General features: G+C 34.3%; 6 protein-coding genes across 6 annotated transcripts; 4 read left to right on the forward strand and 2 right to left on the reverse strand.

The window, feature by feature from the left end:
* Window positions 1-3,237: 3,237 nt before the first annotated feature.
* LOC111385452 lies at window positions 3,238-4,296 on the forward strand. Its single transcript, XM_023009840.1, has 4 exons — window positions 3,238-3,363; window positions 3,538-3,710; window positions 3,783-3,921; window positions 4,285-4,296. The coding sequence occupies exons 1-4, from the start codon at window positions 3,238-3,240 to the stop codon at window positions 4,294-4,296; spliced, it is 450 nt and encodes a 149-aa protein (XP_022865608.1).
* Window positions 4,297-26,002: 21,706 nt separating this feature from the next.
* LOC111385465 (TMV resistance protein N-like) lies at window positions 26,003-31,721 on the reverse strand. Its single transcript, XM_023009853.1, has 5 exons — window positions 31,160-31,721; window positions 29,201-30,290; window positions 28,790-29,074; window positions 27,542-28,663; window positions 26,003-26,974 (listed from the first exon to the last, which is right to left on the reverse strand). The coding sequence occupies exons 1-5, from the start codon at window positions 31,663-31,665 to the stop codon at window positions 26,312-26,314; spliced, it is 3,666 nt and encodes a 1,221-aa protein (XP_022865621.1). The 5' UTR covers window positions 31,666-31,721; the 3' UTR covers window positions 26,003-26,311.
* A 4,835-nt stretch (window positions 31,722-36,556) lies between these two features.
* Window positions 36,557-37,250, forward strand: LOC111385453. Its single transcript, XM_023009841.1, has 3 exons — window positions 36,557-36,721; window positions 36,847-36,906; window positions 37,026-37,250. The coding sequence occupies exons 1-3, from the start codon at window positions 36,557-36,559 to the stop codon at window positions 37,248-37,250; spliced, it is 450 nt and encodes a 149-aa protein (XP_022865609.1).
* A 1,997-nt stretch (window positions 37,251-39,247) lies between these two features.
* On the forward strand, window positions 39,248-40,266 carry LOC111385461. The gene has a single exon (XM_023009850.1). It carries the CDS (start codon window positions 39,421-39,423, stop codon window positions 40,069-40,071), a length of 651 nt encoding a protein of 216 aa, XP_022865618.1. The 5' UTR covers window positions 39,248-39,420; the 3' UTR covers window positions 40,072-40,266.
* On the forward strand, window positions 40,115-41,575 carry LOC111385454. Its single transcript, XM_023009842.1, has 3 exons — window positions 40,115-40,151; window positions 40,247-40,371; window positions 41,312-41,575. The coding sequence occupies exons 1-3, from the start codon at window positions 40,115-40,117 to the stop codon at window positions 41,573-41,575; spliced, it is 426 nt and encodes a 141-aa protein (XP_022865610.1).
* Window positions 41,576-58,703: 17,128 nt separating this feature from the next.
* On the reverse strand, window positions 58,704-60,176 carry LOC111385455. Its single transcript, XM_023009843.1, has 5 exons — window positions 60,069-60,176; window positions 59,709-59,945; window positions 59,214-59,594; window positions 59,024-59,154; window positions 58,704-58,905 (listed from the first exon to the last, which is right to left on the reverse strand). Exons 1-5 carry the CDS (start codon window positions 60,174-60,176, stop codon window positions 58,704-58,706), a joined length of 1,059 nt encoding a protein of 352 aa, XP_022865611.1.
* Window positions 60,177-63,619: the final 3,443 nt, after the last annotated feature.

Here is a 63,619-nt window from a genome sequence, read left to right on the forward strand (position 1 = left end):
TTTGAAACTCTTAGATAAGAGCATTCTTGAATATGTAGCTGAATATGAAAAGTGGAAAAAGGTCAACTAACTTTATTTGGAAATTATTAAGTTCTCTATAACTGATTCCACTATGAATGCTATTCCAAATAATGAAAATGCCAAAAGTTTTATGGATACCATAAGAGAGAAATTTGTTGAGTTTGATGAAGCTGTAACTGGATATGTGCTGGACAAAACAATGGATATGAGATGTGATGATACAAGTGGAATTAGAGAGCATGTTATGAAGATGATAAATATATCATCCAAGCTAAAGACTCCTAAAATTCCCATTCCGGAGCCGATCCTAGTCTGTCATGTTTTAAATAGCCTTCTTAGCTAATTCAATCAACTTAAGGTAGCTTACAATGCTCAGCGAGATAAATGAGATTTAGATGACCTTATTGCAGTATGTGCTTAAGAGGATTATAGAATGCAGCGTAAGATTGTTGAAACTGTACAACTAGCTTTTCAACCATCACAGAACAAGGGATCTTCTTATAACCATAAATCTAAATTTCGTAAAGGTAATAAGTCACATCAAAATCAGCAGAATAAAAATTTTGGATGTTAGACTTCTGTGGTCCTAAAGGAACTATAAAGAAAATTGATTAATTCAAGTTCGACAAAAAGAAAGGTTACTGGCAGAAAAATTGTTTTAAGTTTAATATTTGGTTAGAGAAAAAAAGTGTTTTGTAGGTATCTTGTTGTCCGTAGTTTATTTTGAGTCTTCCTTTGTATACGTGCTTTTGAATTCTTGGTGATTAAACTCGCGAGCTAGTATTCATATTCTGAATTCTTTACAGGGGCTCACAAACGAACGGAGGCCAAGTGAGTTGTGCATTGGAAATGGAGTTCAAGTGAAGGTATAGTTCATAGGAGCAGTGAAATTGTCTTTGGAGTTTGATTTCTCGCTTGTTTTAGAAAATACAATTTTTGTTCTGACAATGAAATGGAATTTAATTTTTATATCAAAACTTGATACTTGTGGTTTTTCCTTTAATTTTGGTAATGAAATGGTTGAGTTGTTTCATGATTCTCCTTTGATTGGAAATTACCTTTTATGTGATGGTTTTTATAAATTGTCTTCGACTCTTTTTGATGAAGTCTCTTATGTTAACAATGTGTCAAAGAAAAGGGCTCTAATCCATGAATCATTCTCCACGTTGTGGTATAAGCGGTTGGGTCACATTTCAAGGGAAAAAATGGAAAGTTTGGTAAAAGTTGAGATACTTCCTTCTCTAGACTTCTCTAACTTTGACACCTGTGTGGATTGTATAAAAGGAAAGCTAACTAAGTCTACAAAGAAAGGTTCCACTAACAGTGATGGTACTTTAGACTTGATTCATACTGATACTAGTAAACCTTTGACTTCCACTATATACGGGAACAAATACTTCATAACTTTTATTGATGATTTTTTACGATATAGATATATTTACTTGATTAATGATAAATCTCATGCACTTGAGAACTTCAAGATTTCCAAAATGGAAGTAGAGAAACAATATGGGAAAAGTATCGAAGTTGTAAGATCTGACCATGATGGTGAGTACTTTGTCAAGTATGACGAGTCTGGTTAAAACATGGGTAGTTTTGTAAAGTTTTTACTAGAGTATAGAGTATTACCTCAATATACCATGCTAGGAACATCTAGGCAGAATGACATTTTTGAAATACATAATTAGACTCTGAAAGATATGATCAGGAGCATGATGAGTAGAACAAATTTGCCAGAATATTTATGGAGAGAAGCCTTGAAAAATACCATATATTTTTTGAACAGAGTTCCAAGTAAAGCTGTTCTAAAGACACATTTTGAATTATGGACAGGACGTAAGCCTGGTTTGGCTCATGTCAAAGTTTGGGAATATCCAGCTGATTTTAGAATCTATAATCCTTTCAAAAAGAAATTAGACCTGAAATCCACTCTTGGATACTTTATTGGGTACCCGGACAGATCATAATGTTATAAATTCTATTATCCAAATCGTGGCACTAGAATTGTTGAGCCCATTACTGCTAAATTTCTAGAGAATGATTTTGGTGATAGTGAGCGTTCTACATTGAATTTTTTTTTTTGTTGAGCTAAAGTAAGTTGTTGCTTCAGTTCCTGTTTTCTAGGAAAGAGTTGGTTCTCAATCAGTTAAAGTTGTTAATGAAGAACCGAGGAACCTCGGGAAACTTCTAATTCTTCCTCCAACAACAATTAGATCAATTTCTAAGCCACAAGTTAGAAAATCGCAAAGGGAAAAGAGGTTTGCATTGCCCAGTGATTACATTACATATTTATTGGAGAATGATTTTAATATTAGACATATTGTTGATCATGTTTCTTATAATTACGCATTGACAAGTCCTCAGTCAGATAAATGGATATATACTATGGAAGATGAAATGAGTTCTATGGAACAGAACAAAGTTTGGGAACTTCTTGAACTTTATCCGGATGCCAAAGCTATAAATAATAAGTAGATTTTCAAAAGTGAGTTGGATTCGAAAGGGAATGTTGAGCGAAAAAAAGCGAGATTGATTGCAAAAGGCTTCTCTTGATGAGAAAACATTGATTATAATGAAACCTTCGCACCCATTTCGTCCAAAGATTCTTTTTGAATTATTATGGCACTTGTGGTGCACAACAATTTGGACCTTTATCAAATGGATCTTAAGGCAACTTTTTTGAATGGAAATCTTTCTAAAAAGGTTTACGTGAGCCAAGCCGAAGGTTTTGTTGTGAAGAGAAAAGAAAACTTGGTATGCATGTTAAACAAATTATTATATGGACTCAGGCAAGTATCACGATAGTAGTATTTAAAAGTTTGATAAGGTTATAATCTTTCTTGATTTTGTTGAAAATACGGTTGATCAATGCATTTACCTCAAAATTAGTGGGAGAAATTTTATTTTTCTTGTCCTGTATGCTGATGACATTTTATTTTCTAGTAGTTACTTGGGGTTGCTTTATGAGATAAAGAAAATATTATCTGCTAATTTTGAGACGAAAGATCTTGCAGAAGCTTCTTATGTGCTTGGCATTGAAACACATCGTGATAGAAATCGTAGCTTGTTGGGAATTTTTCAGAAGGCTAATATAAAACGTGTTCTAGAATGATTCAATATGTAGAACTGTGCACGTAGTGATGTACCTATCTTAAAAGGGGATAAGTTTAGTAAAGCTCAATATCTAATGAAAGAGCTAGAAAGGAATCTAAGAAGATGATACCATATGCTAGTACTGTAGGGAGTTTGATGTATGCTCAATTTTACACTAGACCAAATATCGATTATGCAACCAGTGTCCTTAGTAAGCTTCATTTAAATCCAGGAAAACAACATTGGGAAGTAGCTAAGAAACTTATGAGATACTTGAAGAAAACTTAAGGTTATGCTTATATTCTAATGTTCAAATCACCTTGAAGTAGTAGGATACTTAGATTCTGATTTGCTGGATGTTAAGATGATTTGAAATCAACCTTAAGTTATATTTTCATGTTAGCTGGTGATGCTATCTCTTAGAAAAATATTAAGCAGACTTTAGTGACATCTTCTACTATGGAGGCTAAATTTGTGGTATGTTATGGGACTATAGTCCAGGCCATTTGGTTAAAAAATTTTATTTATGGTTTGAAAGTTGTTGATTCAATCTCAAGGCCAATCATTATTTATTGTGATTATACCACAGCAGTGTTGTAATCAATGAATAATAAAAGTTTCGGTAGGTCAAAGCACATTGGCATCAAATAATTGTTGGTTAAAAATAGAGTTAAGGAAAGGCAAACAAAAACAGAGCATATCATTACAGAGGTGATGATTGTAGATCTTTTGACTAAGGGACTTGATCCAAAGGTTTTTAAAACACATGTTGCTAATATGGGTATTGTGGAAACCTTGATGTTTTTGGTTAGTAGGAGTTATTATGTAAAATAACTATGTTTTGGCTTGATCCTTTTGTGGGGTGCATAGGCAATCTATGCCCCTGTTTGGTTCTCATTCTTTGGCCACGAAAATAAAAATATGACTGCTATACATCATATCAGCCACCATATTTGACTTTCCATCTCTTGTGTCGGTCTCGTAACAACTATATTTTTCATTCTCATTCTCATTTTCACAAAAACAGGTACCAAACGGGGTCTATATGTTTTTCGAGTACAATCTTTTCCAATAATAAAATATATTTTCCCCTATCTATGAATTATTTTGAGCATGCATTTGATTTATGTCTTTTTATTATAATGTTTTTATGATCTCAACATATAACAGATAGAAACATGAGATGAGTCTCTTTTAGAGAAGTGGCTTCATTTTGATCTGAAATATTATCAGGACCGATATGAATTAGCATAGGTTATTTTTTTATTTTTTTTCACTTTTGGTTCCAAGTTCTACTACATACTAGCACATTGGTTGGAGGATGGTAATTTATGTCGATAAGAATGTTGGCATTTCTAACGGTGGAGTCGTCTTACGTCCTTTAAATGGTTTAACGATTTCTATGTTCGATATCAACATTTGTGTTGGACTGGATCATGTTACTTAAGATGTCATCATTGGAGCTATTCTTGTGGGTGGCCACCTATGCAGTCTAACCTGAAAGTCAAAAGTTGTTTTATAGCAATCAGATGTAGGAGAATTGGCTCATAATGATGCTGTGATTAAGGCCAATATGTTAAGTGATCAATTGGGACGTTTGACACCTTACGGGTTATATTTTATATAATGTGACTATTTAAGTATATGGGTTGAAAATATATGTAAACCCTAATTTAGATTGGAGCTGTTAATAGGACAGCTCAATAAATTTCTATATAAAGGCTAGGCTCATTTCCTCTTTGTATTGTTTTATTGACTTGTCCCATTGAAGGCTAATATTTTGTAAGGAGCAAGAAGATGAAGATCTGGCTACTAATATTCATATCCATAATGTCGTCCGCAGGTATGAATTTGAACTATCAATTTATAATTTTGTGATTCTCGATTCTTAGCATGATTATCGCTAAAATCAACATGTGGAAGGTGTCGTTAATAGGGATGCCCTATCTACCAACATTGTTGAGTTGAACAAGTGCGAAATCCAGGTTTTTGTTGCTAAAATTACTATTTGTAACCTATATTACGCGAAGGATCACTTCTTCCATATTAATTAAGTTCCAAGCTCTCTCATTCTCTCTATGTGACAAGTAGTCTTTCAAGCAAAGTATAAAACTCGAAGCACAAGCTTGTCTTGTGTAGGGAATTTATGGTAGATGATTATCTCGTCTTTCGTGGCTCTTGCACATTGAAAATACATAAATGAGTATATTTGTTAAAAAATATATATTATTATTGTAAATGCAATGTATGTTCTGGTTTCATTATATTTGTAGGTCTCACAAAATGTGATTTGCGATTTGACTTTGATTATTAAATTATAAAGAAATTATGATTAATGACTAACAAACTTATGGTATCAGAGTGTGGATAGGTGTGAGACTAGATAGAGACAGAGCCCAAAAGCTAATTTGTAGGGAAGAATTGATACCAAATAGACAAAAGATTTGTTACTTTGGTAGTGTGAAGCGAAGGGGTAATATTACCTACTTGCACCACGTGAATATTTTTCAACTTCTTCTTCATGATTTTATGGTATTAACCTTTTTGCACATTAAGATTAATTATATTATGAGAATAATATTTCTTAGTTTATACGAAAATATAATTTTTTAGAAACTACTTTTCAGGTTTTAGACATTTCTTCAAAAAAAATTTCTTTTAATTCCTACTTTATAAGAGGGTGGATTCTAAATAAGAGCAGACAATGGCAAACAAAATAATATCACGATAGACTAAACTATAGATCATGACCATCTATCATTTTCATTTATTTAAAAAGTATTTCTTTGTGCCATCGGAATTAGACCATTCGGTAATTATGACCAAGAAAGTGTTGGGAATTTACTTATACATGCACAACGGAATTTAACAAATTTCAATTCCTATTCAGGATTCAACTTTGTATTTACATAAAAACTGTGATAAGAAATATACCTTTTCTTTTAATTTGCAAACTCATTCGCGTTATTCCTCTCCAGCAACTTGAATCTGCCTCCCACAGCTGTCCAATTGTCCAACCTCCAATGAAATCCACACAGAGAACAGACTACAACTGCTAGGGTTTTCCTTTTGTGCCAGCAAGAATAATGAAAACTTTATGGACCTCAAAACCTAGCTATGTATTTATATAAACCCAAACGGACCCGGCCCGGTCCGATCCAATATTTAATTAATCCAATTAATTAAATCCGGTCCGTGAATAAATTAATTCGGGAATATAAATAACAAATCCAATTAATTAATTTATCCAACGATTGTTAAATTAACCAATTGGCAATTTGCAATCTTCCAATTCTCTTTTGTGTGCGACCCATTAGGTTCCCGACCACGATACCTAACGACGTGAAATATTATTTTGATCTAATCAAAATTGATAAATTAAAACACCCTTTTAATTTATCGTCAATTCACACTCGCCGTCCCTGATTGACATCTAGCAATGTGTTAGGGCAATACATGTGACAGGAAATGTCATGTGGTATGACAAAACCAAATTCGTTCGTTTACCGTGAAACTATAATCCCTTCGTCAATATGATTCGATCAATTATGAGATATGGAATTGTGTCAATTTCGATCATCAATCATATCTTTCACTCTACTATTAAGTCAATATAAATCGAAAACTCCTTTTCGACTTATGAGTACACCTTGGCCAAGGATTTCATCATCGACTTAATTGAATCCTTTATATCTAAGAGCGATGAATCCTTTATTGATCAATCACAACCTTCATACGATTCTTGACGTACCTGAACGATGTCGTATTAGCGGCCCTTTTCAGAGCAACATCCAACACCGCCAAAGTATAACTGTCCTCATATAAGATATCATGATGACCTCAAGTCGAAGGACCAATTTCACTACCGAACATTAGAAATTAACCACTGACACTCAGATAGTTATCCATGTGGAATCTCTTAGCGGGTCTCCAATGTTTTGTTCTATAACAAAACATCCACGTGTTCATTTAAGTGTACCACACTTTAACTCGTGAGATCAGCTACTTACTTCACAAGTAAGAAATGCCACACGTGATGGTCTAACTGTATTAACGATATCCGTATCTCGTTATTACTTACGACCATGGTTTATTCAAGATCCAAATATATGTAATTTATATCTCACAATCACAACTCCTTGTGATTAACATATTACCTAAAAATTGGATCTTCGAATTCTATTATTTAATATTATTTATCACAAAATTAATTTAAATAAATAATAGATCTCGCCAAAATCAAATGCATTAAACATATTACAAGCGTTTACAACCTAAATCGATTAGATTTAGGGCATAATACTTACAAAAAGTATCAGATATCTTTTGGAGCTGGAGCTCATTCCACAGTTACAAATGGGCCACCCAATTCTCTTAACAAGGTCTACATTAAGCTCAAAAGTCTGGTAAGGGGAGACTTGTCTAACCAAAAACACATTTCGTATATGTTTGAGGAGTGATTATAAATTTATGATTTTACGGAATATGTGGATGATAGGTGAATAGTAATTGTAAATATAATCAAGTATCTCCAGAATAGTAATTGTGGATCCTAAAGGACGATACCCCATTTTTGATAGGCAAGAACTCCCTTACATTGAAGCGATAATTCACGAGTCTTAACTACCAAGGCTTTTGAGATGCACGATAATTACGACCCTTGGGCTCGATATGGTCTTGATTAAATTGTGTAAAGGATATTTATACATCAAGAAAGAGCATCCAACCTAAATTTTATATATATATATATATATGTTGAAAGTATTTACGAAGGTGCTCCTCCACATTACAAGGATAAGGTTGCTGCTTGTGAGCTATCTCTTCAATTCTATGTGAACCTTGGCACACTTATTTGATGACACGATAAGGGCCCTTTCAATAGGGGCCTAGGGTTTTGATGCCAAGATCCTTTAAAGATGAATGACCTTTCTCAAGACTAAATCTTTGAGATTTAATGATCTCTTCTTTATTTATAAATTGTAGTATCAAGTCATTTTCATTTTGCATGTCACTTATTCGACCTGGGACTAGTCTCGACATGCATAAAGAAAATCCATTTGTGTTCTCCTCAATTAATTATTGGTAATTTCATTGAAATAGAGGCCGCAAGGTGAAGGAAGTCCCACATCCACTAGGCTCTTGGGAGTATCCCTAGCAGTTTTGCAAGTGGTATTTGTGGACCCCCAATATGTGAGGGAACTCCTCAACCCACATATCCTTGGAAATGTCAGGTTTGCGCTTAAAGGTGTACTTAATGATTTTGTTCATGGCCTCGATCTAACTGTTGGCTTGAAGGTTTGGACTAGAGAAATGATTCTTAATTCTAAGCTCTAGGCAAAGTTCTCTAACTTATCTATTTTCAAATTACGAACCATTATCAAATGCAATGGAGCGGGGGATACTAAATTGGCACATAATATTCTTCCAAATGAACTTGGAAGTGTTAGCCTAGTGGTTTCCAAAAATTAGAAATTTTAAAATCAGACATGAGTAACAGTTCCTACGCAACAACAATACGTCCACAAAACTGGGTAAGGACTCTTCAATAGCCTTTTCAATATAATCTTCTGTTCAAATTTCTAGTACCATGGTTGAGCGATTCAAGGAACAATTATCACTTTCGAGCAAATTAGTAGAAAACTTGTTTTTTAGTTCATCATGGCCTGTTAGATATATCATTCATTTTAGAAATAAAGGAGGTTAACATTATTTTTTAAATGTGTTGGATGTATGAGTTATTGTCGTAAGACTAAAGGACGTCTTTTAGATATCATCTCTATAAACAACTATATTGTTAAATTAAACTCTGTATATAATTGATCTAAACACATATATTTAGAAGAGTAATACTATTTATAAACAAAATGAGTAAATTTATGTGATTACAATATATATAATGTCAAACGAACTCTATATCAATTTATATTTCTATAGTTTACTTTGAGAAAATTAACTACATTTAATTATCGAAAAATAATCTTTTATTTACAAATGCATTTTAAATGAGACAAGGCTAAAAGTGATAAAAAAGGGGAATATATTTCTCAAAACAACAAATAAAGAAGGTTAGTGTATTTTTCAAATGTAAGAGATATTTCTTGTATTGTGACGAAGCTTATGGGTATGTCGGATATTGTCCCTCGCTGCCTTACCTAAAATACAAGCAAGTTGTCCAATATAAACCAAGTATTTTCTTTTAATGACTTCTCATACAGGTGTTCGGGCAAGCTTATTAGGAACTTTTTAGGAAAAATAGTATTGTTTCCGACGACTGTCTAGATAATAAATTGGTAATATCTATGAATTTATGGTTTAAATTAATGTTTCACTTCGACTAAATAGAAAAATGAGCTTATAGGTAACTTTTTAGCTTAGTTGAACTCGAGCTAAAGTCAATGGATTGATTTTGAACTGAATCTGATGAGATTAATGAGAAACAAATTTAGAGTCTTAGTTTGATAATCTGATCAAAATTCGAATTTGATAATCCGTAAACTAAATGAAGCAAATATGGATATAAGTCAAACCAATCCGATAATAACCCAATCCAATTTGTTATTATAATATAATGTATTTTATACACTATCGCATAATTTATTAAACATAATTTTTTAATTTTATTTTCAATTTGAAACTTGTATTATGCTTCACATAATTTTCAAAAAACAAATAATACAAAAATGAGCTTATAAGTAACTTTTTAGCTTAGTTGAACTCAGGCTATAGGTGCGCTATCTAGTTTTACCATTCACCTACCATTGATGGCTTAGATCTACTCCTTTCCCTCAAATCTCCATTTCATTTCTTTTCCTCTTCCTTTGTTGGGGATCGAGTATTTCTTTTTTTACTTTATTATATTGACATAGATAATTGTGAAAAATAAACTTATTTTTATATTTGTAAATTATAATATAATTGACATAGATAATTGTGAAAATAGTAAAAGAAACTTATTCTTATATTTGTAAATTATAATATAATCAAATAATACCGTCATTCAAATATAAAATCATAAAATATCATATTTTTGTAAATAGAATTGACCGTATGTGAATCATTACCCACTTGTGCATGCATCGCATCTCTAAACACACCTTAAATTATAAAATTGAATCAGTCTTTTTTTACTTGAATCTAGTCATCGGTAGGTGAACAAGCAATGACCATTTTCTGTTGAGTACTTGCACGAATTTCATAATCGCATGCTTTTTAACAAAAATGTGGAATTAGTCCACAACCTTTAGTACTTATTGTAACTTAGTCCCTGCCTTTTCAAATGAGCTACAAAATTAAAATGTTGAATACTAAGTTGTGACAAGTGATTAAGGTTCACAACCAAAACAGAATTTTTCGCAGAAAATTCCTTCCAGGGCAATAGCCATTTTTATTTTGTCCCCGATGCATAAAAAATTATCATCCTCGGAAGAAGGAACATTAAAGAGAAAAAAGATAGCCATGGCAATGGTGCGAGCCAACTCTATTTGCACGGCTCTCTTCCATGACAGCTTGAATTTGGATTGAATTAATAAATAAAAGATAAAAAAATGAAAAAGAATATATAAGGTCTTAGATCAGATATACATAAGTTTTAGAATAATAATGGCCGTGATTTTTCTTCAATTTTTAATTATTTTTTTTACATTTTTCTTTTTCCCTTTTTTGTGTGCATGTTAATTATATGAATCTCTGTTCTTGATATTTTTTAGGGGAAGATCCCATTGATGCATCAGGAAATTAGTCCCAATTACCAACAAAATCTCCTAAGTTGGTTTTAAAACTAAACATCCAAGTGCATAGACTTTAATCTTACACTAGGATTTATTATCTTTCAAAATAATCTCATTTTTTAAAGTTAAAGATCCATAATAGTTCAATAAACTTAGAATACAATAAATCCAATTAAAAGGTAATCGAATCATGGAAATATAGCCCTATTGCTCTCACAACGAATATAGTGATACGGATCCCCACCAATAGCTCGTAACGAAGCTATTACATCATGTAAGAAACCTGCACTTGGGGGAGGGAAAAAAAACACACACTCACACTATCAGAAGCTAGATATTGAACCATGCTAAGTAAATAACAGTCCAACACTATTAATTGAATTTCTTAAGCGATCTATTGAAACACTGGAGATGCACTTAGATGGCTTCCTATTTAACCAGGATAATTTGATCATTAGATCAATTCATAGCCAGTTTAGATGACAATAGAACTCTTAATTCATTATTCAAAGTATCTTGATTTATTGCTTATTACAGTTAAATGCATTACAACTCCATTATTTGAGTTGAATAAGTGAATGGAAAATGAAGTCACAAACTTGTATCCTATTCATAAACGAATTAACGCACATAAATGCAGTCGCACACCAATGATGCTGGCTCATTTTAATAATTATTTAATTGCGATCGACATAATAAACAGTTGTTTTATCTTAATTGACAAATTTATCAATTAAATATATATGTCAGAGTTATTATTGTTAATTGTTATTAATATAATCCTGTCAATGACTGAACGCATGCGAATGCGCTTGCGATGCAGTCCCATTACTGTTATTAATATAATCCTGTCAACTAATTAAATCAAATCTGTAAATGGTAGAATTGGAATAATCTAGATATAGCTTAGATTAATGGGCAATTATTTTGATGAATAGCCAACATTTGCTTATTGTTTTATTTATATTCCTAACTTTTTTTTTTATTTTTTTATTTTTTTATTTTTGGTGGCATTCCTATCATCGACCTTTCATCAATTAGCATATATAATCTTTGATGACAAAGCACAGTAAGGGAATAGTTGGCCAAACACTATCATTAGAGTAATTATATTCAATACTACTAGTGGCAATCACTAGTTTAGATGATAACTGTATGACATTAAATGATGATTCACTTAAATGCAATGTTATATGATTAATTTAATTAAAAATATCATGTATGGTTACCTAATTTGGTATCCTAGCCTTACTGATGCTACATAATACTATTCAAGTTATTATCATCACATTGGGACCTGTAACATTTTAAACATTAAACAATGTTATTTGTCATTATGTTGATAAATCGTCCACCATATTTTTTATCAAATTTTTTGATAAAAAATTTCTTCAAGTTTCCTTGAGGATTCTAGATGGTTATTGAACTTTCGTATGTTTTTGACTCATAACCAAACTTCATAAAATATATCATTCAAGCCAGTTGAAATTTAGCATCTATTTTTTTTTAAAGTGAACATTTTTCGTTTTCATGTGCCAACTTGTAGGATTTAACTGAAAATACTAATAGTTTGATGACTTCGCACACAAACACATCGGATTTTAGTATTAAAAAAAAAACTAGACGTCGAATTAAATAACTGGTCTGAATGAAATATTTTGTAAAGTTTAGTTAGGAGTACGAGACAAATTAAACTTCGGTGAACATCAATGAAATTAACCCTTATTTAACAAAATAAACAATAATAAACTTCCTCTTTTTTCAAAGTTAAAATAGTTTATGCTACTGGCTAGCTATCCACATTCATAGCAAGTGTATTCTAGACTGATAGATTCCGTGTAAGAGATTCAATAAATCAAGCTGAATTCTCTTATTTGATCATTTGAGATTTTGTATTTTGTAAGATTTTTGTTAAATGGGAGATATGAATATGTCTAACAACTACGATAACTGGAAGAGACTCGTGGATGCTGTGCTTCGAAGAGAACGAGATTGAGAAGTTGCTTTAGCTGACTTGAGGGAATCAAGTTTCAGATCCATATCCTTTAGCTTTATATTCGGACCCGATTCTTCGTTTCATGAGCAGAATCCTCAACTTGAAGCTTATAATTCCAATAATGTAAATTTGCTTGGAGACGAAATGTTAATATGTTTGATAATTCTTTGTCAAGCTTCTTACTTATAGATGAATCTATCAGCTATATGATCAAATAACGAAATTTTAAGATGGATTCATGAAGTCATTATGGTTTAGAAAACTTTCCAATTCCTTGTCTAAAACTGAAAAATTTAGTTCTTCTAAACTATCATAACTGTTTCAGAATTACTTGTTATTTATAAATTATCTAGCTCTTCATCTGTGTAAATACTATATATCGAATTACAAGATTCGTTATCTAATAATTCTATTATGTTACATTGTATTTCTTCAATTATCATAGATTTAACTGTATTTTCTTTATTTTTATATTTATTTGGACATTCGTTAGCAAAATGTCTAGGGTCTCCACAAATATAATTTTTACAGTCTTTCTTCGTTTTTGGTTTTCTAACATATCTATTATAATTGGGTCTTTTATTTTTATAGTATATCTTACTTGGTCTAATATTATATTTCTTTTTATTTTGATATTGCCTTTTATATTTTTGTTTTTTTTATCCTTTTTATACAAATTTTTCGTTCTTCTTCTATAATCATATGTTTGTGGTGTATATAAATCTGAGTAAAAAGAATAATTTAATTTCTTTATTTACTTTTTAGCTACTTCTTCTACACAATATTCTTTTAATTTATCAGATATAAATTTTATGGTGGCACTAATAGTTATTTCCCTTGTTGGGTTTGACTCTACGTCTTTTCTAATTTTATCATTCCATGGTGATGGTGTCTTTCTATATAATATTTCAAGTATAGGGTAATCTAATGCTAATCTTGTTGTGCTTGCTAATCTTTCAAAGTCTAACAAAAATAGTTGTATGTACTTCATATTACTAATACTTAATTTTTCTAAGTTTTCTAAAGTTTTATTTTATTCATAAGTGTTATCTCTAATGGGATCAGAACTTATAATTAATTCTTTAATAAAGCTTGTAAATTTTCTAGGGTTATCTTCTCCAGCCATTCTTAATCTAATTTCATCTTATTTTAGTCTTTTTGCTATAACGTACAAATCTAAAGCAGTCTTTCATAAATAGGTTTCTATTCCTAAATAGGTTTCTAAGTAAGCTCACATTTCTTCCACAATCATTTGTATAGGTACACTATTATATACTCTAATTAAAGAATTTTCTCATTCAGTTATAGTATCAGGTCTGTCTTGCGGTTTACAATTATTTAACTCTACTTGCTAATGGCAAACTACATCCTTTTTCCATTTGTCTTTTTCCTAAGCTTTTATAATTTTTTATCAATCCATTCAAACTCTCTTGTAGAGGAAAATGATATTTACCTCCTATATTGTATTCTGTATTCATGAGTTCTTTTCTTTTTCAAAATTCTTAATCTATTTCCATTTTAGCTCTCTTGCTAATTTCTTCCATCTTGGTTTCTATGTCTACTTGATATTTTTCTATTAATTTTCTAGTTTCTATTTCTCTAGTTCTTTTAAGATTTCTGTAATATTTCATATCTATATATCTAAATTCTTTTTTATCGTCTTTGATTTCATCTTCTTCACTGTCTTCATCTAGAACATTAATTTCGTCTTCACTTTCGTAGTCCTCTATTTCAAAATATCCACATTCTCCTTCATTTTCGTCATCATTATGTTGTGTCTATTCTGGTTGATAATTATAATTTTCAAATCTAATACTTAAAGTTCCATTACTATTTTTGTACATAATATTATTTTTTGGTACTAATATTGATTTTTGTAGAAAATTTCTTAAGTTCCAATCTAATCTTGTATATGTTTCTGAAGAGAATTTCTTTGTTAGGATAGTCTTTATACCTTTTGTCCTAATAATGTAATTATTTGATTATTTTCTAATTTATAATTAGTAATACTATTTTCACTAACTGTTCCTATGAATCCTTTGCAAATTAATAAATTATCCTCATCTCTTTTCATTTGATATCCTTTGCTTTCTATTCCTATTTTAATATCTTTATAGAAATTCTTTGTTCTAACTAAATAGTATGGTGTAAAATGTAATATTCCGCCTTTATTATTCATATCTAATTTTATGCTTCCTAATAATTCATGTTCAACTTTACAGATGTTTGAAAAAGCTTTATCTCTACTCCTCTTCTTTTTGACTTCCTTGTCTTAATAATTATTTCTCTGTCTTTCTATCTCATCTTTTCAATTATTAATTTTATCTATCCATCATTTCTGTTATGGCTTCTTCTAGTTCTGGATTCATTTCATTATCGTTTCCATCAGATATGTATGCTTTCTCTTCTGGGTTTCTGTAAATTCTCCATTAGTCTCTTGGAACGCCATCAGATATAAATCCTTTTGTTCAACATTTGGTACTTGAATTTTTTCTGATTTAATTCTCATGGCAAGGTGCTCTTGGCAGAAAATAACTTCGTTGTTATATTGTGCTACTAATCTGAAATCATTATTTTGAACTTCTATCATGGCTGCAATTTTTGATATTCTTCTTTCATAATCAATCTGTCTAATTTTTATTTTAATATTTGTTTTCGAAGAGGGTCTAAATCTTTTGGCTCCTTCATAAATTAAAATATGATGATAAGCTGGAATTACAATGCCATTATTTACACCAGGGGGTATGGAAATGAATTGAATCATTGAGGAATGATCTTTTAACTGATCAAGAATCTGTTTAAATCTGGTGGAAAAAATCGGAAAGATCTGTTCAATATGTATATAGTATATATCATACCAAACTGTAAAGTTGGGTAAAAAATGGTTTTCTTTTTGAAAGATTGTATAATCAAAGGAAATTGTTAGATAATTGTGTCTTTGAAAGGCTGAATCATATTTGGGACCATGTCTAAGGAAGTATCTGTTTCATTATGATAGTAACTTAAAATTTGAACAAAATTTATAATTTCCTGTACAACGGAATTCTGTATAGAATTTCGAACAATACTGGCGCAATCACCAATTTTCTGTTCTAATTCGTATAAAAAATTTTCTTGTCCTGCAGCTGTAAAATTTGTTAGTTCAATAAGTCTTTCTATTTTATCAGAATAATTTCTACTTGTAGAGGCGATGTCTTTAGAAATGGATTTTTTAAGTGTATCTCTAGAACTAAGTCTGTCTAAACTATCATACAATTGAAAAATCTCATTTTGATATTTACTAATAGTTTGTTGGGATGAAGAAATTTGATCTTCAAAAAGTGGTAGTCTTTCTTCTAACGATTGCTTTCTAAAATTTAAATTTCTAACAACTTTGGTCATAGTTTCACAACTATCACAAAGTTGTATTGATGAAGATGATGATGAAGCTTGAGAAGGGGTTTGCATGGTCTGTCTAACTCTTTCGGATATAGGAAAATTAAATCCTATTGTTTCTCCACAAAAATTTAAAGCGTGTTCAAGCGTATAAAATCCTTTGAAAAGAGGGTTAGGAAATCTTTCTACTTATTGTAGTATTTCTGACCAATAATTATATATACCAAGCTTTCTACCTTTAATTACTGCAAAGTAACTAAAATTTTTGCTTTTTACTTGATTAATCTGTCTAAAATGGTTAGTTAGGGCATAATACTGTCTAATTTTTGTTTAGAGTCACGTGTCATCCAAAGATTATCCAGTAGACAACGCCTCCTTTCTGGTAGCCTTTCTAAATTATTTCCTCTTAATTGAAGATTAAATCCTTGAGGGGCCACTCTCAGAGTGACATTCCAAAGTTCATCATCTTTTGATCCATCTGCATCATGAAGATAATGAGTTAGAAAATTAATAACCTGCCTACTTAAATTATTTGCTAAAATATTATTTTTTTCGACAATATGTTCTATATTAACTTTATAGCTGCTTAATATCTCATATAATTTCAACCATCTTTTATGTCTTATCTTATTAAAATTTGTCTTTTTAATAAATTTTACTATAGTCTCACAATCTGTCATAATTGCAAATTCAGCATTTAAAAATCATTTAAAATTTCTATACTATGTATGATGGCTATTATTTCATTATCTAAACTAGTTAAATATTTTTCTTTTATCTTGTATTTTTCGCTAGCATATTTACAAATTTCTTCTTCTTTTTTATCACTATATTTATTTGGTTTGGAATATAATATTTCTCTCCATCCTAATTCACATCTATCTATTATTTTATATTCATTATCTAATGGTAATTCTAATGGTGGTAAATTTTCAACTTCTGCTTTTATCTTTTTAACTAATTCTATATCTGATTGATTAAAATATTTTTGTTATTTACTAGACAATTTATGTACAATGGTCCTACTTTCCTTCCTAAATCTTTAATAAAATGTTTAGCATAATTTAATATTTCTAAAAAAGCTTCTAATTTCTTGGTTTCTTCAATTTTGTCTAAAAATTATAAAATTGTCCATACTCTACGCGACTGTAACTAAATCTTTACTTCTCCTAAAATTATTCCTAAAAATTCAAAATTTTGTTTATTTATTTCCATCTTTTTTTTTTTTTACTTATAATTAAACCATTTTCTATAAATTTATTCAAGGTTATCTCTAGATGCTTCATATGTTTTTTTTATAGTTTTTACTATGTACTAGAATATCATCTATATATACACAAACAAATGGAAGAGAATTAAATATACTATCTATCTTTCTTTGAAAAATAGAGGATGCAATTTTTAATCCAAAAGACATGACTAACCATTCTAAGTGTCATAATGGATAGTAAAAATTGTCCAAGGAATAGAATCTTTTGTCATTTTTATTTGCCAAAATTCAGATTTACAATCAAAGTTAGAAAATATCTTGCTAAAATTCTATAATTAGAGCATATAATAATGTACCTATACAAATGACTGTGAAAGAAATGTGGGCTTACTTAGAAACCTATTTAGGAAAGACTGCTTTAGATGTATACATTACAGCAAAAAGACTAAAACTAGATGAAATTAGATTAAGAATGGTTGGAGGAGATAACCCTAGAAATTTTACAAGCTTTATTAGAAAATTAATTATAGGTTCTGATCCCAGTAGAGATAACACTTATGAATAAAATAAAGTTTTAAAAGACTTAGAAAAATTAAGTATTAGTAATATGAAATACATACAACCATTTTTGTTAAACTTTGAAAGATTAGTAAGCGCCACCAGGGCTAATACCTCATCCAACGGCAGGTAAAATGCCAACTGTCATCATTTAGTGAAACCATCATATTATAAAAGCATGTTTCAAAACGCGTTTTTAACTGAAAAATATGGGAGCAAAAATAGAACCAAGGTTCGAGTCTCAACACTGGAGCAAATACTGATACTTTCATTTGTATGTAGATGTGCTATTAGCAAATAGCAACACAATATTGTTTGACTGCAATAAGTATTTTTACGATACTAAAGGCCGTCCTCATGATCCATGATTTTTCGTTTCCCATCACACGACTTTGGCAATTTTTCAACGACTTCATCTAGAAAAAGACAGTCCCTTCACGGTAGTAAAATACGATCTATTTCTTGAAGAAATCTTCAAATACACTCTTGTTATCCACATGCTCAATAGCTTAATATACAAAGCTTATTACATAGTGCATATTTGGCTGAAGTTAAAATGATCTACTTAAAAATTTTGGATTGAAAAAACTTTTTTTTGTTGGCACAATGAGAAATATTACTAATATTAGTGTCAAAAGAAGTAATTTATTTAACTTAGAAACTAACACATTCAAACATGATCGAAAACAAAAATTTTCGTTTTACTATTATTATTATTACTATTTTATAGGACATTCTCATAGTTCATACCATTGGCTTGCATAGATGATGTGATCCAAGGGTCGAGCCCGACGAAAGGAAGTGCCGAACGAGACTGTTGATAATCAAAGGCAGACTGATGACGCTATCAAGAGCAAAGCGGGTGAGACAAGCGATGGATTATTAGTTCAATCAACTATTGATGGGACGATTTCGGCATGCAAAACAAGGCAACTTTCATGTTCGGATCGAGATCCAAAAAAAGTGGATCAATTCAGTACAAACGGTCGAAGTCGGAGGCCAACCAGACTACTATGCGGTAGCATAGTGCAACAGGGGTCGCGGCCGCATACATAGGGGCAGGGAATTTGCGAGGTTAGTTCAAATGAACTATGCGATCGCATACATTTACACTATGCGGTCGCATAGTTATAGATCGGGGTCAAAATTTTCATTTTTCGGTTTTTTCCACATTTTGCAAGATTTTATTTACATCAATGTAATCTTGGACGAGTTTTGCACGATTTTCACTAGATTATTTTCAGTCTAGTAAATATAGATTTTTTTTTTTTTCATTGTGAGCTTAGACACTTTATAAATTAATTTGAGAGAATTTTAATAGAGAGACTATTGTGCTTTCTTCTCCATTCTTCATTGACAATTGGAACTTATTAAGGATTATAATTCTTGTGGCGTTCTACAATGCGAGTGCGAGTCTTTGATTGTGTGATCAAGGGGTCCTTCAAAAAACATTCTTGCTGATTTTTTGGTTCATTAATTAGGGGTTCAAACTCTAAACTTTTAATTAGGCTTTTCTAGGTTTTTATAACAATCTCGTTGTGGGTTTCGTAGTCAACGCTACTACGTGATTCGTATCAATAGATTAGAATTCTAGTAACAAAGAAAAACCACTCTTTGAATTAGAGAATATTTGTTTTTTGTTTTAGTTAAAAGATTTGAGAGACCTCAAGCATTACTGAATGCAATGCAACATTTTGTAGCTCATCATGTATTTGAAATTTCTTTTATATACCTTTCACTCAAAAAATATATGGTTTGACGACCTAACTCCATAGAGGTGATCAACTCTTTGGTTCTCAGCAGGGATAGTTACTTTGTACATAAATGGAGTCTACTTTTACCAAACAACCATTACAAAGAGCTATGGTAATTAAAATTTACAATTTCTCATTCATGTATATCTAAAACTTGTTACTAATTTCTATTTTTGGGAAAGAAGTTTCAAGTTCATCATTTGAGAATATTAAAATGTCATTCGATATGTTCTTACTACGTACTTTGTTGAAAATAAGTTTAAATGACGTACATTTTATCAATCTATAACTTAAACTTTTAGATCAAATGGTTCGACCTTCATAAAAAACGAAAACGAAAACGAAAATTCATGATAATTCTAAGTCCAAAAGATAAACTTAACATGCAAAAAAAATCAATTATGTGTTGCCTATAATGCCAGAGAGAGTTTGCCTACTTGTCCTGGTATAGGCTAAGGACTCCACTAGTATGAAGCAGATCATACGTCCTTGGGTAATTAGAGAACCCCTTGCACATAGAAAAAGATTAAATATTTAAGATCTAAATCTGGGATTCACCTTATATTTTGCATAATTTATTTTCAGTTTAGTATAGAAAAGGTGAAAATGTCAAGTATGTACCAGTCATGATATATGCCAATTAAGCCTCTCTATATATGATACCAAGAGTATTCTAAGCAATAGTCGGCAAAACGTTCATTACCCACAATTTTGATGATTCAAAGGCAGTTGCAAAACCTCCAAGTCCAGCATTCATATTCATTATGTTTCTGTTATAATCCGGATCAAACCTAAAACCACTTTGTTGATAGCGGAATAATTCTTATATCAATTTGTTGAAAATCCGGTCAACTAATTAAAGAACAAGTAAATATGGGGAGTATGAAAATAATGGATCAAAAAGAAAGCATAATTTATGTGTAAACCCAAATTTGGGAAAACCATGAGCATATGCGGAGAATTCACTACAATCAATAATAAGGAATTACAAAGGATCTCTTTGAACCAATAACTCATTGGATAATTGGTAAATTTCAAGATGTGTTGTACACCACATAATAATAACCAAAATATCCCTAGCGTATTAGGAGAATTAATACATAAATAGTTAAATATCAAGTGAAGTCCCAGCGGATAAAACCAATAACGGAGAATTTAGGATAAAATAAGAGTCAAATTCACCTTGAACTCCTTCAAGACTTCTTCAAGTCTACTACCAACTCTCAATACTCCTCCAACAGTATTTTTAATCAAATACTAAACAAGAATTCAGGTCATAACTCAATTTTAATAGATTCCATCTTGATACGAATTCTATTGCAATGAATAAAACTTAACTCGTCAACTCTAACAAAATTTCCAAATAAAACACTCCACCAAATTACTCCGCCCCTTCCACCACACCCCCCATTTACCTCCAGCTCCAGCTGAGTCACTAATACTGCTCACAACCGACTCCACCTGAGGCATCATTTATCAAACCATAAATTGTTACTGTAGACCGCCAAACCTTTCAAAATATATAATTGGTCCTTACATTACTTCTTCTCCAGCATCCAAACAAAAAAAAAAAAATTCTATCATAACAAAAAATCTTGTTGTGATCCAAAAGCGGAACTCAAATTTAATACTTTCTATCCCTGGAACAAGTTACCTTGCTTCAACCTCACTTTAATATCCAATTTGAACCTCCCAAAAACCCACCAAATAACCTTCAGCTCTGATACCACTTATTATAAGTTGGACCAAACCTGAAACTATTTTGTTGAAAGCGGAATAGCACTGATACCAATTTGTTGAGAATTCAACCAAATAATTAAAGAACGAGAAAATATGGGCAATATGAAAATAATATATCACAAAGAAAAAATAATTTACATGGAAACCCATATTTGGGAAAACCACAGACAGATATAGAGAATTCATTACAATCAATAATAAAAAGTTACAAAAGATCTCTTTGTACCAATTTCTAATAGAACAATTGGTCAATTCCAGTATGTATTTACACCACATATTTATAACCAAAGAATCCTAACATACTAGGAGAACTAATACATAAGCGGTTTATTATCGGTAAAGTCCCAATGGACAAAACCAATAATGGAGAATTTGAGATGAAATAGAATTCAAATTTACCTTGGACTCCTTCAAGACATTTTCAAGTCTGCTACCAACTCTCAATACTCCTCCAACATTATTTCTAATCGAATATTCAATGGGAATTCGGGTCACAACCTGATTCTAACAGTTTCAATATCTATTGGTGCTGAGTAACTTAATTATCCTTTTGTGAGCACTTACACGATTTTCCAAAGTTTGTTGTCCCGTCGAAATATTTAGATTTGACTTCAGGAACATCTCTATTAGTTATTCGCCTACCCATGGTGGAACTTCATAAAGAGCAGGAAACTTCTTCAACTCTTTTCTAGTTATTTAGTTAGCCCTATGTACCACACGAAAAACTTCATAAATTTCTTTTTGCAAGATTTGGTACTTATTTTTTGTCCAGATGGCAATATCTCATTTCTCATACTTTTTCTCCATGCAAAAGGATTTGGCTAGCTCCTCAATCCTTGACTGCTCAGCCTTCAGGTCCTTTCTTGTCCTTTTCCATGTTTGATAATACGTCTTTCAATTGATTGGAGTGTAAATGTTATGCTTTGGGTCCAATCAACTTTGGATGCAAACACTTTCAATATATAGTTGTTGCATTTCATTTACTTAGATCTATTATTTAATTTAATTAATATATTAGTAAATTAAATAATAGAATTCGTAAATTCAAGTATTAGTAATTTGTTCACAAGGAGTTGTGATTGTAACATACAAATTACATATGACTGAATCTTAAATCATTCGTGGTTGTAAACAACAATGAGATATGGATATTGTTATTATGATCAGACCATCATGTGTGGCATTTCTTACTTATGAAGTAAGTAGTCGATCTCACAAGCTAAAGTATGGTGACACTTAAATGTACACGTGAATGTTTTGTTATATAACAAAACATTAGAGACCCATTGGGGAGATTCTACACAAATAACTATCTGAATGTCAGTAGCTATTCTCTAACATTCGATATAGTGGAATTGGTCATTTGATTTGAGGTCATCATAAAGTCTTATATGGGAACACTCATAATTAAGCGATGTTGGATGTTACTCTGCCAAGAGGGACTAATATAGGTTGCGAATCACAAAAAGGTTGCGAATAATCAATAGAAAATTGATCACTCTTAGATAGTAAGAGATTATGATCTACATTTCATTTAATTAAATTAACAACGAAATCCTTAACTAAGATGTGCTCATAAGTCAAAAGGAGTTTTTAACTTACGTTGACCTAATAGTGGAATGAAAAACATAATCTATAATCGAGATTGACACTTAACATGATCTGTAATCGAGATTGACATTTCTCCATATCTTGTAATTAATCAGATCATACTGACGAATGGATTATAGTTCAACGGTAAATGAACAAGTTTGATTTTGTCATACCGCGTGACATTTCTTCTCATATATATTGTCTTAACGCATTGCTAGATATCAATCTGGAACGACGGATGTGAATTGGTGATAAACTAAAATGAGGTCTTTAATTTATCAATTTTCATTAGATCAGAATAATAATCCACGTCGTTAGTCATCGTGATCGGGAATCTAATGAGTCGTACACAAAAAGAGAGCTAGAAGAATGAGATTAACCATTTAACTAATTAACATGTGTTGGAGAATTAATTAATTGAGTTACTTGTCAATAGGCTCGAATTAATTAAATGATTAAGTAATTCATGCATCAAATTTAATTAATTGGATTAATTAAATATCGAACTGGGTTAAATTTAAGAGACGGGCTAAACCCACTTGGACTTCTATTGATAAACTACAAAATATATTTCATATTGTTGCTAGCACAAGAAAGAAAATCGCAATTCCCTCAATCTTGTTTCCTATGTGGATTTTTATTAAAAGTTGGTCAATTGAAGAGCTGTTGGTTGTAGATCTAAACAGTTCTTCAAGGAATTCATCAAAGGTATAACTTTTTATCACAGTTTCTTTTTAAGTACAAAAAAAAAATTCATTATTAAGAATTGAAAAATCGCTATGCATATTAAGTAAATTTTCAATAGTTGTATCAGAGCCTTCTTTGTATTTATTAGAATTAGTTTCACATCTTGGAACAATCAGAAGTTGATTATTCATCTTCTTCTTGAATATAGCAATTTAGAAAATTAATTTCATCTTCAAAAATCTGTTGTTGAAAAGAAAATTAATTTTTGAAAATTGGATCAAAAGAGGTGTCGGAGATTGGCAGAAGCATCCCATGCACGATCAGTATCCCGAAGCGGAGTTGGAAAAGAGGGTGGATTTCTTTTAGGGTGTGAGGTGTTGTCTGATGTAATTTGTGAAATTGCATCCCCTACTTGCAATATGATTTTTGGGGTGAAATTGCAATTTAAAAATAAAGGACATATCATACAATTTTCAAAATTAGAAGGATCTACCACTTATCTATGCTCTAACCTGATTTTTCTCCCGTGGATAAAACATGTTGCCGACAAAGTACAAATTGTTGCTTTCTGTCACTCATGTCTTGCTAGAAGACTAACTTGCTGATGCACTTACTAAACCACTTCCCTAAATGCACTTTCTCCTTCTTTGGTCCAAGATTGGAATCTCTTAGCTTCATCTTGTGGGGCGCGACAAAGATAATAATTTTGAATAGATTTAACTTACAAAATGGATTTGTTTTATTAAATTTAAGTAATTGTATTTCTTTGTGAGTTTTGATTGATGAAATATCTCGGTAAGTTGGGAGTTTGAGAAAAGAGCAAAGCAAAAAATACAAATTCATGTTGGGAATTGCCACTTTGAAAAATGGGTTAAGTGGTTGCTTAAATATTTCTAAGCTCAGTATTTAGTGTTGACTAAATTTCGACATCCGTGGATTGGTTCACGTACCTATAAAATGTAACTTAGATTTATGAGATTAATTAGACGGTCAAAACAGTTATTCATTATCTTATGTAATTACTAGATCTCAGATGGAGATGAAATAAATAAAAAAGACAAAAGGAAAATGTAACTTAAGTGATAGTGCATTGATTTTGCCTTTACTTAAAAAAATAAAGACTAATAATTAGATTGGATCAAAGATCGACTAGATATTATCTTATTATTGGAGCTTTGTAAGATATATGTCTGAACAATTCCCTCTGGTTGCTCTCTAAAAATTTGGACTCAATTACAATTGTTGTGACTGTTTTGGATTTAAATTTGATTGTATTTAAGTTCAAGAACTACACTTGAAATTAAATCAATTATGATCTAATTAGACTTAGACTTGAAAAGAAACACATTTTTTTCTACATAAGTAGATCAAAGTAGCGCCTTGGAGATTACACATAACACAAGATACATTTTCTTTCTTAAAGACAGAAAAAAAAATGTTTTCATGCTTTTTATTGATTTAATAAACGTGGAATTAGGTTTTTGATTCAATAGAAAAAAGGTTCATACATCTATATGGTCTACACTTTAGAGAATACCATAAAAGGCTTGAAAGCTGAAAGCGTCAAATTTCAAGTTTTTACACCCTTAGATGTAATTCAATACTTGCATTTTCCCTACCTCCTGAGTTCATCTCTTTGGTGCCAAATTTGCCATCTACACTCGAATTAATTTTAATACATTACTACAATTTTGAGGTATCACGATTTTAGAGATGGCATCTATAAATTTTAAAAAAAAATGCAGCAAATTTTAATGGGTTTTGATATCCTTCAAATTGTAACACTTCAAAATCGTAATAAGGTGTCAATTTTATAGAAGACCAAAGACTATAGCTCTAGGCTCCTGCCAACCCTCCTTTCAACAAGGGAAAGATAAGGGCAAAAATCAACTCCTATTACCAGATCCTCAACCTAGAATTTAAAAAAAAAAAAAAAAAAAAAAAAAAAAAAACAAAACTTACAATAACCTTGGCTCTAATACCATTTGTTGGTTAATGAATTTTAATCAAAAAAAAAAAAAAAAAAAAAAAAAAAAAAAAAAAAAAAAAAAAAAACCACTGATGCATCATGTAGCAGAAAGCAGAGCACAAATTGTAGGGACCAGAAGTCCGATATATGCAACGTTGATTGGAAATTTAGCCAAACGGCTTAAGAATTCGAAAAATTGAAATGGTAACATTGTATATTCACCGCAATAATAAAGTATGCTAAACAGCTTAAGAATAAGACGAATGATCAAAGCCACAATGATTTCAATAACGTACACACCATAATAAGATTTAATATACATGGGGACACACTCAATACATAGAAAGATGGACCAACTATTTGACAATGATTTTTCGTCGTACAATAAAAAGCAACATAACACCCAATACATCACCAATATGACCAATAGAAAAATTACGAATCTTTTTTTCATGCATGGAATTGATTTGAGCGAACATAGGAAGCCTTAATGTTTATTATTTTTGTAGGAAAAAAGGGAAAAGCAAACATGAACAACTACCAACACAATCAAATGACTTAGCCACGCAGTGCAAGACCTCCTAGAAACTAGTAATCAAATGATAGGGTCTTCTGTACCTTGAAGGAAGTTGTGCTTCTCAAACTTTGAAACTGAGTGCCCTCTTCCTCAACGGGGTCTACACTCCAGTTCAATTGATTGACACCAAAAGTCAGTACATCGATACTCTCTTTGTCCTCTTTTGATTTGTTCAATTCTTGGTCAACTCCAGGCTGAGTCTCCATATGTTGTGCCAAAGCCTCTTTCACTTCATCTTTGTACACTAAGCGAATACCACATCCTCTTGGCTTAATCCATGCCTCTTCCATTGTACTAATTGTAAGACATCCTTCAATTTTAGCCCAATCATCTGACTGAAATTTCGGAAATAGAAGCTGGAAAAGATGGAATGATACATAGCCTATCCACACATGAGCAGACTCGTAGTTCTCTTCCAGCTTAGTGGCAGTTTGGGTGATATTAGCAATGAACTCCTCGTGATCCCGGCTTATCATTTTGAATGTGATCCCTATTTTTGATTTTGACACCAGACGCTCAAAAACGATAGAAACTGCAATCCCAATGACATTATTATGCCATTCTGGAGTTATAGGGATGGTTACTGAACGACCCATCTTTTGGTAACTGAACCACTCAGGAACCTCCCTTCCTGGAATGAGTATGCTAAATCGACTATTGATAATAGCTTGTCCCTGTAACAGGAAATCAAGTGAAAATAACACTTTCTGAGTTTCTGTAACTACATTTGTGAAGCCTTAATACGTTATTGATGTTTGGGAAATTTATGAATACATAGATTTGTTGTTAAATAGTCATCTAAATTTAAAGAAATCATTACCTCATACAAAAGATGGCCTTACATAGCGTTTTCTATGAATTTGCAGATTCACTTTCTTTTTCTTTTTTCTTTTTTTCGGTTTTTCTACAGATCATTGTTTAAATATACTAATTTTTTATGAAAGAGCTATTTTATTATTCTTTTTTTCCCTACAAATTAGGCACCACAACCATAAAATGTAATTGAGGATCTTTCTCATTTCATGTTAACAAAGGTGGAAATGTGCCCCCAAAGCACCAGAGATACCTATCCACCCACCACCTAACCAATGTAAAGTTAGAAATGTATTGAATTTCCACGTTTACTCTAATTATGAACCATGGAATCAGCATTGATTTAGCACAGATGATTAATAAATGTTTGAAGTAAGAGAAATTACTCTTATACGTGTACTGGAAAGGAGAGAAATTTGAAGACCAACCTGAAGTAGAGAGTGTAGCAACTTATCAGCAGCATTATGGTTCTCCTCATTTTCGAACAGTTTGAAGCAATTGAGAAATGAGACCTTCCTCAAGAAGGCATGCTTTTCAGAGAGATTTGCCAAGCTTTTTAATGAATGGCAATCATCTGCATTTACTACAGCTATACTTTTTGGAAAATCCGGTAGTGATTCAAGATTTGTGCAACTTTCCAGTTTTACGATTTTGAGTCGAGGAAGTTCAGAAATTTTTGCAGGAAATTCTACAAAGTTATTTCTGCTCAAATCTAACTCTTCCAAAGATGACAAGCTGTCAAGATCAGCTGAAATTTCCTCAAGTAGATCACAGGAACTGAGATCCAATTTTTTTAAGGAACATAAACCAGACAAAGATGGTCGGGTTGGAGGCAAAGAACCTTTTGTCTGGTTACCCCTGGAGAGTCCTAATTTTTGCAAATGTAACATACCAGATATAGAAGAGACAGATGACTCCAGATTACCCGAAAACATCCCAGATTTTGGCCGCTTGCATCTACTGAATGACAAGATATTCAGGTTCGTCAAACATGCAATTGACGGCGGTGGTTGTGTAATAGCAGTTCCATCTACAAGAAGTTCTGCCAGAGACTTGACTTCTCCAAGGTTTTCTGGCAGTTTTTCCAGCTTTAAGCAGTCAGAGAGATTAAGAGTTTGCAAACATTTCAAATCACAAATACTGTTTGGAAGACTTTTTAAGTTTTTGCACTTGCTGAGATTTATCAGAACAAGGCCAGTAATGTTGCTGATCGACAGGGGTAGCTCTTTTATTGCAGTCCCCTCCAAATGAAGCTCCGACAAGCATTCCATTTCCCCAGTCACTTCTGGAAATTTTTCTAATTTTACACAGTCCCACAGAACAAGTGTTTTCAGCATTTCTAAATGGATACCACTTGGTAGAGTCTTTAGTTTAATACAGTGTGCCAAATTTAAGTATAAAAGCTTTTTAAGATTCCCAAGGGACGAGTGAACCTCTTCCAAGCTCTTACAATTGCTGAGATCCAATCTTTCAAGATTTGGAATTTTGCTGAAATCTGGAGTTTTCACCAATTGCTTAGAGTAACTGAGATTGATGAATTTCAACTTATTCTGCCCAATTAAAAAACAAAGAGGCAGGACAAGGGAAACGAGAGATTATGTTAGCTCTGCATATCCAAATGAAGCATCAATAATGTGACAATGAAACTATGATTAAAATGAAAATTCATGACATACCAATTGTGCCTTTTCTAGTCCTCCAAGGTGTTCAATATAGCTATGGGACAGTTTCAGTCCAACGAGCTTTTCTCCTTGAAAACTTGGAGGCAGAGTCCTCGTTTGGTACTTGTGTAAATCAAGCCATTGCAAGTCACGTGGAATAGAAGCTGGCATTTGCTGAATGCATGCATTGTGGATTTTGAGTAGCCTCAGGTTTTTCATATTTGTAAAGGCTTTCGGGTTAATTTTCACGCTTTCTGGTTCTCCGTAGTCCAGATGTATGCCCTCAATATCTTCTGTTCCCTATATATTGTCAACAATTATTATGGAAGGTAGGTAAGTTTCAAAATTATATCACTTGCCTAAAAACCTTAGATAAACACAGTAAAAGATTCTTTAGTATCAAATCAGTATGAGTTCAGTTCTTACCGAGTTTTTGGTTAGTACAGAGCTTATTTCCTTAGGTAACCATAACCTGCTGTGTCTCCCAGGCTCGTTAGGATGCGAATGTCGCACAATGTACCAACCCATCTCTTGCAATAAGTTATGCATCTGAAGCCTATTATCAGCGGTTACAGTCAAGAGAGATTTTTGAATCAGATCACTTACTCCAATCTTAGCTCGCAGACCGAAGCTGTCAAGTTTTCTCATCACATATTCTTTCTTCTTTCCCTTAAAAAGACAAGCAATATCCAGGAATATCTTCTTCTCCATGTCGTTCAGTGCATCAAAACTCACTTTAAGTTTCTCCAAGACTTTATCTTCCGGAATTTCTTCCAATCTATCCAATGCATTTTCCCATTCATCAATATCTCGACTACGTAAGAAAGATCCCAACACCTTAAGAGCTAAAGGAAGACCGCGAGCATATCTAACTGCCGCACGTGCAAGCTTTTCAAATTTCTCTTTGGGAAAACCTTCCTTAAAGGCAAATTTGCTAAACAGCTTTAACGCTACATCAGTCCCTAAGAAACTGACCTCATATACTTCATTAACTTCACGAGCTGAAAGTAACTGCCTGTCTCTTGTTGTTATGATGATTCTGCTACCGGCACCAAACCAATCATGCCCTCCAGCCAATCGGTCTAAGTGCTCAAGTTCATTGACATCATCAAGAACAACAAGCACCCTTTTGTGACGTAGCCTTGTGAATAGGGCAGACACGTTATTGTGGAGATTTGCACTTTTTTCCATCAGAGTGTCGGAGAGTAATTTTTCTTCTAAGGAATTCAGTCCTAAAGTTTTGGAAACTTCTCTTACATTGTCAAGATAGCTACTGCCTTCAAATTTGCTAAATATTTGATCGAAAACTGTCCTGGCAATAGTTGTTTTCCCGATGCCACCCATACCCCATATACCTATCATGCGAACATCTTCAGTTGACTCGAGATTCAACAGGGACATCACCTTCTGAACATGCGACTCTGCTCCAATCAGGCTTTCTTTAACACGAGAGACTGTATGGCTCAAACTGTTTAAAATATCTAGAGCAATTGTTCTGATGCCTTTCGACTCGTGCCTGAAGATATAATAGCAGGCTTTGAGTTAGAAATGAAATTAAATCATAAAAATGCCTTGGTTAACATTAGAGTGCATTTTTTCACTAATATCAACTAGTTTAAATCACTCAAAGTTTAAATATCCTGAATATGAATGCATATTATGACAAAATAATGAAAACCAATTGTGTGTTCTTATCAATTAACCAATTCAATATCTTTTTGCATTTGCATATATTCACTAGTTAAGTAGTAAAATATGAACATGTTAACTATCATATGTTACCTATCTATACTACTGGATGAGATCCTAAAATCTCAAATACAACACAAACCATAACTGAGTTTATAAACTAGCTACAAAATAAAGACGTTTAAGCTCGAAATTCCCATCCATTAAACATCACATGCTTAAATAAACAAGTAAAATCATTATAGCGTTAATATCTCATTGGATTATCATTGCATAGCATTCTAATTAAAAGCATTTTTGGCTCAGTAAAAAAGTGAAGTAAAAGTAGGCAAAAAATAACTACGCCACATTGTATTTGTATAAAAGGTTCGTAATCTTTGACTATCACATTTATGTCCCCAACTTTTTTTATCGCGTTTTTGTACTCAAATTAACACAATTTCTCTCTAATTACTGATTTTGTCCAAAATTTCATTAAAATGAAGTAAAAAGACTTATTTACCTTTCATGTTTTTAGAAAAGAAAAAAATACAAATTGCAATCAATTATTTGCCCCATGTTCTAAAGCATGCTAACTCTATTTTTGGACGAAACCCGTGATTTAATTAGGATATGATTTGTTAGTTTAGATGAGTCTGATGATTTATAAAGGTTAAAGACATTTAACAAGGAAGAGTCCAAGTGTTGGTAATTTACCCATCTGTTTCTTTGATGTCCCATCCAGAAACACTAGCAGCTTCCTTCAAAGCATTCCTCCAGCTCTCAATCTTCTCTTTCTCCACGTTAGGATCATTTTCATATTTGTCAAAAGCTTTTTTGTAGCTCTTTTTTTGCTTCCTAACATGCGAAGGTTCCACATGGTAGAATACAGGATAAATCTTTTGGCCTAATTTCTTGTTACATTCAACGATCTGAACAATCTCATCTAAACACCAGGAGGAATCGGCATAGTTTTTTGAGAAGACAACGAGTGCGACTTTGGATCTTTCAATGGCATTTTTGAGTACAGGGGAAATGGAACTCCCTCTCCGGAGCTCAATGTCGTCTTTGAAAGTGTCGATACCCTTTTCGCGTAAGGTTGTGTAGAGGTGGTCGACGAAACCTTTACGGGTGTCTTCACCTCTGAAACTCAAGAATACGTCGTAACTCCATATACGGGTAATGGCAGTGGAAGAGGAATCAGAGGCATTTGCAGAAGACATTTTTTGAGTGCTGCTGGTATTTTTTCTGGTTGAGTTGTTATAGAGCTTTTGAGTGCGGGTTGGTGTTTTTGCTGGTTTGAGATATATAGAGCTTGTATGGGAGGAATTTCGAATTTGAAAATGATTCTTTTTGAAGTTCGTGGGAGGAAATTTCTTATTGATTTACCAGTGCTTTCCCCCAGCCGATGGTAAACATATTTTACAGAAATTAATTTTTTACATTTAGTCGCCAAGGTTTTAGAGAAATTACAAGTTGGTCATTAAATTTGTTTCTGCTTAAAAAAAATCCCCCAAATTAATAAAAATTTCTGCTATTTCCACTCTGTTGGTGATATGAATGATGAGTCCAACATTTAGGCCTTGTTTGGTGAAGACTAAAATCATATTTAATAAATTTTGATAAATTTTAATAAAATTTGTGATTGAAAAGTTGTAGATTCTATAAAATATATAATTAAAATTAATAGTTAACTTTAACTTTTATAAAAATTTAAATTATAATTTCTATCAAAGAGGGGTTTATGGGGGTGTTTGGGAGTGATTTTTCACTATTTCTGCCGTAACTTTTGATTTTTTCTCTTACAGGTAGCCCTCACTTTTTTTCTAATGATCAAAAAATCAATTCTCAAGATCCCTACCGAGCAAGGTCTTAAGTTGTTTATGACGGCATGTATAATTGAGAGGTAAGGCCCTGCTTGGGATTACTCTGACAATCCAACTTCTGAATGCTAAGCAATTCACATCTATTTTATTTAGGTGTATGACAAACTCAAAAATAACTGATTATATTTTTAAGACATACTATGCAAGTAGATTTAAACTTTTAAGAAGTAATAAAATGGTGACTTTTCAAATTCTGTTTTATCTGTTTTATCTTTTTCAATTGTCCATTATTGAAATGTAAATTTTAAAAATAAAATTAATTCAGTTCATGTTCTAAGTTGGTATTCTATACTTAGCTCATGTTTGGTTAATTGGTATAGCTACAAAAGTGAATTAAATCTTGGTTAAAGTTAATAATTAATTTTAATTACACACTTCAAAGGATTTCACAAATTTTCAACCACACACATATTTCTAATTTTTATCGAAATTTATAAGAGTAGGAGGGCTTTGCCAAAATGATTATAATAAGGGAGATATACACATACATAAAGGTGTATACTTGGGTTAACACTCCATACAAGTATCTAATAATAACAACTTATAATGAAACTCGAAAACTCAATATAACAATATTAATAATTATTTTTTAGCAAATGATACGAATTTATGCATTTTCAATATGCAAGAGCGACGAAAGGCGAAAGAAAATGCCGTGTTTTTTCCTTGCTTTCGCTTGCATACTTCACTTTCAACGTGCAAGAACCTCAAAAGACAAGAGAAAATATCGTGTTATTTCCTCGCTTTCACTTGCACACTTCACTTCTTCTTTTTACCTTGACAATCATGTAACACAAATACACTACGCAGGACCAGCTAGAAAGTGTCGTGTTATTTCCTTGCTTTCACTTTCGCTTTCACTCTTCAATCATGTAACACAAATACACTACGCAGGACCAGCTAGAAAGTGTCGTGTTATTTCCTCGCTTTCACTTTCGCTTTCACTCTTCACTTCTTGATATGGTGCAGAAGGAATTTGATTGTATGGTAAAATGGGACCAACGTAAGTAGAAATAGGCAACTTCCCGATTTTTAAAAAAAATTGTGAATGTCCATTTTTTAGTTGAAATTGAATGGTAACAGGCCAACGAACAGAACTCGGTCTCTTTGCCTTTGATGTAGGGCCAATTTCGGGAAAATTCCTTCGTTTAGGCCTTTGTTTTTGCATTTTTTTCCTTTTTGATAATTTTTGATTAGACATGTCTCAAGCAAATAAATTTGGATTTGATTTCCCTTTTTTGCGTTATGATCCTAAAGATTAGAAAGTTCTACTTCAGTCATATTTTTAAAAAAAAAATTCATTTTTTAAAAAAATGACTTTTTTTCTAGAGTTTTGCTATTTAAAGCCTTGTAAACCTTTGCGTCGAAACACAATTGAAGAATAAACTATTTTCTTGAATTTTCTACTCATTGAAATTTCTTTGTGAGATTTTCTCATCTTTTCTATAAACTTTCGTTACGTGAGTTGTATCAAAGCGAGGTTCATTCCTTCACCATGTCATCGAGAAGACGTCCACAAGCCCGTGATGCCCAATTAGAGGAGGTGAACAGACGCGATGAGTTACTGACCCAACAAATTGTTGCACTCGTACCAAAGCAACATGCTCTTATAGCCCAACCATTTGAGGAATCTGAAGATGAATATCCATTTGCGGCACCTGATCAACCAATAGATCCACTAGTCGGATAGAGAGAAGGTGGCCATCAGGAAAATAAGCATTGGGAGTCAGGATCTAAAGTTGATATTCCTGAATTCCACAATGGATTAAGCCAGAAAAATTCTTGGATTGGGTGACTACAGTGGAAGAGATCTTGGAGTTTAAGGAGGTTCCTACCGATAAATCTATGCTCCTCATTACAACTAGGTTTCGTGGACAATTAATGGCATGGTGGCAACAAGGCCTAGATTAGAAAAGACCAAGATTGTTTTTTGGGATAAATTAAAAAAAGCACATGAAGAAGCAATTTCTACCCTATAATTATATTCAGACTATGTACCAACGATTGTAGAATTTGCGTCAAGGCATGAAGACAATTGCTGACTATACAACAGAGTCTTACATGTTGACTACCAGGAATGAGGTAATGGCGACGGAAGAACAATTGGTGTCACAATATGTGAGTGGTCTTTGTCCCCAAATGCAGGATACCTTGAATATATTTGATCCTATGACGGTGTAGTGGGTTTTTCTACTAATTATGGCTCTCCTTTCACCACCCCAATGGAGATGGTCTATAAGGTTCATAACTACTTCTCTTACTACAGGACGCTTACCTAACCAACGCTTAGATCTGGCTCTATCCAAACTTTTTCTGGTTCGTCCCATCCGAAGTGCATCAAAGGGCACTGCAGATGGAGAATAGAAATCTCGATGAACTATAAGCCCTCTAACTGCAGGGAATTCTTCCAGTAACCCACAACAACAAGCAATACGTCCTGATAGTCCTAACTAGGCTGGTACATCTAGAACAAATCCCATTCAACAGTTGACATATCCTTGAGATGCTATTCGTTGTTTTACTTGTATACAGGCATGGCTCATAGATAATCAGAATCTCCCAAAATTGCACGTAGAGGACTCTTCATTGATAAGGGGTACAAAGATTTTGAAGGAGTACTTGTCTTTGATAGTGGAGATACTGACGAAGTAGTAGAGGAAGATGAATTCGTTGCTAGCGATATAGGTCAAGCGTTGATGATGAGACGAAATTTTTTGACTCCCCTGAAGGATAAGAGTGATTGGTTGCATAATAATATTTTCAAATCTACTTGTATGGTTAGGAGAAGAATCTACAAGTTTGTTATTGATTCTAGGAGTTGTGAGAATGTAGAGGCTGAGGAGATCATTAAAAAATTAGGTTTGTAGACTGAACAAATATCTCAAACCGTATAAATTGGCCTGGTTGAAAAGAAGTAATGATGTTAAAGTATCCTAGCATGCTTTAATCAGTTTTTCTGTTGGGCCTACCTACAAAATCTAAGTTTTGTATGACGTGGCAGAGATAGATGGATGTCATTTGTTATCTGGAAGACCTTGGCAGTTTGATCGACACTTGTTACATGACAGATATACCAACACGTACAATTTTATGTTTGGAGAAAAGAAGATTGTTTTACTACCTAACAAGGGCTCAATAAAAATAGTTAGGGATAGCTCCAATTTATTAACTAGGGCAAAGTTTGAGATAGAGTTGGCAAAATCTGGTGCATGTGTTAGTAGGCAAGTCAATTGATACTGATCGAGAGGTTCCTGACAGAATTCATCCGTTGCTAGAAGAATTTCAGGAGGTCTTCTCATCAAAGCTTCCAGATGGTTGCCACCACTACGAGATATTCAGTATCAAATTGATCTAGTGCCTGATGCTACTCTTTCCAATCGGGTGCATTACAGGATGAGTTCTACTAAGCACTAGGAGCTGCGCAGACAAGTTGAAAAGCTTTTAGCGAAGGGACACCTTAGAGAAAGTCTTAGTCCCTATGCTGTTCCCAACCTTCTTACACTAAAGAAATATGTCACGTGGCGTATGTGCATGGACAATAGAGCGATCAATAAGATTACAGTACGTTACGATTTTCCTATTTCTCGCTTGGATGATTTGCTGGATCAACTTACCAGTGCTTGCGTGTTCAGTAAGCTTGATTTGAAAAGTGAATACCATCAGATTCATACCAGGCCTGAGGATGAGTGGAAAATAACCTTTAAGATGAGAAAAGGGCTGTTTGAATGGTTAGTTATGTCATTCGGTCTTTCTAATGCTCCTAGTACTTTTATGCGGGTTATAAATCAAGCTCTTTATCTATTCATCGGTGAATTTGTTGTAGTTTACATTGATGATATTTTGATTTATAGTGCTAACATTGAGGATCATGTCCAACACATTCGAAAGGTTCTTTTAGTCGTCTGCAAGGATAAATTTTATGCTGCAGTCAAGAAGTGTACCTTCCTAAATGACAGAATTGCAAAGTTTTGATAGCTTTGCTTCCTTTTATCGTAGGTTTATACCACATTTTTGTAGCATCATGGCACCAATTATAACTGAGTTGACTAAGAATCAGTCATTTACCTCAATTTATTCTAAGTATAAATTCCCTGAATTCTGTAAGCTTGGCCTCTTTCCTTCCTTTAAAAGAGATCCCAGATACAGTGCCTATTCGGGACGCATTACGATAGCTAGGCCGGGCGGGATTCTGCTGCGCTGCACTATGTTACCTCGTTAGCGGAGCAGTATGAAGGACAGCAAGTTCCAGTGGAATCCTGAGGCAGAAGCATCTCTTCAATTAATTAAGCAAAAATTGACAATCGCTCCAATTTTGGTGTTTCCTAATTTTACTCAACCATTTAAGTTACATTGTGACGTTTTGAATGTGGGTATTGATGGTGTATTGAGCCAGGTAACCATCCTGTTGCGTACTTCAAAGAGAAATTTTTTGGCCCTAAGTCTCGATATAGTACTTATGATATAGAGTTCTATGCAATAGTCCAGGCGATTCGGCATTGACGTCATTACTTGTTCCAGAAGGAGTTCGTTTTGTATATTGACCATGATGTCCTTAAACACATTGGTATTCAAGATAAGGTATCTGCTCGACTTGTCTTTTGGATTGCTTATTTACAACTATCTTTATAATTAAGCACAAAGCTGCGCCCTTAATAAGGTAGCGAATGCGTTGAGTAGGCAACAAACTCTTCGGACAGAACTGCGATTGGAGGTCCCAAGTTCTGAACACTATCTGCGATTTATATGCTACTGATCCATATTTTTCACAAATTATTCGAAAGTTGCAGAAGGGTGTGCATTTGGAGTTTGTATGGGTCGACGATTTTCATTTTCGGGGAATTCAATTATGCATTCCTAAGGATAGTTTGCAGCTTAAGATAATTCATGAATTACATAATGAGAGCCACGTAGGTCATGATTGAATGTTACAACTCATTTCTGCTTCTTATTTTTTATCATCATTGCCCAAACATGTCGGTAAATTTGTGGAGCGTTGTCGAACGTGTCATCTTGTTAAGAGCAAGTTCATTAATGCTGGTTTGTATATGTCCCTACCAATTCCGACCCAACCCAGGATAGACGTTAGTATGGATTTCATCTTGAGTCTTCCTAGGACTTGGCGTGGATTTGATTCTATTTTTGTAGTGGTTGATCGCTTTTTGAAGATGATCCATTTCATTCCCTGCAAGAAGACTACTGATGCTTTAAATGTGGCATTGTTTTATTTCCATGAGGTCTATCGCCTACATGGCTTCATGTTTCTATTGTGTCTGATCGGGATACTCGCTTCCTTGTCACTTTTGGCGCAACCTTTGGCATTTGGTTAATACACTGTTGGACTTTAGCGGTGCCTATCATCCTCAAACAGATGGTCAGACTGAGGTTATCAATCGCTCCTTAGGTGATTTACTTCCTTGTCTAGCTGGTGATTTCATCAAGTCTTGGGATCAAAATTTATGTCAGGCAGAATTTGCTCACAACCATACAGTTAATTGAAGTACAGGCTTTAGTCCTTTTCAAGTGGTGTATAGACTCGTTCTTCGTAGCCTTCTTGACTTAGTTCCAATTTCTAATACTGTTAAAGTACATGGTAAAGCAGAGGATTTTGTTCAGAAACTGAAGTAGGTTCATTCACAGACTTATAAGGATTTACAGGCTACTGCAGGTAGGTATAAGTGCAATGCAGATCTTAAACATCGCCATGTCGAGTTTGAGGTTGGTGACTCTATTTGGGCGGTGTTAACAAGGGATCGTATCCCTGCTCATGAATATACCAAGCTTGCCGCAAGGAAATTGTTCCATTAAAGATCGTTGAGAAGATTAATCTCAATGCATATAATTTGAAGCTGCCTAATCATATCGTACATCCGATGTTTTTAATGTCAAACACCTTGTGACATTTCATGGTGATAATTATGATGATGACATTCCTCCTCGCCAAATTCAAGGATGAATTTTTCTCAACCTGGGAGATGATGCGGTATAGAATGAATTAGACTTTATGGTAAAGTGGGACTAGCACAAGTAGAAATGGGTAACTTTCCAGTCTTAGGAGAAATTTTGGGAATGTCCATTTATGGAAATTTTTTAGTCAATTTCGAATGGAAACGGGCCGCCAAACAAGATTCGATTGTTTTTTCCCCTTATACAGGTCAATCTTGAGCAAATTCCTTCGTTTAGGCCTTTATTTTTGCGTTTTTTCCTTTTAGGTAATTTTCAGTTACGCATGTCTCAAGCAAAGAAATTCAGATTTGATTTCCATTTTTTGTGGGAACATCCCGAAGATTATGATGTTCCATTTCTATCTTTTTTTCATTTTTTTAAAAAAATATATCTTTTTTTTTAGGGTTTCACTATTTAAAACCTTGTAAGCCTTTGTGGCTGGGACATAATCGAAGAATAATATCTTGAGTTTTCTACTTTTTGAAATTTTTTGTGATATTTTTTTTATCTTTCCTATAAGTTTCTACTACGTCCCTTAACCTCTTTGACCTTGACAATCATGTACCATAAATACACTGTGCCGGACCAGTTAGTGGCTAGTGCTTCAAGCTTTATAATTTGTTTGAAAGACTATTTGTCAGAGAGAGAGAGAGAGAGAGAGAGAGAGAGTTTTGAACTTAATTAAGATGACGGAAGTGATTACTTATATCCCGAATTCTCATGTAATAATTATTTTTAATTTGAAAACTTATTGTAAAAGAAGGTATTTAAATAAATAAATATAAAATTCAAGTAATTATAGTGCTTAAGTGAAGCATACAAGTAATTATGCGTAATTTTTAACATTATTTTAAATATTCTAAACTGATAAATAAATAAACTAATAAATTCTTTGAACTTTATACATGGGAATAATTTCACAATTCACTTCTCCTTTCAACGTGCAAGATCCACGAAAGACGAGAGAAAGTTTCCTGTTATTTCCTAGTTTTCGCTTTCACACTTCACTTCTCCTTTTTGCCCCTGACAATCATGTACCATAAATATTCTACCCAAGACCAGCAGCTAGTGTTTCAAGCTTTATACTTCGCTTGAAAGACTACTCGTCACAGAGAGAGAGAGAGAGAGAGAGTTTTGAACTTAATTAAGATGGCAGAAGTGATCCTTTACGTATATGACGTTACAATTAGTAGTTCCGGCTACGAAACCACGAATTACGCCCTCGTTCAACTCAACAACGTCTGTAAGCAGGTCATTCCTATTGGCGGCGTCTTTCACACCGCGGTTCAGATTTACGGCGACGAGGAATGGGGATACTGGCAGTGCGACAAGGGATCTGGTGTTTATAGCTGTCCCGCTGGCAAAAACCTGTCGTATACATACCGTGAACGTATAGTTCTCGGAAGAACAAATTGTTCCGCTACCAAGGTGAGTCAAATCCTAAAAGAACTTAGCCAGGAGTGGCCGGGAAGTAAATACGATCTGCTGGCGAAAAACTGTAACCATTTCTGTAATGAGTTGTTGCAGAGGCTGGGAGTGCCGAAGCTTCCGTCATGGGTAAATAGGTTTGCCGATGTCGGAGATACTGCCTGTGAAGCAGTGCGAACGCTGCAAAAAACTAAGGATGAAATGTTAGCTGCTGGAAAGGAGGCGTATAAGAATGCCATCAATACGGCTATTAAGACTCCCAAGTCTCTTATCAGTTTAAGCAAAGGTAATCGACTTCGAACAGAGCAATTCAAACCAAAGTACTTTGCTGGAAGAATTGCGGGACCAGATGCAGAAACCAGCAACAAGTGAACCTCAGGGCTGGAGCTTAACCCGGCTATGACCATGTAGAATGATGGCCCAGTCATGTCTTCATGTGTGTTCGTATCCGTGTTAGTGTGTGGTGTGCTATTTTCCTTCTATCTCCTGCCTATTTCTCCTTACTTTCAGTGAGTTGTAATGCATTATTGTATCAATGTTATTGTAGCTTCATCGCCTTCTTCTCTCCCCAATCTGTTAATGGTTTTCTTTGATCGAACATTTTTCATCAAGTCAAGTGCTGAACAAGCCGCTACATTTACGGCGCATAACTATGTTCGATTTAGCAAAATTGTTAGACCCACAAAAAAAAAAAAATAATAATAATAATAGTAGTAGTAGTAATATAATAATAATAAGGTTAATCGGTAAAAGTGGATACAATTAGTTTACTTCAACAGTAATTATCTCTGAAGGTTTGTTTAATTAGAAGAGAAAAAAGAAAAATATTTATTTTTTACTGGAAATATTGTGAATTAACGTCCAAACGGATTAAAAATTTTGTGAAATTTATTTGTTTAATAATCTCGAGAAAACTATCTTGCGCAGACCACACTATGCGTTAAAGAAATCAAGAATAATGTAAATTAATATGCGGATTATAAAAATTACTAACAGAAGAGTGACCAAAACAAGTTAATAATGTTTAGAAATTTGTATGCAGTGGACATTGAAAAAAAGGATAAACATACAATAGTATAGCTACAGGTAATTTTTTCTATTTCAAAAACTAATAAATAAAAATTTGTGGCTGATCCAGTTGTTAAATGTGGCATTAATTTGTAATCTTAGGAAATAAGGTTACATGCACTTGAAGAAAATGTATCAGGAAAATACATGATGCACTTGAAGAAAATGTATCAGGAAAATACATGATGCAAATTCATAAATTATTAGGTGTTAATTTATATTCCCATGTCTCTAGAGTTATCCATGTGGTCCTATAAATAGAGGTCATTCTTGTAGTCTCATTGCAAGAAAAAAAAGAAGAAAACATTATTGAGTGTGCTGTAGCAACTCAAAAACTATCAATAAAAATTCAAGTTTTTCTTCAACACTTCGTTTCCGCACTAACAAATTTGGTATCAGAGCCATAACTTGTGATTGCATTTTTTCATGGCTTTCATACAAACAGCTTCGTTGTTTACATATTCTTCCAGTCAAGTCCCAATCTTCGAAGGCGAGCATTATGAATACTGGAGCATCCAAATGCAAACTTTCTTCATCTCCTTAGATCTTTGATTTTTCTTCACGAGTAGCCGAGACAGTAAATCAAATCAAAAGCTGTGGTGACACAATTACAGATAAAAGAGTCGTGGAGAAAATGTTAAGATGCCTTCCTCCAAAGTTTGACCATGTTGCAGCCGCAATTGAAGAATCGAAAGACTTGTCCAAAATGACCATTTATGAGTTAACTGGGTCACTTCTTGCCCATGAGCAAAGGATCAATCGTTCGAGTAACCAATCTACTACCGAACAAGCCTTCCAATCAAATTAAACATCAAAAGGAGGATCGAACAACTATGGAGAACACAACAGAGGCTCAAATCAAACAAAACAAAAAGATAGCTATTGGAAGAAGGGTGACAAGCAAAGCAAATGGAAAGGCGAGCAAACACAAATTTCTGGTGGTAATAATCCAACTTGCATAATTTGCAAAAAAATGAATCATGAATCAAATGAGTGCTACTTTAGATGCAAAAGGTGCAAGATCCCCAATCATTCTCAAAGGGATTGTTGGTTTCAAAATAAAGAGATGACAGAAAGAAAAAGTGCAGCAAACTTTTCTCAAGAGAATGAAAAGGAAATTCTGTTTTATTTTCAAAATTATGAAAATGGAGCTCAAAGCCCTTGGTCTTTGGATAGCGGTTGTAGCAATCACATGACGGGGAATCGCGACATCTTTGTGGACCTTAATCCAAATATTACTTCACAAGTAATTCTTGGCGATGGAACATGTAGAGATGCGGTAGGAAAAGGCACCATTGCTGTCCAAATTAAAGAAGGTAACAAGAAACTCATCACAGATGTTCTTTATGTTCCCAATCTTTCTCATAATCTCCTAAGTGTTGGACAACTTATTCAAAGTGACTTCTCTGTCCACTTTGATGATGGTGCATGTAAAGTTTTTGACAAAAAGAAAAATATTTGTGTGGCAAATATTGAAATGAAGAACAAGACATTTCCTCTTATGATGCCACTAAATGAGAATTGTGCACTCAAGGCAAGAGACGAAGATTTGGCGTATTTGTGGCATTTACGATATGGTCATCTTCATGAAAGAGGCCTTCGTTTACTCCAAATGAAAAACATGGTGACGGGACTTCCTAACATCCAACACATAGACAAAATGTGCGAAGGATGCGTCTATGGGAAATTGCACAAGTTGTCGTTTCCAAAAACTTCATGGAGAACGAAAGCACCACTTGAGCTTGTGCACTCGGATATTTGTGGGCCAATGCAAACTCCCACTTTTGGAAACAAGAGATATTTTATTCTCTTTGTTGATGACTTCACAAGAATGATATGGGTTTTCTTCCTCAGTCAAAAATCTGAGGCATATTCCACATTTCTTCAATTCAAAGCTCAAGCAGAAAGGCAAAGTGGTTTTTTGATAAAAACTTTAAGGACCGATCGTAGAGGTGAATATCTCTATAATTCTTTCATGGAATATTGCAAAAAAAATGGCATTAAAAGACAATTAACTGTGAGTCGAACTCCGCAACAAAACGGCGTGGCCGAAAGGAAAAATCGCACAATTGTTGAAATGGCAAGAAGCATGCTAAAGGGCAAAGGACTTCCAAATCTGTATTGGGCAGAAGCTGTAAATACGGCAGTATACATTCTCAATCGGTCTCCAACAAAGGCTGTACGGAATAAAACTCCATACGAAGCTTGGAACAAAAAGAAGCCAATGGTTGATCACTTCAAAATATTTGGCAGCATTGCTTATGCTCTTATCCCTTCTCAAAATCGGGAGAAATTTGACGAGAAAGGACAAAAACTTGTCTTTGTTGGATATAGTGATGAATCTAAAGGATATCGGTTATTAGATCCAACTACAAACAAAATTACAGTTTCACGAAACGTTGTTTTTGATGAAGCTGCATCTTGGGATTGGAAAGGGAAAGAAGTTGTGGACCAGACACCATACCATTTTGTTGATCCATTAACATTTCAAGCAGGTCCGTCACAAGTTGGAAATTTAGAGCATAATCCAAACCCTACTCCAAGAAGTGAGGAAGAATCTGATCCAGAAAGCCCTCCAAGAAAGACACGTTCACTACAAGACATATATGAGTCATGTGAACTTGGGTTGTTCTCTAGTGAACCACAATCATTTGAAGAAGCCTCAAAAGAAGTATGTTGGACAAAAGCCATGAATGAAGAAATGTCCACAATCGAGAAAAACAAAACTTGGAAGCTTGTTACTTTGCCAGAAGGGAAGAATTTTTTTATCTCAAGAGAAGTATATTAATGATTTTCTAGAAAAATTCAGCATGAACCAGTGCAAGCCAGTCTCTACTCCAATGGGGTCGAATGAAAAATTCCAAGTCAATGATGATGCTGAAAAAGTAGATGCTACATTCTACCGAAAGTTAATTGGTTCACTCATCTACCTCAACACAAGGCCGGATATCACTCAATCAGTGAGTTTACTTTCCAGGTTCATGAATGAACCAAGCAAGAATTACTTTACGGCGGCAAAAAGAATTTTGAGATACCTTAAAGGTACAAAAAATCAAGGTATTGAGTTCAAAAAGGAAAATAACTTCAACCTTGTTGGCTACACTGACAGTGATTGGGCAGGCTCACTTGTTGACCGCAAAAGTACATCGGGCTACATCTTTTATCTTGGAACAAATATTATTTCATGGAGTTCGAGGAAGCAAAGGTCTATAGCACTATCTTCTGCAGAAGCGGAATACATTGCAGCTGCGGATGCCGTTTGTGAAGCAGTTTGGCTTAGAAGAATTCTAAAAGACTTGATGTTTGAACAACAAGAGCCAACAACAATACATTGCGACAATATGTCAGCAATTGCTATGACAAAAAATCCAGTTTTTCATGCCAAATCGAAGCATATTGAACTACGTCATCACTTCATTCGAGATTTGGTAAGTCGAGAAGAAATTTGCATGGAATTTATCAACACAAATGATCAGCCAGCAGACATTTTAACAAAGGCAGTCACATTTGACAAGTTCGACAAGATCAAGGAAAAACTCAAGATTACAAATTAAGAGGGGGTGTTAAATGTGGCATTAATTTGTAATCTTAGGAAATAAGGTTACATGCACTTGAAGAAAATGTATCAGGAAAATACATGATGCACTTGAAGAAAATGTATCAGGAAAATACATGATGCACTTGAAGAAAATGTATCAGGAAAATACATGATGCACTTGAAGAAAATGTATCAGGAAAATACATGATGCACTTGAAGAAAATGTATCAGGAAAATACATGATGCAAATTCATGAATTATTAGGTGTCTATTTATATTCCCATGTCTCTAGAGTTATCCATGTGGTCCTATAAATAGAGGTCATTCTTGTAGTCTCATTGCAAGAAAAAAAAGAAGAAAACATTATTGAGTGTGCTGTAGCAACTCAAAAACTATCAATAAAAATTCAAGTTTTTCTTCAACACTTCGTTTCCGCACTAACACCAGTATATTCCTAATAATGGCAAAAATTAATACCTAGAAAAACTAGCAGAAATTCATATATATGACAGAAATGAGGCATAATTCTTAAGCTTAATATATTTCATGACAATGATCATTTACATAATTAGTTTAAAATTCTCACTCTTGAATTACAATTTCATAACAATTGTTTCATTGAAAATCTTGTTTGGTAAGGGCCATGGACAAAAATATCGAAAGGTATAAAGAAAGAGTACAAAGAATTTGGAGTAATTGTTGAAATCTAAAAATGGAAATCATTTTCTAATCCCAGCAGCAAGGGTTTCTGCAGTGGTGTCAACAAGCCGAGCTGGCTGAACCGGTTCACGAGCCAAAACTTGATGCTCGGGCTCGACTCGAGTAAAATGGTCCAAGCTTTTTTACGGGCCCGATTTTTAATAAACAAATGTTAGCATTATTTTCAAAGTTTAATTCGTTGAAAGATGACCAATTGTATGCGATTTTTTTACTTTTCTTCCAACAACCCATGTTGACAAATTTATAAAAAATGTTAGTATATTTTTCTAACTTAAGGAGATGATTCTTGTATGGTTATGAAGCTTAGGGGTGTGCCTCATGTTGCATAAAATACATAAATTACAAGCAAGTTGTCAACATATAACTAATTTTTTGGGGTTCTGATTAAGTGCCACAACTAGTCTTTTAATGACTCTCAGAAGATTATGAGAAATTTTGTTGGAGAAATAATATTGAGTCTCCGATATGAGTGAATAATAAATAAGTATCCATTAATATGATATGTTGTAGATTGAATTGCTATTTAGTATCATTGGTGATAAGCACTAGTTTAGATGTCAATTGTATGACATTAAACTATTGATTCACTTAAATGTAATATCGCATGATTCATATAATTAAATTCATTAAATGTGGCTAACTTAATTGATGTCAACACTATTGATGTTAGATAGCATTATTCTTGATCATATGCAAATAGTAACCCACTTGTAAGTGCTTCTGATCATTAAACACAGCTTAAAATATAAAATTGAATCACAGTCCTCTTTTAACTTGAATCTAGGCGTTTGCATGTGAATGGTATTAAACAATTACCATTTTTTATTTAGTACTTGCATAAATTTCATAATCACTTGCCTTTTAAGACAAACTGCAGAATTAGTCCTCAACCTATAATACTTATCTATACATGGTTCCCAACCCACCAAAAATAGGTAAAATAAATACTCCATTGTCACTCAGCTTCTCACACCGGCACATTACTTATTGTACTGTGTACTAAATATAATTTTATGTGGGATTGACAGGGAAAACAAATAACACTTTGTCATTCAACTCAAACAATTTTCAAAATATATAATTATTTATTTCTAAGACAGGACCAATTTTAGAGCTTATAATTTACTCAACCACGGAAACAGTAAAACACCAATTTTAGAGATCTCACATTACCTTATAATGTTATTTTTACCTTATAATCTACAAAAGTTGCATGAGAGAGAGAGAGAGAGAGAGTAAAATAACATAATATTTCCAAAATATTGATGAATGTAAAAATTGTGGTTCAGACAATAATATTCTACCAAAATATTGTTATAATATAAATGTTTGCTTCTTTGTGAACGTTAAAGTTATTTTTTTCAAATTTTGTATATTTATAAAGTCATTATTTGAGAAGAACAATTCAATATTCTTTTAGAATATTTATCTGTGTAAATAAAAAAAAAATTCATTCGAAACATTGATAAATAAAAATAACTAATTATTTTTTCTGAAATATTAATTTATATTTGTATTCATCCAAGAGAAATAATATACTATTTTTGGATGAATATTAGTATATAAAATTATGCTTCTTCGAGAGAAATGATATAATATTCTCAAAAACTATTAATATATAAAGTTCTATTATTCATAAGACGATGCAATATTGTTCTAGAATATTAACTTGTACAAAGTTGTGATTTTTCAAAAATAACGAAACAATGTCCTTCAAGAATATTGATACTTAAAAATTTATGCTTCTTTATGTTCATAGTTAAATCAAAAGTTTTATAGATTTAAATATAATCTCTATTGATCATGATATACATTCGATATCTTACAAAATAAAGTAAAAATAATATTTGTAAAATATAAGTTTACTTGAATCTTAGGCTCAACCAATCTAAAAAGCTTCCACCTTAAAGAGACTTCATATTCGACATATCTAGATAACTTCGACTATGAAGTTCATATATATTGAATGAGAAACATGGTGATATTTTGTACAACGTTATAATTCCGTACTTATAACAAGTGTAACTTGATAGAAAATTAGAATTGAATGGAGAGAATCAAAACTCTCGTGTATATTTTATTGAACTAATGTCTCATATCTTTAGATTATAACTAAGGTTCAATGTTCATTTGAAAATAGTAATTAAATTACAACAAAAATTACATATCAAAATTAAATAATATCTAATCAGACTATTAAAGGAATTATTTAGGAAATGAAACCCAAAATTGTTACACACGGTAATTAGTTATAATAATTATATATTTAGAAATAAAAGAAATAATTGAAATTAAAAGTAATAGATGAAACAAAAAATAAAATAACATATCACAAATAGGAAAAATGGATAAAATTAATGACTGACTTATAAAAGTAGAGAACAATGATATATTTCTTTTGAAGAAACTATGTAAATGTATAAATAAATAAAAAGAAAGTAATTATTTAATTAACAAATGTTAGCATGATTCTTAAAGTTTAATTTGTTAAAAGATGACCAATTCTATACAATTTTTACTTTTCTTTCAACAATCAATTGAGACGAATTCATTTTATTTCATTTAGAGGCGACTCGAAGAATTTCAGGGCCTGGACAAATTTCATGGTCTCATGATTGAGCAATTCATGGAACTATTATCATCATTGAACAAACTAACTCCAATTAATTTTAGAAAAGTTGTTCTTTTGTTGATCATGGTCTTTTAGTGTATTAGCCTCATTTGAGATGATTTAGAGCTCAAAAAAGTGATGATATGATGAATGTTATACTCAAAACTCGAAATAAAAGAAGTTAATGTGATCTTTTAAATGTGTGATGGTGTATATGATGTAGTTATAAAGTTGAAGGATATCTCTGGTATCGTCTCTATAGATAATTATTTCATTAAATTGAACATTATGTATATTAATTATCTAAACATATATATTAAAAAGAGTACTACTACATATGAATAAAATGAGTAAATTTAAAATATTTAAATTTATACTATGTTAAATGAACACTATATATAACATGTTAATTTATAATCCTATATTTTACTTTGAGAATTAACTATATCTAACTATAGAAAATTAATCTGAATTGACAAATGCATTTTAAATAAGACGGCAAAAAGTGGTTAAATGGTGAATATAATACCTAAAAAAAAAAATTAGTGTATTTCTCTAACTTATGGAGATGATTCTTGCATGATTATGAAGCTTGGGGGGGGGGGGGGGGGGGGCCTCATGTTGTTTCTTGCATAAAATACATAAAGTACAAGCAAGTTGCCAATATAAAACTAATTTTTTTGGGGTTTCAATTAAGTTTCACATCTATTATGTACACACGGTAGGAAATTTACGCCAATCCATTGAAATATGAAATGCTACAAGTGAACATTTGCGACAAGTAATGAATTCTAATTTTATGATGACTAATCCCTTTAATCCAGTTCACATAATGTCCTTTTTGGGAGCTAGACTCTCAGAAGATTATGAGGAAATTTGTATAAGAAATAATATTGATTCCACGATATGAGTGGATAATAAATAAATGTTGTAAATAGAATTATTATTCAGTACAACTGGTGCTATGTACCAATCTACATGCATGATTCATTTAATTAAATTCATTAAAAGTGATTAGCTCAATTGGTGCTCAATATTATTGGTGTTAAATAGCATTATTTTTTATCATTTGCAAATAGTTACCCGTTTGTAAGTGCTTCGGATCTTTAAACACAGCTTAAAATATAAAATTGAATCACAGTCCTCTTTTACTTGAATCCGGGTGTTTGCATGTGAATGGTATTAAACAATTAATATTTTTTGTTTATTACTTGCACAAATTTCATAATCACATGCCTTTTAAGACAAATTGCCGAATTAGTCCTCAACCCTTAGTACTTATCTTTGCATAGTTCACAACCTTTCGAAATGTACAGCAAAATTAAATTGTTAAAGACTAATTGTAACAAGTGATAAAGATTCAGAGTCAAAATTAAATTTTTCATTAGTTTTATTCATTTCAGGCAATAGCATTTGTATTTTGTTCCCAATGCATAAAAAGAATGGTCCTCCAAGGAGGAAGGAATGTTAAAGAGAGAGGGAAAAAAAAAAAGAAAGAAAGAAAGATAGCCATGACAATAATGCGACAACTCAACTTTCCAGGCTAACTGGCTCCCATAAAAAGTACTATGATGTTTTTTAGGATCTACTTTCTTAGATCGAATATACTTAAAAAATTTTGGAGTAAAATAATTTTCACGTAGTGGGTAAGTCTGAATATTTAATGGACCGTGATTGAATTTGGAAGAAAAATGATATCAGAAGCTTGATATTGAACCATGTCAAGTAAATCAAATTCCACCTCTATTAATTTGAATTCAAAGTTGTTGGAAACGGAGTCCATCCCATAGAGAAAGAGACTTGACATTAGTCAATAAAAGAGAACTCTACATATAAGATACTTTTTGAATGTAGAGCCCATTAATTATCTGATTAATTTGACAGATCCCATTTTATAAAGATGGTTCATTTGACTTATATGACAAAAATTTCTTAAACAATTCATTGAAACATTGGATATGCACTTCGATTATTTTCAATTTAGTCAGAATTATTTCATCAGTAAACATGATCATGACCAATTTAGATGACGATAGACCCATTTAATTCATTATTCAAAGTATCTTAGTTAATTAATTAATTGTTTAATACAATTAACTACATCATGAATCCATTATTCAAGTTAAATATGAGAATGATACATTAAGTTACACACTTGTATGCATCCGTATGCGAATTAATATTTGTTAGTGAATTAATATTAACATCATAATTCACGCAATAAAATAGAGTGCCTATTAATAATAATATGACAAACACTTGACAATTTAGATAATAAACATTAACTAAGTTTTGTAGGAGAAATAGTATTGATTCTCCGATGTGAGTGAACAATAAATAAGTATCATTTGATATGATATGTTGTAGATTGAATTGCTATTTAGTACCATTGGTAATAAGCACTAGTCTAGATGTCAATTGTATGACAATAAATTATTGATTCACTTAAATGCAATATCGCATGATTCATTTAACTAAATTCATTAAATGTGTCTAACTCGATTGATGCTTAACACTATTGATGTTAGATAGCATTATTCTTGATCGTATGCAAATAGTTACCCGCTTGTAAGTGCTTCTGATCATTAAACACAGCTTAAAATATAAAATTGAATCATAGTCCTCTTTAACTTGAATCTAGGCGTTTGCATGTGATTAATGGTATTAAACAATTACCATTTTTTGTTTAGTACTTGCATAAATTTCATAATCACATGCCTTTTGAGACAAACTGCAGAATTAGTCCTCAACCGATAATACTTATCTATACATGGTTCCCAACGCACCAAAAATAGGTGAAATAAATACTTCATTGTCACCCAGCTTCTCACACCGGCACATTACTAATTGTAATGTGTACTAAATATAATTTTATGTGGGATTGACAGGGAAAACAAATAACACTTTGTCATTCAACTCAAACAATTTTCAAAAGAAATAATTATTTATTTCTAAGACAGGACCAATTTTAGAGCTTATAATTTACTCAAACACGGAAACAGTACAAAACATCAATTTTAGAGAATAATCTCACATTACCTTATAATGACTCAAGTAGCTTATAGCGTTAAGCCATCCGGTAGGGTATAGGAACTAGTCTCTTAGATTTCGCACATAGGAGATCGAGACACAGCCCCAAGGACTCCGGTTGTGAACTTGCCGAATAGTGCAAGACTTTTCATTGGGTTTTTCGAGATGTATCAGAACTTTTTCGATTTATTTCGTATAATATAATATAATAAGTAGTGGACAAACAAAAAAAAAAAGAGAGGGAATTTTATTGATTAAATACAATGGAAGCTAAAGAAGGAGAGGCTCACCGATATTAGCTACCCAGAACCCAGAGCATAGCCTTAGACTGATTCTTCTATCCTTCGTGCCTGGATTGAGTCAGGAAATTATGTTAGATATTGATCGATGGTACTTCATTGTACGATATATAAAAGATTCATCTGTATAGATATCATCATCTGCGTTCGTAACGAGGGAGAGATAGAATGGAATTTGATTCTGAACCACGAGACTTATTTCTTTCAATCTCTATCTTTTTACCCATGAGTAAGTCATCTTGTTCATTGCGCAATTGAGGAAGCGCTCCTCTTTAGGAGGGCCCGAACCGACTTCAAATCGTCGATTTGCTAGCTTCCTTTTTTACGTCCCCATGTCGCCCTTTGTCCCTATTGCTTGTTAGTTAAGTAGGGAGACATCGACTCATCTCAATCTTTAAGGAAGAGATCGACGATCCCAAGTTCAAAAAAAAGCCCTCTGAAAAATGATTTTAGGGAGAATCAAACTCATTCGATCACTGATCCAATTTGAGTACCTCTACAAGATAGACCTCAACAGAAAACTGAAAACACTCTTCAACGCTTCTTGAACTTTGTTTAGGGTCTCGCGAATGAGACTCAGGCATAAGAAGTCGTGAATACAATTCCCTACGGATTATTAATCCAAATTGAATCCAAATTTCTACATAAGTTGCATATGAGAGAGAGAGAGAGAGAGAGAGAGAGAGAGAGAGAGAGAGTAAAATAACATAATATTTCCAAAATATTGATGAATATAAAAATTATGGTTCAGACAATAATATTCTACCAAAATATTGTTATAATATAAATGTTTGCTTCTTTGTGAACGTTAAAGTTATTTTCTCAAATTTTTTATATTTTTATAAAGTCATTATTTGAGAAGAACAATTCAATATTCTTTTAGAATATTTATTTGTGTAAATAAAAAAAAATTCATCCGAAACATTGATAAATAAAAATAACTAATTATTTTTTCTGAAATATTAATTTAAATTTATATTCATCCAAGAGAAATAATATAATATTTTAGGATGAATATTAGTATATAAAATTATGCTTCTTCAAGAGAAATGATATTTATAAAGTCATTATTTGAGAAGAACAATTCAATATTCTTTTAGAATATTTATTTGTGTAAATAAAAAAAAATTCATCCGAAACATTGATAAATAAAAATAACTAATTATTTTTTCTGAAATATTAATTTAAATTTATATTCATCCAAGAGAAATAATATAATATTTTAGGATGAATATTAGTATATAAAATTATGCTTCTTCAAGAGAAATGATATAATATTCTCATAAACTATTAATCTATAAAGTTCTATTCTTCATAAGACGATGCAATAGTGTTCTAGAATATTAACTTGTACAAAGTTGTGATTTTTCAAAAAGAACAAAACAATGTCCTTCAAGAATATAGATACTTAAAAATTTATGCTTCTTTATGTTCATAGTTAAATCAAAAGTTTTATAGATTTAAATATAATCTTTATTGATCATGATATACATTCGATATTTTACAAAATAAAGTAAAAATAATATTTGTAAAATATAAGTTTACTTGAATCTTAGGCTCAACCAATCTATAAAGCTTCCATCTTAAAGAGACTTCATATTTGACATATCTAGATAACTTCAAATATGAAGTTCATATATATTGAATGAGAAACATAGTGATATTTTGTACAACCTTATAATTTCGTACTTATAACTTGATAGAAAATTAGAATTGAATGGAGGGAATCAAAACTCTCTTGTATTTTTTATTGAACTAATGCCTCATATCTTTATATTATAATTAAAGTTCAATGTTCGTTCGAAAATAGTAATTAAATTACAACAAAAATTACATATCAAAATTAAATAATATCTTATGAGGCTATTGAAGGAAATATTGGGAAAAGTGAATAGTATAAATAAAAATAATTAGGAAATGAAACCCGAAATTGTTACACACAGTAATTGGTTATAATAATTATATATTTAGAAATAAAAGAAATAATTGAAATTAAAAGTAATAGATGAAACAAAAAAAATAAAATAACATATCACAAATAGCAAAAATTGATAAAATTGATTACTGACTTATAAAAGTAGAGAACAATGTTATATTTCTTTTGAAGAAACTATTTTGAAGAAATTATGTAAATGTATAAAAAAATAAAAAAAAAATAAAGTAATTATTTAATAAACAAATGTTAGCATGATTTTTAAAGTTTAATTTGTTAAAAGATGACCAATTCTATACAATTTTTACTTTTCTTTCAACAATCTATTGAGACGAATTCATTTTATTCCATTTAGAGAGGACTCAAACAATTCCAGGGCCTGGAAAAATTCGTGGTCTCATGATTTAGCAATTCAAGGAACTATTATCATCAATGAACAAACTAACTACAATTAATTTTAGAAAAGTTGTTCTTTTGTTGATCATGGTCTTTTAGTGTATCAGCCTCATTTGAGATGATTTAGAGCTCAAAAAAGTAATGATATGATGAATGTTATACTCAAAACTTTAAATAAATTAGGTTAATGTGATCTTTTAAATGTGTGATGGTGTATATGATGTAGTTATAAAATTGAAGGATATCTCTAGTATAGTCTCTAAAGATAATTATTTCATTAAATTGAACATTATGTATATTAATTATCTAAACATATATATTAAAAAGAGTACTACTACATATGAATAAAATGAGTAAATTTAAATAATTAAAATTTAAACTATGTAAAATGAACACTGTTGACGTCAAAATTAGCAATGTTAATCTTAAGCCAACTTTAAGAAAAAAAGGCGATTTATTGTTAAAAAAGACCACAAAATATGAGTTGTTATATGAATTCACTTGCCAATTACAAGAGTCCTATTCAACTATTTATACATAATTTCAGCCGAAATCACATCAAATCAATCAAATCAGCAACAGTACCGAACTCGGAAATCGGTCGCCGAATTTTCCTGTGATTGGTCGACGTGGTCGGTGGCCATGTGTCAATGTTTTCCCCAGGTAATGATGACATGCAAGAGGCTTGAGGATTAGGACTTAGGATTGGCTGTTTCGGGCGGCGATGATGTTACCTGCGGCAAGTGTATTTGATTAATAGGGTGATGTGATAGGGGGTAATCATGATATTTTTCTGAGATAACGACGGGATTTTCCGACCTGGGTGTAGGAACCGAACTCCCATTTGCCTGAGGTGGGGTTAGCGAACTGTTTTAAATTAGATCGGAGTTCGGTTGTCCACAATTATCCCCCAGGTCAGTTCTGTCGTAGGGGGCTGACCTCAGTGATGCTTTCTCTAAGAAATGCATTTATTGCTGCACTAAGTGTCATCTTTTGACGGGGATGAGTTGTACGGCATTTGTAAGTAGCTTCTTTAGCAAGCTTGGTTAAAACTATGTCGTTTTGGTCTCTCAGGCTTCTGAGCCGTTGATTTTTCCCCCCATTTCTAGATAAAGGGTTCAGATCATGCCCTCTCAGTTTTTCTTTCTTTAAATTCCTTTTAGCCAGTCTTTTCGCTGGTTTATTCTCTCTCAAATATTCGGGCAATCTCCTGAGTTCGTTTTCCCATTTTCGAGTGAGGTCCTTTTTCCAATTCATTTCCCAGGTATTCTTCTGTTCTTATTTTTCTTCTTTCTTTTAGTTTGTGCTTTGTTTCCTAGTTTATACATGAGTTCGGACGAGTCTAGAGTTCATTCCTGGGGCAACCAGTAGGAAGAGTCAGCCCTCCTTTCGACGAGTTCGTCCTCTAGTTGTAGGGAAGTTTTTACCCCTGTTCCTATTTCCATAATTAACCCAATCAACTTAGGACGTCCTATCATGGACTTTGGATGTGAGGGTTCCAAGGAAGAGGGTAGATCCAATAAGGATGTTGAGGAGAGTAATTCTGGAGAGTGGGGGTGAGTTTTTACAGGTCGATCGTAATAGAGGATATGTTAGCCAGCTGGCGAGCTAAATACGCTATCCCTAGTTCGGTAGTGATTATAATACCAAAACCATATGACCGGGCTAACACTCCTCCTGAGGGATGTGTTGCTCTGAACTCAGCTATCATTCATGCCGGCTTTAGACTTCCCTTTCCTAGGGCGATTCGTAAATTCCTTTCTTTCTGTGGCATAGCTCCCACACAGCTATGCCCTAACGGGTGGCGAACCTTAATCGCCGCCCTTTATTCTATGGGACCAAATGGGGAATCCCGAGCTTAGTGTCCAGCAGTTCAACTCTCTGTTTACTTTTAAGGAGGATGAGAAAAACTTGGGTTGGTGGTACACAAGCATTAGGCCCAAGACGAGAGGTTCTCTAGTGTTAGACACCCATTCCACAATTAAGAAATGGAAGGAAGAGTGGTTCTATGTATCAGGGGATTCATTCTGTCGAGGTGAATAGAGAAGATGTGGTCCCCAGGCTCTATCATTCTTTATGTAAGTGTTTTTGGGCTTTAGTCTTTTAGCAAGACATATGTTGACGTTGTACTGACCTCGATATTCTTCCTTTGTGCAGATTACAAGAAGGAGACGTTAACCAAATATACGCAGAGACGAGCTGATGTAATAAGATCGTTACCCAAAAGGCAAAGGTCCTGTAAGTTTGTGATCTCAGATCCGTACTTATTTCGAGCCGGCTTGGTACAAGTACAAGCTTCAAGTTCGACTCCTTCCAGTTCAGGTAATATTTTGACCCTCATTCGCGGTTGTGGTTTCTTTATATATATTTTATTGAGCTTTTCACTATTTTCTCATCTCATCAAGATGAGATGCGAGGCTACAAGACAGTGGCTACGGCCAAAAGAAAAAAAGAGAGATGTCCCAGAACGGTCGGAGATCCATTCTGAAGAGGTGGAGGAGGAGGTTCCACTGAAGAGGAATTGATCTGCGCCCCCGGTAGCACTGAGGATTCCTGAGGCTGTGCCTTTACCAAGCCCGTCTCCTACTCTGCCGTCGCCTTCTTTGCCATCCCCAGTTGCACCCTCTGTCGTCGGGACCAGCTCTGTGGACTCGCAAGAGAGGTGCCCAGATTTACAGAGGTCGAGCTTGGAGAGTTTGGTGGGACATCGACCAGAGATATTTCTTGATTATCTCCGAGCCCCTTCTCCTTCCAGGGAGGTGACTGCCGCGGTCAATTCACCATTGAGGGAGTCATCTAATTTGCTTACCCGAAGCTGGGGTGAAAGAGAGCAGGGCTATCTGAATGAGATGTCTATTAGTGAGGCCTTGGTCACTGCTAAGCTCCATGGTCACAGATGAAATTTATACATGATGGCAGTGGCGGACAAGGTATACTTCCTACTTTATGGTGTTTTTAATTTTATTTTTTTTGAGCAACTGTTTTATTGACTTACTTGATTTTTGATTTTTGAAAAATAGGTGAAGTCTGAGCTGGACAAGCTTATAGAGGCAAAGGATCAGGCCTTTAGTCTTTATAACAACACGGAGGCTGAAAAGGTCCAGTTTGCTCTGAAGGAGAAGAAGTATGAAGAGAAGCTGAATCAGATGGGGATCGAGCTGAACTCCAGGATCGACGTCGAGGAAAAACTGATGGGAGAGATCAAGGCCTTGAGAGCCTCAGAGGAAGAAGCCAGAGCTCCGGCTGAGGATGAGTGTGGCAAGGTCAGGGAAGCCATCCAGAAGTGCAAGAGGCCAACGAAAGGGCAAGGGAAGCCACCAGAAAGGCTGAAGAGGCTGAGGCCAAGGCTGATAGAGCGGTGAAGTCTTGGAAGGAGTCCCCCGAATTTGACGTCGTAGCCCAGGACGTCTATGTGGTAGCACTGGAGGAGCTGGTGGGGCACATTAGGAAGGAGAGGCCTGAGATTGACGTGGCCTTTCTAGATGAAGCGTTGAAGGGAATGAAAGAGGAGTTGCGGAAGTTGTCTGAGGCTGCTGGAGTCCGGATATTACTGGTTATCCAAGATGTTGAGGGTAGTACCCCAGCTTCCCAAGACCCCTAGGAGAAATCTCAACTTTAAACACTTAGCCCATTACACAATAGAGATAGAACATGAAAATAGAGATGAAATCCATTACAAAAAAGAGGGAGATAATGAAAAGATACAAATAATAGAAGAACCAGAATGTATTCTTGAAAAAAATGAAGGGTTTAAATCTTAAAACTTCCTTTGAAATCCCAAATATTGCTTTGTATTTCCTCATTCTTTCCCACTTTTCTTTTCCTTTCAAGCCTTGGGGTTTTTTTTTTTTTTTTTTTGTCTTGAAAACATTGTTTGGTATTTAGTTTTGTAATATGTTTTGGCTTATTATTGAACTTCGTTTTGATGTTTCATGGCATTTTGTTTGGAATGGATAACTGTTTATGCTCAGTATGATTTCTTTAGTAGCGATCTAGTTTATATGTGACAATACCTCACAAGCTTAGCTAAATTTGCATGAGTGTCATAGTAGCATGTAGAATTGCTTCAAATGAATTTTACCTAATTGTGTAGCTCTTGCTTTCCAAATGAGGCTTATGTGTTGGGCATTTTTACCAAGTGTCGTACCACATACGGCCTTAGCTCGGCCTACATATGGAGCAGGGTTTTGAGAATTCCTTAGGAGGAATTTCGTCTAAGTGTCGCAGTACATGCGATCTTAGATCGGCCTACGTAATTTCGTAGAATTCCTTAGGAGGAATTTCGTAGAATAAGGAATTCTATAGAATAACCTTAGATCGGTCTGTGTAAGAGGCAGGGCTTTGTTAGATTCCTTAGGAGGAATTTTCACTAAGGGTCGCAGCACGTACGACCTTAAATCGGCCTGCGTATAAAGCAAGGCTTTGTAAGATTTCTTAGGAGGAATTTTCACTACGGGTCGCAGCACGTACGACCTTAGATCGACCTGCGTATGGAGCAGGGCTTTGTAAGATCCCTCAAGAGAAATTTCCACTAAGGGTCGCAGCACGTACGACCTTAGATCGGCCTGCGTATAGAGAAGGGCTTTGTAAGATTCATCAGGAGGAATTTTCACTAAGAGTCATAGCACGTACAATCTTAGATCGACCTGTTTATGGAGTAAGGCTTTGTAAGATTCCTCAGGAGAAATTTCCACTAAGGGTCGCAGTACGTACGACCTTAGATCGGCCTACGTATGGAGCAGGACTTTTTAAGATTCCTTAGGAGGAATTTCCACTAAGGGTCGCAGCACATACGACCTTAGATCGGCGTGCGTATGGAGTAGGGCTTCGACAGAATGCAGAACAAAATGTTCAAAAATAAGAAGTCCCTTTTTATTGATGCGATTGACATTACAAGCAGGCTTTATGTGTCATGGACTTTTCCCGTTCACTAATAGTACTGTTTAAGGTGTTCAGCATTTCAAGGATGGGGTAAGGATCTACCCCCAAGTCTTCCAATTCGTATGCCCCTTTTAGTAGGACCTTCGTTATCAGATAGGGACCTTCCCAATTCATACTCAGGCATCCCCTGCCTACCTCTCTTGTGGGGAGGAATACCTTCCGTGAGACGAGGGATCCTACCTTGAATTCTCTTTGTCGCACTTTTTGATTATAATTCGTGGCATTCCACTATTTGTAAACGACATTTTTTAGTTCAGCATTGTTCCTTTTCTCCTCAGCTAGGTCGAGTTCCGTACGAAGAGCTATATGGTTCCTTTCTCCGTCGTAATCAGTTATGCACAGCGAGGAAATGCTGACTTCTAGCGGGATCACAACCCCTACGCTGAAAGCCAGTGAGAACGGGGTTTCCCCCGTGCTAGTCTTTGCAGTGCTACGATAAGACCATAGCACACTGGGAAGTTCTTCGACTCATCCTCCTTTAAACAAGTCGAGTTTTGCTTTCAATGTCTGCTTAATAATCTTGTTAATGGCTTCGACTTGGCCATTTGCCTGTGGATGGTTCGGCGTTGAGAAATGTTTCTTGATACCGAACTCTTCACAGAAATCTGAAATTTGTGCGTTGTCGAACTGTTTTCCATTGTCCGTAACAATGGAGTGAGGTATGCCGAACCTGCAAATGATTGATTTTCACAAAAAGTCGGTTGTTTTTTGTTCGGTGATTTTGGCAAGTGGCTCTGTCTCGGCCCATTTGGTGAAGTAATCTACTACGACGATGGCGAATTTTACACCTCTTTTTCCAATGGGCATAGGTCCAATTAGGTCGGTCCCCCATTTTGCAAAGGGCTAAGGTATTGTTACTGGGTTCAGTTCGTGTGGTGGAGTATTTATGATGGGAGCGAGGCGCTGGTACTTGTCGCATCTTTTGATAAATTCAAGGAAATTACGTCTTATTGCAGGTCAAAAGTATCCTTGTCGTACGATCTTGTGGGCTAATGAGAGCCCACCTGAATGGTTTCCACATATTCCTTCATGAATGTCTTGCAGAGCGTGCTGAGCTTCTTCGTTCAAACATTTTAACAAAGGTGTAGAATATCCTTGTTTGTATAGTACATCATACATGAGTGTGTACCTGGCCGACCTGATTCGAAGCTTTCTAGCCTTTGTAGAGCTTTCGGGACATTTCCCAATTTTTAGGTAGGCGATGATCTTGTCTTGCCAGGTTGGTTTGGGGTCTATCATCATAAGGACCGCTTCGGCCAGCTCGGTGGACGGTAGAGATATTTTTCCCACGAGGATGCTATCGAACTCTTCGATTCCCTCACTGGTATCTAGGCGGGCCAATGCGTCGATGTGACCATTCTGAGATCGGGGAATTTGTTTGACTTGGGCGATGTTAAACCTTTCAAATTATTTCCTTACAACTCGTACGTAGTTGTCCATTCTTTCTTCTTTCACCATATATACACCGTTGACCTGATTCACGATTAGTTGGGAGTCGCAGTGTATAATTAGATCGGAGATCCCTAACCCTGATGCCATCCTTGCTCCGGCAATGAGAGCTTCATACTCAGCCTCATTGTTCGAGGCTTTAAAGTTAAATGGCAAGGTTTCGCAGAATATGCGATGTTCAGGGCTGATTAATACGACGCCTACCCCAGATCGTTCTCTAGTGGATGAACCGTCAACATAAAGTTTCCATGGGGTTTCTTTCTATAGTTCCTCGATTGGGACGTTGCAAAACTCAGAGACAAAGTCGACGAGTGCTTGGCCCTTGATGGAGGAACGAGGCGTGTATTTGATGTCGAATTGTCCGAGCTCGACTTCCCATTTTACCATCCCACCTGAAGTGTCGGGTCTTTGTAGTATTTGCCTCAATGGAGAGTTGGTGAGGACCTCAATAGGGTGTTCCAAGAAATATGGCCTCAGTTTTCGCGCTGCCATCAACAGGGTGAATGCCAGTTTCTCTATAGGTGAATATTTGAGCTCAGCTTCGTGAAGCGCTTTGCTTACATAATAGACCGGTGTTGAACGTCCTTTTCTTCTCGGGTTAGAACGGCACTAATGGCATGCTCTGAAATAGATAAATAAAGCTTTGGGACCTCGCCTGCCTTAGGTTTTGAAAGCAACGAAGGCTGAGCTAGTTGTCTCTTTAGCTCATCAAAGGCGTCCTGGCATTCTTTGGTCCATTCGAACTTCTTTCCTCCTTGTAACGTGTCAAAGAAGGATTTGCAACGGTCTGTAGACTTGGAGACGAACCAGCTGAGGGCGGCAACCTTTCCGATTAGACTTTGTACCTCTCTGGGTTTGGTTGGAGGCTTCATTTGGATGATAGCTTGTACTTTTTCAGGATTTGCCTCAATTCCTCGGTTGTTTATAATGTAACCTAGGAACCTTCCAGAGCTGACCCCAAAAGCACATTTCCTTGGGTTCAACTTCATTTCATACTTCCTCAGTATATCAAATATCTCGATCAGGTGCTGACAGTGGTCCTTGGCCTTGATGCTTTTGACCAGTATATCATCAACATACACTTCAATTGTTTTTCCGATCTGCTGGGAAAACATGGAATTCACAAGTCGTTGGTAGGTGGTGCCAGCGTTTTTGAGACCAAATGGCATTACTCTATAGCAGTAAAGACATCGGTCGGTTACAAACAAGGTATGTTCTTGATCTGGGCTGTATATCGATATCTGGTTATATTCGCAATACATATCCATGAAGCTGAGTAGTTCGTGTCCAACAGTGGCGTCCACCATTTGATCTATTCTTGGCAAAGGAAAACTGTCTTTTGGCATGCTTTGTTGAGATTGGTGAAATCTATGCATACCCTCCAATCTCCGTTGTTTTTTTTTCACAAGGACCGGATATGTAACCCACTTCGGGTATTTCGTCTTACGGAGAAAACCATTGTGCAACAGTTTTTGTACTTCCTTGTTGAGTGCTTCATATCTTTCAGGGTTCAGAGGTCGTTGTTTTTGCTGCTTTTGCCGAACTGAAGGATCTACCTGTAATTTGTGATACCCATCCATTTAAGCGTGTTACTGAATAGGATGTTCAAAGCGCTTCCTGTATCCACCGAGACTTTGGGAATGGTTACCCCGGCCACGGGCAGCGAGATTACCAGAACTCCAAGGTAAGGATGTGGGTAAGGTAAGGATGTGGGTCTGCCTTCTTCTCGTCAAAGGACAGTTGCTCATCTGTGGCTTTTTTGAGGTTCTTCTCAATTAGGTCGATCTCTGAGAGATCCGCAATGATTGGTCTCTTCAATCTCGCTTCCCCGGCTTGCATGTTCATCCTGCCCCTTAGCATGTTGACTTGTGGCCTTGGCAGGTCGATATTGTAGGCCCTTGCAGCAGCTTGATCTCTTCGGATAATTCCTATCCCGTAAGGAGTGGGGAATTTCATGCAATAATGATAAATTGATGTGGCAGCTTTTAACTCGTGCAAAATGGGTTGTCCCAATATTGCATTATAATTGAATGACAAATCGACCACCACAAAATCTGCTAGGATCTTTCTTTGGCGACGAGCTTCGCCCAGCTCCACATTAAAGATGATCTGACCTCGGGCTTCAATAGGATCCCTAGAGAATCTCTGTAGTTTTCTTGGGTACGATTGGAGGTAGCGTTCCGATATTTCCAATTGCCTCAAAGTTCGTCAGTATAGTATGTTAACCGAACTTCCATTGTCTACCAAAGTGGGGTGGACTTTTACTCCGACAACCGTCATTGTAACTACTAGGGCGTCACTCTGGTCTTGAAGGATTCCTTCAGAATCTTCTTTCGTGAACCAAAACCATCCAGGGTCTATATCGATCTGAGGAGTTTGATTCCAGTAGTTCGGCGTGTTCTTGTACTTTGGGCTTGTCTTCGTTTCGCCCTTCTGGATCCCTTAATATACTGATTTCCTCCCACTATCATTTTGATTTCGACATGTGGGGGTGGATTACGGTTAGGGACTACCTGCTGAACTCATGTGGGTGGCCCTTGCAGCAGCGGCTGCTGCGTCGTAGGTCGATCTACTTCTTTTGGCTTGGCAACAAACTCCTGTAACCGACCTCTTCAAATTAAGGACTCAACTTCCTCTTTTAAGTCTCGATAGTTATCAGTGTTATGGCCCACCATCCTATGATATCGACAGTATCATCCCTGATATTGTCCTGTATGTCCGTCCTTTAGGATCATAGGTCTGCAAAATGCCTCTTTTGCATTGGCTTGCGTGAATACCTCTTCCAAGGAGGCTTTGAATGGGTGGTACTCCCGAAATTTATATGCCTGAGCCCTAGGATGTTCTCTTTCTCTCCTGTCCTTCTTTCTTTTAGGCTAGGGACTGCAACTTGGTTTTTTCTCCTTCACCGTATTGCTAAGGTCGGTTTCGCATTTAGCTTCCTCTTGGTCAGAGGTAGCTTCTTCAGCACTTATGTATTTCTCAGCTCGGTTCAAGAACTCGTGATAAGTCCTTGGACCGTCCTCGTGTACTAACCACCAAAATCTCATTCTGGGCCTTAGTCCTGCTAATACGGCCATGAATGCCTCATTATCAGATATTTTTTCCACTTCCAAGGATTGCTTATTGAACCTGCTCAGATAGCTTTTGAGGGATTCACTTCTTCCCTGCTTGATGCTCACTAGTCGTTCTTTGGGCGTGGTTCTGGCCTTGGAGCCCATGAGCTGGGCCAAAAATGTCGTGGCCAGATTATTCCAATTCTTTACCGACCTCTCCTGCAGTCTCCTAAACCATCTCTGAGCTCTGTCTCCCATAGTCAGGGGGAATGCCTGACACATGATTTCATTGCTTGGCCCCTGTATTTCCATCCGCGAGGTGTATTTGTCATGGTGGCTGAGAGGATCACCATCCCCTTCGTATGAGGCTATCGGGGGGATTTTCAATTTTTCAGGTAAGGTTCCATAAGGACATCCTCAGTGAAGGGGGAATGTCGTTTGGTTTGATAATCTTCAGTGCCACCTTTGTTTTTAGTCTCCAGGTCGGCGATGCATTTTTTAAGCGCGCTTAGTTCGGGTTCTATTTGTTCCAAAGGACGTTTCAGGTCGGTTTGTCCTTGCATAGGAGTCAGCGAGTGCTCGGTCCCCAATCTATCGAACTCACTTGCAGTCCTCCTCGCCTCAGGTTTCTTACTTCTAACCTCATCAGTTCGGCTTCTTGAGGATTCTTCTCTTGAAAAGTGGAGAGTCCTCCTAGTGGGGGGATGCCTTGCCTTTGTCCTTACAGAGGATTTCACCTCGGTATCTAGTGGGGACGAGTGGGCTTGACTCCTTTCCAATCGTCCCACTACGTTTGTCAATTTTTCCAGGGCTTCCCTCATGGCGGTCATTTGAGGGTCCTGCCGTTGTGGAGAACTTGGTGGTGTATTCGTTTCATGAGGG

The sequence above is a fragment of the Olea europaea genome, unplaced genomic scaffold (assembly GCF_002742605.1).
Source record: "Olea europaea var. sylvestris unplaced genomic scaffold, O_europaea_v1 scaffold317, whole genome shotgun sequence".
In the NCBI taxonomy this organism is placed as follows: domain Eukaryota; kingdom Viridiplantae; phylum Streptophyta; class Magnoliopsida; order Lamiales; family Oleaceae; genus Olea; species Olea europaea.

Coding starts and splice junctions, on each gene's coding strand:
- LOC111385452 (XM_023009840.1), top strand. CDS start 3,238: ATGATACCATATGCTAGTACTGTAGGGAGTTTGATGTATGCTCAATTT. Junction 3,364..3,537: donor CAGGAAAACAACATTGGGAA/GTAGCTAAGAAA, acceptor GCTATCTCTTAG/AAAAATATTAAGCAGACTTT. Junction 3,711..3,782: donor GATTATACCACAGCAGTGTT/GTAATCAATGAA, acceptor GGTTAAAAATAG/AGTTAAGGAAAGGCAAACAA.
- LOC111385465 (XM_023009853.1), bottom strand. CDS start 31,665: ATGTCTTCTGCAAATGCCTCTGATTCCTCTTCCACTGCCATTACCCGT. Junction 29,075..29,200: donor CTGTACTAACCAAAAACTCG/GTAAGAACTGAA, acceptor GACAATATATAG/GGAACAGAAGATATTGAGGG. Junction 26,975..27,541: donor TGCTACACTCTCTACTTCAG/GTTGGTCTTCAA, acceptor TTCCTGTTACAG/GGACAAGCTATTATCAATAG.
- LOC111385453 (XM_023009841.1), top strand. CDS start 36,557: ATGAAGGACAGCAAGTTCCAGTGGAATCCTGAGGCAGAAGCATCTCTT. Junction 36,722..36,846: donor TTGATGGTGTATTGAGCCAG/GTAACCATCCTG, acceptor TACTTGTTCCAG/AAGGAGTTCGTTTTGTATAT. Junction 36,907..37,025: donor ACATTGGTATTCAAGATAAG/GTATCTGCTCGA, acceptor CTCTTCGGACAG/AACTGCGATTGGAGGTCCCA.
- LOC111385461 (XM_023009850.1), top strand. CDS start 39,421: ATGGCAGAAGTGATCCTTTACGTATATGACGTTACAATTAGTAGTTCC.
- LOC111385454 (XM_023009842.1), top strand. CDS start 40,115: ATGGCCCAGTCATGTCTTCATGTGTGTTCGTATCCGT. Junction 40,152..40,246: donor TCATGTGTGTTCGTATCCGT/GTTAGTGTGTGG, acceptor ATGTTATTGTAG/CTTCATCGCCTTCTTCTCTC. Junction 40,372..41,311: donor ATGTTCGATTTAGCAAAATT/GTTAGACCCACA, acceptor TCATCTCCTTAG/ATCTTTGATTTTTCTTCACG.
- LOC111385455 (XM_023009843.1), bottom strand. CDS start 60,176: ATGGCAGCGCGAAAACTGAGGCCATATTTCTTGGAACACCCTATTGAG. Junction 59,946..60,068: donor CCGACACTTCAGGTGGGATG/GTAAAATGGGAA, acceptor GAGGAACTATAG/AAAGAAACCCCATGGAAACT. Junction 59,595..59,708: donor CCCAACTAATCGTGAATCAG/GTCAACGGTGTA, acceptor CCCCGATCTCAG/AATGGTCACATCGACGCATT.